The sequence below is a fragment of the Sorex araneus genome, chromosome X (genome assembly GCF_027595985.1).
Source record: "Sorex araneus isolate mSorAra2 chromosome X, mSorAra2.pri, whole genome shotgun sequence".
Lineage (NCBI taxonomy): Eukaryota > Metazoa > Chordata > Mammalia > Eulipotyphla > Soricidae > Sorex > Sorex araneus.
The window spans coordinates 209,226,369-209,298,457 of record NC_073313.1 but is presented as its reverse complement, the minus strand read 5'-3'; positions in this window follow the sequence as shown (position 1 = coordinate 209,298,457).

Genomic DNA, 72,089 nt, shown 5'->3' with positions numbered 1-72,089 from the left:
CAGCAGTAGGGTGTTTGCCTTGCACACAGCCGACCTGGGTTCAATTCCTCCACCCCTTTTGGAGAGCCTGGCAAGCTACCAAGAGCATCTCACCCACACGGCAGAGCCTGGAAGCTACCCGTGGTGTATTCGATATGCCAAAAACAGTAACAACAAGTCTCAAAATGGAGATGTTACTGGTGCCCGCTCGAACAAATCGATGAGCAGCATTGGGATGACAGTGACAGTGACAGAAACGAAATGAGAAAAATATTTTAGTTATCCCCTCTTGCCAGCAGAGGAACCTGAAGACAGGAGGTGGTAAGAAACCTGTGAAGGTCAAATAACTAAAGTCTCTTTAAAATATCAGGTATGTCACAACACCCAAAAGGAGAGAGAACAAAAGGGAATGCCCTATTTCTTTGAAGAATGTAATGGGTCTCCTTATAGGGATCACATTGAGTTTGTACAATGCTTTGGGGAGTATTGCCATTTTGACAATGTTAATTCTCCCAATTCATGAGCAGAGGATATCTTTCCATTTCCTTCTGTCTTCTTTTTATTTCTTGAAGTAGCATTTTGTAGTTTTCTTTGTACAGGTTCTTTACCTCCTTAGTTAAGCTTAGTTTCGAGGTACTTGATTTTCTGAGGCATAATTGTGAAGGGGATTACTTTTTTGTTTAATGTCACTTTCTTCTCTCTTATTATTTGCATATAGGAAAGCCATGGACTTTTGGGTATTAATTTCATAGCCTGCAACTTTACAAGTCTATTGTTTCTAGATGTTTCTTGGTAGAGGTTTTAGGGTTCTCTAAATATAGTATCATATCATATGCGAATAGTAAGAGCTTGATTTCTTCCTTTCCTACCTGAATGCCCTTAATATCTTTTTCTTGCCTAACCGCTATTGCAAGTATTTCCAGTACTATATTGAACAGAAGTGGTGAGAGTAGGCATCCTTGTCTCATCCCTGATCTTAGAGGGAAGGCTCTTAGTTTTTCCCCATTGAGGATGATACTTGCCACAGGCTTGTGGTAGATGGCTTTGACTATATTGAGGAAAGTCCCTTCTATACCCATTTTGGTAAGAGTTTTCATCATAAATGGGTGCTGGATCTTGTCAAATGCTTTCTCTGCATCTATTGATATGATCATATGGTTCTTTTCTTTTGTTGATATGATGGGTTATGTTGATTGATTTCCGAATGTTTAACCATCCTTGCATTCCCAGGATGAATCCCACTTGGTCATGGTGTATGATCTTTTTGATGAGTTGTTGGGTTCTATTTGTTAATATTTTGTTGAGGATTTTTGCATCTGTGTTCATTACAGATATTGGCCTGTAGTTTTCTTTTTTGTGGTGTCTTTGTTTGCTTTTGGTATTAGGGAGATATCGGCCTCATTGAAACTGTTTGGGACAGTTTCTGTTTCTTCAACTTCCTGGAAGAGCTTGAGAAGAACTGGAAATAGGTCCTCCTTAAATGTTTGGAAGAATTCACTAGTGAATCCATCTGGACCTGGGCTTTTGTTTTTTGGAAGACTTTTGATTACAGTTTCAATTTCTATGATATTAATCGGTCTATTCAGGTATTCCAGATCTTCATGGTCCAACTTTGGGAAATTATAGGAACCCAGGAATTTATCCATTTCTTCTAGATTCTCTTGTTTCTGAAATTCATATGGAACAATAAGCCCATGTGTGTAGCTAAAGCAATTCTTGTGAAGAAGATGGGAGGCATCACCTTCCCTAACCTGAAACTCTACTACAAAGTGGTAATAATTAAAACAGCATGGTACTGGAACAAAGGCAGAGCTGCAGGCCAATAGAACAGGGTTAATTATCCTGACACACCCCCTCAAATATATGATCATCTAATCTTTGTAAGGGAGCAAGAAATGTGAAGTGGAGCAAGGAAAGCCTCTTTAACAAATAGTTCTGGCAAAACTGGACAGCTACAAAAAATGGGCTCAGACCTCTACCTAACACCATGCACAAGTCAGATCAAAATGGATTAAAGACCTCAACATCATCAGGTACATTGAAGACAAGGTCAGCAAAACCTCTTTAAAGGTGACACATCATTGGCAAAGCAAGTGGAAACAGAGATAAACAAATGGGACTTCTTTAAACTGAGAAGCTCAGTACTCGACATTGTATGACTGAAATGCAAGCACAAAAGTTTGTAAGTCTGTAACTGTACCTCATGGTGATTCACTGAGAAGCTTCTGCACCTCAAAAGATACAGTGACCAGAATACAAAGACAGTCTACAGAATGGGAAAAGATATTCACCCTATGCCCAGCTGATAAGGGGTTAATATCAAGGATTTACAAGGTACTGGTTGAACTCCACAAGAAGAAAACATCCAACCACATCAGAAAATAGGGTGATGAAATGAATAGAAACTTTCTCAAAGGAATCCGAATGGCCAAAAGACGCATGAAAAAATTCTCCTCATCACCAATCATCAGGAGATACAGATCAAAACAACAATGAGATACCATGTCACATCACAGAGACTGGCCCACATCCAAAGAAAAAAAGCAACTGGTATTGACGAAGATGTGGGGAGAAAGGGACTCTCCTTCACTGCTGGTGGGAATTCTGACTGGTTCAGCCCTTTTGGAAAACACTATGGACACTTCTCAAAAAATTAGAAATTGAGCTCCCATCTGACCCAGCAAAACCACTTCTGGGAATATATCCAAAAAAGTATAGTAGAAATGACATCTGCACTTATATGTTCATTGCAGCACTGTTTACAATAGCCAGAATCTGGAACAAACCCAAGTGCCCGAGAACAGATGACTGGTTAAAGAAACTTTGGTACATTTACACAATGGAATACTATGCAGCTATTAGAAAAGATTAAGTCAGGAAATTTACATATAGGTGGATCAACATGGAAAGTATCATGTTAAGTGAAATGAGAAAGAAAGAGAGGGACAGACATAGAAAGATTGAACTTATTTGTGGAATATAAAGTAACAGAATGGGAGACTAACACCCAAGAATAGTAGAGATAAGTACCAGGAGGATTACTATACAGCTTGGAAACTGGCCTCACATGCCAGGAAAAAAGGGAGCTCAGATAAAGAAGGAAACACCAAGTAAAGGGTTCTAGGAGGGCCTTCTCAGGTTGGGAGATGCGGGCTGAAAGTAGACTATAGACCAAACATGATGGCCACTTCATATCTCTATGGCAAATTACAACACTCAAAAGGAGAGATAGAGCAACAGATAATGCCCTGCCACAGAGGGCAGGGGTGACTGTAGATCACAGAGGCCCTCAGGGAAGAAGCAGGCTGTAGCCTGAATCTTGAAGAACAGATTCCACTTGCCTGGGGATCCCTGAAGGAAGGACCTTCCAGAAAGCAGATGTAGGACAAGATGGCATGAAAAGATGCTCATCCTCCTCACAGAACACTCTAAGGGGCTCAGTTTGGACTCAGGAAGGGAGAGTGGGTGTCATTGCAAGCCAGAATAAAAAATCTTATCTGGGAGATGGGTTCAATCCCAACTCCCATGGAATTTCTCTTCTATCTGAAAAATGTGCTGTTCTAGCTGTGGGGTAGGAACTTAATCCCAGGAACAGCTCAGGAAGGTTTGTTTTTCTGAAGGAGAGTGGCAGGGAAACCAGAGAGCTCAGCCAGTAGGTGAAAGAGAGATGACCATTGCTGTGCATTGCTAGAGATTCTGGGAGTCTGATTCAAGAGCCACGTGTGGATTAGGAGAAGCCATTGTGGTGTCTTGGTATTCATCATTAGTATTTAGGAAATACACCAATGGTACTTAGTGAAGAAAAAAAGATACTGAATTTCTTCCCAGGATCTGATCACAGATAAATATAAATTATTAGAAAATATGATGTATTTCCCCTACTAGCTTAAGATACTAGTCAAACATTTTTTATCAAAAATTACGCAAATGAGAATGAGAACATGAGCTACCAGAACTTTTGGGACACAGCAGCCCTTAAAGCACCTGACCACTCTTCTTGGAAGCCCTCCTTATCCCAGAATTTGACTTCTCATTGATTACTGTTAACTGAATTTACATGCCTATAGCAAGCTTTCAGTGTCTGTGTTTGGCCCTCTCATCTGACTCAGTGATATGTACTATAACAGTAAAAGGTTTCTGAATGCTCAACAATCAAAAATGAATTTAAAGTCAACCGCATAAAGTATACATGTGCTTCTGGCTGCACCCTCTGTGTTGTTCTTCTTGGATGAAAAGGGATTTCTAGTGGAAATGTTTAAGGAACATTGCTATATACCTCACCATCGCTCTCCAGTAAGTGGTCTTAGTAAAAGCAGAAATATCAATAACCTAATATCAAGTTCAGAACTTACCATGTGCCTGTAATTGTATTAGGAACCTCCTGTAATTATGTTAACATTAAGTATTAAAATCCCACAGTATTCCTTGGAGTTTGAAAATATCATCATTCCCATTTAGAGTTCTGTGGCCTTGAATTAAGTAGACTTGAATAAGCTACTTAATCTTTCTAACTTTTAGACTTCTCTTCTAAATGGGAATGAGTAGAAACTCCCATTTAACCAGGGTAGCCTGATTCACATCAGCTGGCTCCTAAAAGACTTGGAGCATTCAGGTGTGCATCCACTCCAGGCTGCCCTCAGACCATCCAGATTCTGAAGCTTGGCATCACCAACATCATCAACTTCCTTGGGAGGGGCTGTCTCACACACCCATGTCAAAATTATCTTGGTTTTTAAATTACACTTTTTTTTTGGCTTGAGTATAGGTGAGAATTTGTGTGTGTGCTTGTGTGATCAAATTATCTCTTGCATATTTTCTGTTTTAAGTTTTACATTTGTTGTGCAATACATTTTGTGTGTTGTATATTTTGAAATTACAAAACAAAATTTCTCAAAAAGACAAGTCATTCCATCCAAGTGTAATGAACAAGATTCATGGGTTGGGTTTTTATTCCTGAAATATCCAGCAAACACTTCTCTTCATCCCTGACAGACATTCCCATTTTTAAAAACATATGTAAATCATATTCACAAATATATCATAAAGAGAAGTCTTTATTATACAGTTGAGAACCTCAATTGCCATGATTATTACATGTAAAATGTTTCAAACATTTTTGTTGTCTACCTGGTATAACATATCAAGACCATGTCTCCACATACTCAAAGGAATCTTTAAAGCTGGTATAGGGGAACAACTTGCTTTGTGATTAAATAAAGAAAGGGGGATTTCCAGTGAAGATTCTGTATCAGTTCATATTGTTTATCTCTCTCCTTCTCTCTCTCTTATACATACACACACACATACACACACCCACACATACACAGACTCTAAGTCCACAATAGGCAGTTCACTGTGAATGGGTTAAAAATAAACATAAGACCTCAGAGGAAAGGTAGAAACAGTAATGACAGTTTTGAAGTATCCAGTACCTGTTGTGACAGGAATAACAAATTAATTGGGACTATAACGGATTCTTTGTAAAGGTGAAGTAAACACACTTGACTGTATATTTTTCACCATCAGTTAAGTCTCAATTGGTTCTAAAAATAAACAGAAGACATTGAACAGTTTTAATGGATTTTGACACCCAGGTATTATGCTGTCACTCCAGTATAAATGAATCATAACTTTGGACTGCACCTAGGAATTACTATACATTTGGAGAAAATTTATGGTGCACCAAGCTTTGAATCATGATGTGATATCAAAACTAAAGTCAAAAGAGGAAAAAAGCTGGGCATAAATTATAGTGCTCCGACCCATATGTATCTTCCAGTGCAACAGGTAAAGGTTTGAGGATTTAGGAAGACTGCCAATAATTATCATAGATACTGAAACAAATGTATCCTTCTGAAAGTGTTTTGCAATTTAAAAAAAGAAGAAGAAATCCAGCAGAAGGTCAGTACACTGCATATGTCCAGGAAGGAGATACATTTTTTCTCTATTATATATGTTTCTTGGTCCAGCTAAAGTAGATTCTCTAAAGAGAAAGCACATTCCTTTAATCTCAGGGTACTCCCAGAGAATACATATCTGTCTTCATAAAAGTAACAGTCCATAAAGGCCTTAGTAACCATAACTAGTCAAGCTCATTGTTTCCAGAAACACAGACAAAAGTCTGTAGTAGTTTATTAAATAAACAGTTGATGTAGGATAGACATTGCCTTTGAAGTCTGTGACTAATAATTAAAGGGAAATCACCAAAGAATACGCCTTTTGAAAAGGGAAATCTGTGAATGAGTAAAAGTGATTTGAGAGTTCACAATTTGATTTTATATTACTGGAATATTTTAAGTGTTCATATACTTGTTTGGTTGAAAAATAAATTTTTTGGAGGACAATTTCTAAGATACCAGAAGAAAATTTTATATTGTTAATTTTATTAGCTTATTATTATTTGCATGATATTAAATAAACTGTGTTTTTAATAGCATTTGGTGCTTTTCAGAGAATATCCATCAACAATACCTTATCCAGTCTTCTGTACAGCAGACTAGCATAGAAAAAGAAATGAAGACATAAATGCAAACTTGATTGATTAAAAAACTGTTATTAGAATGATGGTCTTTGCTAGTTGGGTGTATATTTTCTCTAGAAGTTTGTTTCACCTTTGGGTAAATAGAACAAGATCTAATATTTGTATAATTGTGCATTATGGGGAAGACTGGGGAGCCAAATATATCCACAATTTAATGAAGAGAAGACTAAATATCTAAGAGACAAAGTGAATTGTCAATGTGTTTCAGGAAAATTCTATATGTCTTTTTTATAAATAGCTAGTATGGGTCCTGCAAGACATTGGAGGGTAAGACAAAACCATGGGGTGTTTCTTCATTCAGATCATAATTTCTTTTGCAGTGCAGATTTTGATGTAGTTTCTTATTTTGATGTAGTCTTATTTGTTTATCTTTGTATCTATTTGTTTGGCTAATGGTATTAAAGCATTGAAAATTATACAACATAATTTATTGATTCAGTTCTGATATCAAGATCTTTAATTCATTTTGAATTGACTTTTGTGTATGGTGTGAGATCGGGGGAGGACATGTGACAGACCAGTTTTCCCAAACCGTTTGCTCCATTCCATATCCTTAGCACCTTTGTCAAAGATTAGCTGGCCATATACTTGAGACTCTCTGTAATCTCAATTCTATACCATTGATCTCAGAGTCTCTTCTTATTCCAGTACCATGCTGTCTTAATTACTGAATTGGCTTTATAGTACAATTTAAAGTTGGGAGAATAAAATCCTTCCAACCTTCTTTTACTTCCTACGACTTCTTTGGCTATGGGGGCGGGGTGGGGGCGGGGTATTATTACTTCATATAAATCTCAACACATTTAATCTATATCTTAGCACTATTCTATAGCCAAAATCCTGACACTATTCACAATACATTGTTTTGTGTTGCCAGAACAACTCAAGCTGTTCAAGAACACTAAAAACTAGATAAAGAAACTATGGGATATGTACACAATGGAATACTACTTGGCTAAAAGATGAAACATGCTAATCACCACAACATGTATGAAACTGGAGGGTATCATGCTATATAAGTCAGGAGAAGAGGGACGAATACAGAATGATCTCTCATATGTGGAATATAAAAAAACACAGTAAGGAAGACATTGGTGAGGGAAGCAATAGTATCTGGATTTAATAGAAGCAATATCTCTGGCAGATAGTGTGGTTTTAAAACTCTGTATGCATAAAAACCTATCATCAATATGGTGGTAGAACAATTTTTTTTCTAAAAGATGAATATCCTGGTGGAGATAAGGGTGGGAGTATGTAGACATGGGGCTAGGTGGGAGTAGAAATGGAAGGTGGCAGAATAGAGGTCCATTTAGGCTGCCAATTGGGCTCTGGGCTTCTGTCTTATCCTGGTCTACCTCTGGAGTGATCCAATGACACCTTTGACAGACACTGGCATCTCTCTTCAAGCTTGTCATTTTGATACAAGCTTCCTAAATGACACCTCCATATTTGTGATGTTCACTTTAGCATTAAGATTTAATCCATCCCTTGTGCCTACTTGTGCCATTTCAGTCTCGATGCAAGGCTTTCTGCATTGACCTTGCACAGTTATAAATGTTTTAAGATCCATAAAAAAAGAAAGCAGCAAAACGTCTGCCCCCATAAAGGGCAGCAAAGAGAAAGCGCAGTGAGTGGAAGGAAGATTTGAAGCCTTGTGCCGTAGGCCTGGGTGAGACGGCCCATCCTGTGAGCTTTTTTGCTTCCCTGACATTTAACAGTGGTGGACATAGTCTTCGCAGGCTTTATAGAGAGCCTTCTATTAGTGGGACCCACTCTAAGCATCAACTGCACAATTTTATTTCCACTGCAAAGATCATTTCGAAGGCTCCTTGCAAAAGGCAACCGGGGTTTTGCAGCTGTTATAACCCCCTGAAAACAATCTGCAAGCCACAGTGTTCACTGCCCACCTGCTTCTTTGGCTTCCACAGCTTCACTTTCATTAGGAAAATGTGCTGTTTATCTGTTTTTGCTCCAGTCTACATTTCCTGGCAGTTTTGTTTTTCAGATTAAGAGAGAAAATATTTTTTTAAAAACCAATAAGCAGAAACAAACAAGACACTGGTGAGGAAAAGCAAAGTCTCTGAAACTGCCTGAGATGAGGAGGGCACCCTTTTCTGTTTCTGAGGTTATAAACGTGGTTCCACAAAGAGCTGCGTCTTGGAGTGCAAGACCCAGCAGATATTTAAAGGGGGAGATCCTTAACTTGTCAGTTCTGAGAATTCCAAATGATCCTGGAGGGGTGTTTTTGTTCCTTTAATCAGCTATAATTTTCAGCTCTGATGCAGTCTGACAGGCTTCATCTCAACCCCTGTGCCATACGGCTTCTCTGGCTTCTTCGGCTAAGATACAAATCAGGGTGGAGGGTGTCTGTGTATGAGAATTAACAATAAACTGACAGCATAAATTGGATGGGATCTCACCCACCTATCACCATGGGGCCACAGTTGGAGGGGCCAGAGGAAGGGCTGGAAGGGTGCTTGCTGCTGGGGGCACGGGCAGGTGTCAAGATGACCTTTCCCTCCTGTTTTTACTTTTTCTTTCTTTCCTTCCTCTCTCCTCTCTATTTTGCCTTTCTTTCCCCCCTCTCCCCCTCTCTCTTCACCTTTGAAGCCCATTTCTCTCCTTTGTATCCTTCTTTGGGCAATATGTACATATAGACACACTTTGAGTCATACACACCCAGGAGCATACAGACATGTGGACACACACCTAGATGCACACATGTATGCCCACACGAACACCCACAAACCCAGGTAAATTTGCATTTATGGATGCTCAGGTTTATACTTGTGCCTTGAGCAACAGTGTCCGCAGTAGCTCCCATTTATTGAGGACTTTCCGTCTCCATTCTGTGCTTTATGAAGCTTTGTCTCATTTAATTCTCAAATCATCTCTCTGAGGCTCATTTTACAGAAAAAAAAAAGGCTGATGAAAGCCAAGGGTATAAAGAAATAGAAATCAACTTCTGAGAGCCTCCTAGCCTTCTGGTAAAAAAAATCCAAGCTTAAAATTATTCTTATTCTTAGTTTTATCCATAGTCAGTAATCCCTCATACAAAACTCTTAAGGGAGCCATTGGCCCCTGGTGGGTTAGGACTTAGGAGTGAGAACCAGAGCTGCACACCGACTCGACTCATGCCCCAGAGGTACTTCTCCATAACTACAGCTTCATCCAGGAGGGACTTGAGGGTGAGGCTAAAAAATCTAACCTTGGTTTCAGAATGTGGGAGCATGGGAACATCCTTCCTACCAGGATGCCAGCACAAGGGAAGAAGGGTGATTCCCAGCATTCCTTTTGATTTTGTGCCCTAGGAGGGGGTACTCCTGTGATTTAGGGGCTATCAGATATAACGGAAGTCTGTTTCCATCTATGTGATATCCTGGTGCCAGTTTCCATGCATGCAATCCTTTCTTCCTGCCTCTCCTCTCACTTAGGCCTCTCTTGGGAAGGAAATATAAATGTATATTAAGTATATAAATATTTAAATATGCATCCTAGACATAAATATACACGTGCTTTTAATTAGTTTAAAGTCATTTTTTGTTTGAATAATTAGTGGAGTTATTAGTTCTCTGCATTTCTGTCCTAGCTTTTGTGAGGATACAGTGGAAACAGAATTTGCTTCCCGTTTGAAATAGATGAGGCAAGAAGGTAAAATGAGTTTGCATAGTGAATTGGTTTTGTGTACATCTGAATAGTGCTCTACTATTCCTATGTCATTTCATTGTACAGTTACAATGCACATAGCTGTTCTAGGCAGAATTAGACTGGGATGTGAAATCACACTTTTATTTCACCCATGTCTGAAAATGGGCTACTTTCAGTAATGTTTTTCTTTTCAGTCTCTGTACCCCTCACCTGACTCCACCCCAGCACAAAACAAAAACAAGCAATTGATTAGAGTTTCCATAAGATCTTTTCTTGGTTACCTGTATACTTGAATAACTTGAGTACAAAGGTCACTTGATTTCAAAATGCATGTAGTTGTATGTAGGATTCTCTGTTTTCCCTACCTTTTTTTTTTAATACATGAAGAAAAAAAAAAACTACCATGTTACTTGCTACTTGTACAACTTGCTACTCTTGAAAAATCTCCTCCCTAATTTGTAGTTCAAGGTTATTACTGATTCACTAGTTCAATCAAATGTAAGATGACAGTTGTCACTGGAGACTCAAATCCATTTGCTATTTGCTCTTTGCCTAATGATTTTCTTTTAGATAATATTCCATCCTCTAGCTCCAAAGTCCTGTCAAAGGTGCCAAATATTACTTTGAAGAAGTAAAACAATTAAGTAGCTTTGAAGGGTCTTAAATTTACAAAACAACTGTAAAATTAGATGTACGTAAGACCCTCACATATCTTGAAGAGAATTATGCTCAAATATTATGGTTATCAGCCACTTCCCCAAATAGAATCCTTGAAATAATGGCTGTGTTTATGGTGCTAATTTGGTTTGCAATGGAATCCTCTAAAAACCATGAGGCAGAAAACTGCTTATTTTATGGACCACAATACAGCTTTCATGGAGACTATTTTAAAATTACTCTGGTGTCCTACAAACTTCAAGATCTTTTGTTTTCGTAAATGATGAGAGGGAAATGTCACCAGTGCTTATGGTTGTGGGCCCTGGGTCTGTTGACAGCTGTATGATGCACACTCAGTGCAGTTGGCTGGGAGCTGAGAGTTTCATCAATAAATATGACTCTGATTGCTTCATGTCGGCGGTCAAGGTAATGGCCTTTAGTATAGCAGAAACATACACTACTCCCAGGCACATGTGGACCGAGCGTGGAAATCCACAGTGTGAGCTCATTTCATTCTTCCCTCCTGACAGAAATTTCACTTTTTATTTTCCTCACAATTCTTGATGATAAGCTGTTTTTAATACAGTCATATTTCTTACCTGCAGTTCGTCACTGAATAAGGCTGCTCCTATGCTTAAAATATGTGGAAATGGGCATTGAAAAGGACACTGTGTATGACGGGAGGAGTCTGCCCCCACCCCACACACACTCTCAGCCAGTTTTCATGGGGACAGGAGCACTGCTCCTTGGTATTCTTCAAAACAATTAGGTCCTTGTATTAAATATACAAAAAAAAAAAAGCATGCCCCAGAAGGCCAAAGAAATGAGTGACCCACAGGAAGAAACTGAAATAAACCACAGGGCATTAAAAAAATCAATATTAAAGCGTTTTGTGTGAATTAATTTAAAAATAAACTGAAGAGCCTTTTTTCATAGCCAAACTGCACCCCTCCACTTCATGAATTTTTATCATTTATTTTTTATCCCCCCTCTCCAAATATTATCTACAACTAGACTTTACTGTGGTTTTATTTATTTGAATTTTTTTATTTACATTTTTGCTCTTCTCACAATGTAACAGCATAACTTACAAAATAGATAGATAAAAGGTATTTTTGATGAAACCATGTTCTCTGGAAACAGATTCAAGATAATGTAGTTCATATGGAGAGTCCCTATAGGTGTGGTAACGGTGTATTTTTATTCTCAGCGTACTTTTTGTATTATGATGTAATTCCTTTTAGTCGGTTCTTTGTTCAGTAATGCTTGGAAGATGTTTAAAGTTAAGCATGAAATGTGTGGTGTAAAATGTCAGACACAAAAGTAAATTCATATCTCCATACCACTCAGGTTTTGCTATAAAATTTCTAGTGTTGACTTACAACATATTTTCAACATTCACAGGTACCTTGACAAAACTTTTGGACTCTGAGATAGTAGCATACTCATTTGATTGTGAATGTTTCCTTAAACCACAAAACACAGAAAGGCAGGAAACTGCAAAAGTCCTTCCATCTGGGAAGACTCAGGGAGGTGACTAGGTTAACATGTTACTGAAACTAGCGGGAGATGCAGGTTTTGACATATGAATGTTTAGAACAAGGTCTTGTAGACATTTAAACTGTGTTTTTTACCCTTTTGAATCTATTCTTACACTGACCATAATCAAAATAATGTTACAGTGTAACAAAAAGAATTCTCAGCAAAAATGTTGAAAGGGACCAATTTATGTGTAAAAAAATTGAGAAAGACAGGCTAATTTTTAAAAAGCCCTGTGCTCCCAGCATTAATTCTCGATCTCTGCAAAATTCACTGTATATTTATAATGGCTTTCTCTTTTGTAAAGAAAACACTTTTTCCTTCTCTATTGATCAACTGTGATGAAAAAATAAAACGTTTAATGCTAATAAATTATTCCTACTTTTTTTTTTCCTGAAGAAGTGACTCTGTTTGATTCTGAAAACATTTTATTTGGTTAAAAAACAAATACCATGGTTAACAAAATGTTAGCTCTGGATAAAAATCTAACTATATATAGTGTAACACAAATGTGAGCACTGCTAATGTGTAATACTATATACCTACCATTGATTTTTTTAGGGAAGAAAAATATCTGTGATGTTCTCAATAAATTAAATTATATCAGAATTTGTTCTCCTAGGAATGGCTTGAGAGCTCAAAATTTTAGACTTTAATGCTTGCACACAAACTGACTTTAAAAAGCAAAGATTTGAAACAGATAAAGCAACATTTTTCCTAAAGTTCATTCATCAAAGGGCTGCATATTTTGAAAAGGGTAAAAGTACTACTAAACCCATCAGGGATAAGTAAAGGCTATATACTATAGATTATTTTAATCCCCCAGCTAGATATAAAAGGGATAATTACATATTTGTGGTTGAAGCCATGTGGTGGAAAAATCAATACAACTTTTTTGTATGACACTTCATTAGTGTGAAAAATTTTAAAAGCTGAAAAGAACTGCCTTGCAATTAAATGCTGCTGCTACTTCAGCTCCAGTAATGGGTTTGTATTATTATCTAGTTTATTTGAAATAGTGGTTGCACTATAGAAGTAATTGGAAAACATTGATTATGCACTTGTATCTGGAAGGCCTGGCAAATCATTACAGGGCCCAGCAACAGTTAGTTAGCCTTACTAATGAAGCACTAATTGCTCTAAGTAGGTTAGCATGTTAGTGAAACTATAGGGAGATAATAGTTTAGAAAATTCTAAGGTATTTTGCCAAACATGCCTTTTCATTTAATATTCCAGAGAGAAAAGCCATGTGGGCTTTCCCTCCCCTTTTGTTTTATGTTTATGATGTTCCTGAAAAAAAATAGACTAAATGAAATTCCCACATTCATTTGGCTTGAAATGAGTTTATTTCCTTTCATGTTCTCTCTTTATTAACCCAAATGCTACAGCAAATGGAACCAAGCACAGTCAGCTTGGAACACCAGCATGTGTTGAATCGTTCATTAAGAACTTAAGACATTTCTATCTTGATTCATTGTCTCAACTCCAGGGTTCCCTGATTCCATGCTTGCAAAATCACCCCAATGTTGAGTTATTAGTGCACTGCACTGTCCTACCTACATGAAACTATAATTTAAGAACTATTTTTTGAAAATCATTTAAACTAACAGAACTATAATAAGGCTTTATTAGAAGGAAGTGAGGCAGCACATTCCCCACCCCACACCACCCTAACCTTTATTTATGGAAATTTTAGGAGGAAATTTTAAAAAATCCTGTTGGAGAAATTCTAGCACATGTGCCTCAGGCAACAGTGAAAAATATGCATAGCAATAGAATCTATGCTGATAGCAAACAAAACTTAACTCAATGTCCATTCATCAGGGAATGAGCATATGATGTTCAGTGGATATTTAGACAGTGGAGTTTTATGCAGTAGGCAATCATGAACAGCAAACACTTTATGAATGAATCTTTGAGGTAAAATGTTGAGTGAGAAAAGAAAGTTTAAAAAACTACATAGATTACAGTTTATAGAATTTTCCAAAAAGCAAAACTAAACAAACCTAATGATATATGCAAGCATAGAAAAAGCATTTAAAAACTATGAAACTTAAGAAAAACATGAAATGGCATAAATAGGAAGTTCATGATAGACGTGAAGGAGAGGAACAAATAAGGTATCAAAGATTTGAGTGGCATTGTACTTATTAAATTAGGTAGTAAATTCAAGGGACTTCAATTTAATATTATAATTTATAGATCAAATCTGATACATATTTGTATGTACTATCACAAAACTTTTTTAAAGAATCATCATCTCCCTGTCCCCTTAAAAAAATTACACAATTTTGTCAAAACCAAAAACCAAGTTATTCCATTTATTTTTCTAAGAAAATTAAAAGTAAAATCTTAGTATTTAAAAAGTGATTTTTTTGCTAATTGATGTTAATAGTATTTGTTAAGCTAGAAATATTTGCATTTTTATGAAGAAATCTATGTAGAAATTTTTTAAAACTATAAGTCACTTTTGAATGTTTATCACTTTTTAACAAATATTTATTTTTATATGGCTTAGAAAATCCTCTCTACCAATGAGTAGAGAATAGAGCATGGTACACCTCTCAGTAGTTGACTTACCTTTGATTGTATGTCAGTATAAATGTACATTGGTATAAGAGGTAGAGAGGGGAAAAAAAGAGGTAGAGAGGGAAAATATTGCCTCCTTACAAAAAAATAACTTATTTTCTTTTTTAACAACATTTCCTGTTATAAAAACTAAGTAAATAGTATACTGTACTGTAAGGTCCTCAACAAAGTATAAGGATCGATGGGAAAGAGATGGTTAATTTCATGTGTTTTGCATTTCTTGCTTGGTCATTTCTTTCTTCCTGTATTTAAGGCAGAGCTTGGCATGCAGTAATTGGTCAATACATATTTTTTAATCAAGCTTTTTGTTGAACCAATTTCTACAATGATAGATATCTTGAAATAAGTGATTATATTTGAATGCCAAATATGATCATTTACAAATAGTAAGGCTATGACTCATAAAAGAAAAAGTTCAACTGTCTACATCTATGTATCAGTGAGAAAAACATTCCTCTGGGATAAATTAGAGGCTGGTGATATTTTTGACTCCTTATTTGTATTTTCAGCTTGTAGTAGAAAGGAACTATTTCAAGAAAAAAGTTCATAGGGAAAATGCCCACAAAAAATCAGATGTTCAAATATTTTCTTGACCTATTAAGAAATATAGCAAAATAGTCTTATCTTATTGAGATAATTATTGAAGTGTTTACAGTATGATAAGTGAAATGATGCCTGGGGTTTGCTTCAGAACAGTGCAAGGTGGAACCAAGAGAGCTTAGGTGGAGCCAGATTAGCCTTGAGTACAGGTGATATTTGCTGACACTGAGTGATGGGTAAATGCAAGTTTATTCTATTCTAATCTTTCTTCTAATGTGTGCTTAATTTTTCTACACTAAAAAGTTTACAACATATTGTGGCCAATTTATTAAATTTCTCATGATAAAGTTAAGTGGAAGTACTTCCTTGAACTATTTTTGGCGATTAGAAAAAATGGTCAGATGGTCAGATTTTTACTCCAATTCTTCTGAAAGAACTGATTTGTTTATTTTATATTACTTTTGTTTTTGGCTATACCCAGAGCTTACTTCTGGCACTCAGGAAGGGTTGGGGGAACCATATGAGGTGCCTGAATTGAACGCAGGTTATTGGCATGTAACACAAGTCCCCTATTCACTGTACTATCTCTCCAGTTCCCAACTTGTTTATTTTAAAGTGACACTGACTAATGACAAAAAGGTGTCATGAGGTGAGGCCAGTTGAAAGGAAGTTGTGCCTTCAGAGGAGTTTGCATATCCCTTGATTTTGATGTCCCCACCCTCACCACCATCCTCTCTTAGTTGTTGGAAGGATTTGGCTGGAATGGGTTCTTGCACAGAGAGAGGATTTTTATCTAAATGTGATTCCGTTCCCATCCTGGTTGCATTCAAGACTGCAAAGAAAAGTCATAATGCTGTCAACGGCTACCTTCTACAACACAGCTCATTACTGTAATGGAGCCTGTGTAGAGTGCTAAGGTATATCACAAAAGTATGACCTGCACAGCCAGTTCCTCTGGCAGTAAAATTTGTCCTTAGGCCACAGAGACTCCTGCTTAGCCCTGCCCCACTAGCCTACGTGCAAAGCTCCCACGATGATCTTGACTCAAGGAAAGTGGAGTTGTGGAAGTGTAAATGTGCATGGTGAACATTATCTGCAAGGTCTTTCATGTTAAGGAAATCATGACACCTGTCAATCTTTCAAATTCCAAAAGGTAATGCGTGAGGTCTAGTAGGCTGTCATTGAACATGACAGGCTTAACGCCAAGTTTATAACAGAAAAAGGGTAATCGTATTGTGTTTTATTCAGTTTTATGTTTCTGGGTTGGTTGGAAGTCTCCAGCGCGCTCATGCGCTCTCTCTCTCTCTCTCTCTCTCTCTCTCTCTCTCCCTCTTTTTAAAGAAAAATCTAATTTAGAACATTTGAAATACCAAACAGATTCTTTACATATCTCCTGAGCCCTTTCTGCTCCTCAGTAGCCCCCTTTTCTTCTTTAGGGACTGACCCTAAATCCTTCCAATTTAGTATCTTTGTGAGGCCAGACAATTGTGTTAGTTGAGCATTTCCTTCCGTTGTTATAGAGCTATTTCTAACTGCAAACATCTCCAGTTTAATTACTGCTTCGACTATTGCTGTATTTTCACCCACCCTGCCCCTCGCTGGAGCCCATTGGGCTGAGGAAAGAATTACTCCCCATGCTGGTCCTTAGCCCTGCTTGTTCAGATCTGTAATTGGCCCTGTGTTTTTGACTTTTTTGCTAATAAGCAGCTTACTTTCTCTCCCCCTAGACTCAACCCACCACTTTTGTTTCATGAATTTTACAAAGGATTTTAATAGATGCTTTAGGCTATGCAAAATGTTATATGAAGGGAAGCATTAATGCAACAGCCTTGACACAAAGGACGTGTGAATGGCTGCTTATCATTACAGTCAGGTCTCAAAATTTTCATTAGGAGTTCTGGAGGACAAAAGAAGAAAAAAAGTGCTGCTATATGAAGGAATATTAACCTATACTCTGTAACCAACCATAATTGCTTAGCATTTTACATTAACTCTCCTCAGACAGGGGCTCTCATTATTTTTACACATACATAATAACTGCTTATTACAGCGGTATAGTTCATGTCGATACATTGTGGGTAAGGTTGTGTCAGCACTTCTAATATAAGAACGCTTTCAGAGGTTGAAAACAGCTGTAAAATTTACCTCCAGACCAAAGATTGGTAATCAACTTTCCACCTGGAGAGGGAATTGTGTTTAAAGTTTAAAAACACACACACACATTTTTATTAAGAGACAAAGTTTGCTTTTTCTTAAATATGTACAGAAAATAGATGAACATACTGATAACATTTAAAAATTTTTATGTAATGAGATGTAGTTTAAATGCACTCAGAATTGTACTTTTGATACTAAATGCAAAGTAGGGAATTTTAAAGAGCACCCAAATTAAATACCACTTCCACGATAGAATTTATTGAAAATACTAATTTTCCCCATGGACTGGATTTTATACTAAAATACTTGGGACTATGTACATATTTTCAAAATGTATAACTCATAGTCTTCACGGGAAAATGAATAAAAGAATCCTCACTTTCAAGTTATCTGCTTATACAACAACAGGCAGACTTTTAAAATAATTCTGAAATTTTGTTCCCTGAAAGTCTCAAACAAATTAAGAGAAAAGTTGGAATTCATCTAAAATACTGGTTTTACTTTGACTTAAGATTGGAGACTTTCAAACACCATATGAAAGGTAGGGAAATGAATCCAATTGTAGAGTTGGGACTTGTAGTAGAAGCAATTCAGAAGAATCACATTGCTAATTTTCATTAAGTTTGAAAAATGCTGCAATTTTTTCAAATGCCAAGATGTGAATGTATTGTAGTGTTATACTCAAATAATGATGATGAGATACAACAGCAACCCCACATACAACTATCACAATTCATTTCTTGTAACTCATGTGTTTGTTCCCTAAAAAAATAAAACAAACTACAAAACTGCTTAGCGCTATCAGAGAAAGCCTTCTAAACAATGAATAAGAAATTCTATGGACATTTTCTCTTATGTTCAAAAAAGCTAAGTAAAACATTTGGAAACATAACTCAAATTCCACTGGTGCTAGGGCAAAAATGGGAACTCTCCTTAAATGCATTCTGTTTATAAACAATAGCTCAAATCGCTCAAATTCAGTGGGATAAGCTTGTATCTTTAATTCTGATTAACCTAGGTGGAAAAGAGAAGGTCTGCCTGAGCTACATTTCTAAGACTTGCTAGACCCCTTGCCATATTCCAGGTAGAGCTCCCAAGGAAAAAGTGAGAACTGCTCATTGTAAAGTACAAACCCATTTAGAAGGATGCCAGATTCTATCAAGCAACATGCTCTGCCATTTCAAGTGACAGCTTACGGAAGGAGGGATCATGGAGTAAAAAGGAGGTCTAGCTCAGATCCCGTGAAGGTTGCCTGCTTCCGCAAGGGTCAGGCGGCCACAGTGCTGTCTCTAAACTGTTGGCATGTAAGTGCCCGACTGGTATTTGTGTAATGACGCCTCTGTGTTGGAAGAAGCTGCAACTTGTTAGTACAGTTCCAGTAAACAGAGTGCTGGCCTCCCATAGCTAATTAGCTGTGGCCCCGGCTTTCATGTGCCATGCGGTGACAGTCTAATCAGAGATGATTGTCATCAGATATCACAGATGTCTCCCTCTGGCTGCTCAGCCCAGGCGGGCGCTGGTGCGGCTTGGGGAAGGGAGCGTTAGACGCTGTTCAAAGACCCCAGGTCTCTGGGCGCTCAGCTGCGGCTTCCCAGCATTCCCCGCAGCTCCAGCTCATCACTCCTGCCTGCTGCACCGGGGAAAGCGGGGTTAGGCCAGAGGAGTCGCATACCTGTCGGGTTTTCCAGGAGGCAGTGATGCAATCAATCTGAAAGGAGAGGTTCAGAACAGAAATAGGGAACGGAAGCTAGTTCAGGACTCTTTGTTGAGCCACCTGGGATTCACAGAGATGACAAATGCTAATTCTCTCGATTCATTATGTATTTCTGAACTGAGTCTCTACGAGGGTTAAAGGCACAGATGCCAAGATTTACAAGCTACAATCAAGGATGTGGTAAGGAAAACAGTGCTATGCAGCGAGGTGTGACTTTCACCCTAAAGCCAGAATCTGATAACCCTATAATCCTCCCCTTCCCACTTCCCACTCACCGGGCCTTTCCATGGCACGTTCATAGGCTTATAACGACCCCTTCTGTTCCTGAACCCTCTATCTAGCAACCTGTTACCTCTCAAAAATAAGAGAACTTCCTGTGTCTGGGGTTGCTTGCAATCTCCACTCAGAATTACCCTGAACTTCCAGAGCTCCTCTCAAAAGGTGAAAGTGTTCTACCCTCATCTTCAATTGCCTCCCCCTCTCCCCCTGTCTTCAGAACTCTCTACATTTCCCTGGCTTCTTGGGCTTTTCTCCCTTCTATTGTCCCTAATTTTGCTATTTCAGGGGGTCTGGCCCCCACCCTTGTCCAGAGACCTCCCCTACCTCCTCTTTCCCTCTTATAGCGTTCTCTTGCCCTCCAGACCATTAGCAAGAGGCTCGAGTCATCCAGAGCTCTTGCATGAATGTCACAGGCTTATGAAACATGGTGTTAACACCCTAAGTCTCCCGTGGACATCTCATATTAAACTCATCTCTTCGGGTCCCACATCTTCCTCTACACCACCAGATCCTCCTTCCCATTTGTCCAGTCACTGAACTCGTTACTTGAGGTTCAAAACTCTCCTCCCTTTGCTCCCTAGGCCTGCTGGAAACCTCTACCTTCATATTGCTAATTCATTCTCCCTGCTCCACTCTCTCCTTCTCTATCTTCCTTGTCTTTGTTATCTCCATTCAGGGCTAATTCCTCCTACAAATATATATTCTTTACCCTGTATTCAGCATGATCTTTCTAGAAGACAAATCTCTCCTATCATACCTTTGCTCCAAGGTTTCAGTGCACCCTGCATTTCAGGAGGGCCTAGTTGTCTAGAAGAGGAAACACTCCAATCTGGAACTGTTTGTCATTCTCCCCTCCTACAGCACCATGGCTGCAGTGCCTACCCCCAAATGTGACTGCAAGACTGGTCATACATCTTTGCATGCATACAAAATGCCCTTCTCTATTCTGCACATCGAGTAACCTCCATACTTAGCTCAAAGGTCACTTTTTTCAGAAAGCCATTTCTGACATATCTAGCTGGAGAAAAATGCTTATCCCTAAATGCTCCCAGCATCACATATGCCTTCTTGCACTGAAGCTCTAATTCCTGTCCTATGAATGTTAAAACAGATCTGCCTGAGAGAGGGAAAGAGAGAAAGAGAGAGAAGACATAAAGAGAGGGGGAGGGAGGGAGGGAGGGAGGGAGACAAAGACAGAGACAGAGAAAGACAGAGACAGACATAGAGGGAAGGAAAGTGTATTCCATCGAGACAGATTGTGGGGAGGGTGATGAGAGGGAAACAGGTGACAACGGTGGTGGAAAATGTACCCTGGTGGAGAGATGGGTGTTGGAATACTGTATGACTGAAACCTGATCATGATCAGCTTTAACTCTGTATCTCATGGTGACTCAATTAAAACAAACAAACAAGCAAAGAATCTGCCTATTTTACTTGACTGGAAATTCATTCAAGGCAAATTATATTCATCTTTGTACCTTTTCCTACAAACTACTGCCTAACACACAATAGACTCTTAAATATTTATTAAATGATCAAATCCAAAAATGCAAGGATAAATGAGTGAGTAAGAGAGTCGGAATTTACCACTGCACTGAATTGCGTAAAAAAAGACTAATATCTTGAAGCTTTATTCAACTTGCTAGACTTAGAAAACTCAGAGTCAATGTCAGAATGAGATTTGAATAATAATACTTATACTGATACAGTAATTTCTCTATCTGGGTGAAGTTCCAAGATCCCTGGTGGATGCCTGAATCCTTCCCTGATGTGAACTTGTATACACTATGTTTTACCTTGACCATACATCCTTATGATATACTTTAATTTATAAATTAGGCACAGTAATAGATGAATAATAAATTAAACATAGAATTATTATAACTATATAAATAATAAGAATGATTCAAACATGACCTCATAAAATATCTTATTAAGCATAATGGTCTAAAACAATGGTTGACAGCAGGTTACTGAAACCACAGATAAGGGGGTGTAGTTTTTGTCATAATATTCACTATTCTTTAACACTTAATTCAGACTAGCTAGCCACTGTGCCAAATTTACATTAATTATCTTATCTAACTTATTTTAAATATTCTAAATATAATTGCATCTCTTACAAATTAGGGGTTTGACTATAACTGTAAATGATAGAGGCGGGCTATAAACTTGGGTATACCTGCCTATTTCAAAATCTTTGATAGAAAGCACTAAACTTAGATGGCTGCATTGTTCATAGCTACAGTCCAAAGATTGTCACACATTGAAATTTAGACTGTGGCAGAGAATGAAAAGGAGCTATGAAGAACACTCTACTACTTTACAGTTAAAAGTAAAATGAAAAGAGTTGGGAGAGAGCCACAGAGGTGGAGGCCTTGAGTTTGAACCATGGCGGTCCCCTTCCCCCCAGCAGCTTTAGAAGCAGCCCCAGTGTCCCATCCTCCCAACCCAGCATAGCCTACATCACTAGGTCATGCATCACCGGAAGCGACCTCCAGGCCTCTCAAGCACTGCCATGGTGGTCCCTATGAAAATAAATAAAAAGATTTGGAGTTGACTCAGGTGCTAAAGTACCTGCCTTGCAAGCATGAGGTTGTGAGTTTGAACCCTAGTGCTACACCAATTGCACACACCAATTTTTGCCAGCTCTGCTCTTTGTAATCCCCTGGCTGCAAGAAATTTCTAGTTGCACAGTAGCCCAGTGTGTTTAGGTCATGAGCACCACAACTTAAAATACATATGAATAGGGGTGTGAAGCCCCAGTGAGCAAATGTATGGGCACTGAAGCTTTCCCATCAAGCACTACAACCAGAATGTGCAGGAGGCACTGCAGCTAAAAGGGTACCTAGGAGAGCACTGCAACCTGATGTGCAAACATCACAGCGAGGGTTTTGTGGAGGCTCTAGTTATCACAAAATCATCAATAGAATGAAAGGGAGGGATAAAGATAAAAAATAAACACTTGATGAACCGGAGCCGCGGCACGAGAAGCAGACCCTCCGCGCCCATTGACTGTGATCCTGAGGTCTCCTAACCCATTTTGGCACCAGAGCGGATTCTTGCAGCCATGCATTTTGACTGTGAACTGAGCTACAACCTTGTGCAGCCCGGGGAGGGATTTTTTTTCCCTCTCTACCCCATTTTTCTGAGCGAAAATGGCAGCAGCGGTAGCAGCCACGTGGTAAGAGCCACCCTCTAAGACCCCTCAACCAGGAGGTAGGACTTTCTTTAGTGACGTAGCCTGTAGGTGGTCCTGGGAGGGCGGGCGTTCCCGGCTCGCCTTCCGCCCAGAGATGAACCGGAGCCGCAGCATGAGAAGCAGACCCTCCGCGCCCATTGACTGTGATCCTGAGGTCTCCTAACCCAGTTTGGCACCAGAGCGGATTCTAGCAGCCATCCATTTTGACTGTGAACTGAGCTAAAATATTAGAAACCCAAAACCGCGCAGCCGCGATTGCGGCCGTGCGGACTCAAAGTCTTCACTCTTAGCAATGAAGAGAAATTATTAGATGATGCCTATTCAGCAGGCCTGATTGTTGGGGAAAATTTCCAATCAATAATAGTGAGTTCTGTATGGAAATCTGGAATGTACTCAATATATAGAGAGAATAATGGGAATATCATTAGCTACTTAGATGGGGGGTGGGGTGGGAGGGGGGTGTATTGGGGTTCTTGGTGGTGGAACGGGTGCACTGGTGAAGGGATGGTGGTTTAATCAGTATTTGACTGTGACTTAAACCTGAAAGCTTTGTATTTTTTTTCTTTTTTTCACGGTGGTTCAATAAAATATTTCTTAAAACAAAATAAAATAAAAATAAACACTTATTTTAAAAGATGGAGATGACAGGATAGAGAGATAATATAGGGGATAAGGCATTTGTCTTGCATGCTGCCAACCCAGTTCCATCTCAGCATTGCAGCTGGTTCCCTAAATACCTCCAGGGATGACTCATGAGCACATAGCCAGGAATAGACCTTGAGCATCAAAAGGGTTGGCCCAAACCTGACTACTCTCCCTCAAAGATGGAGGTTTTTACTAAATGTCGGCCATTCTTTTTCTCAGCTAACTACGGTGTCAACCTATGTTGGCAGTTGTGGCTTCAAGGCCACCAATGAATCCCTTATTTATAAATCTTTACCCTGTAAGTTACAGATCTTCATTCATAAAAGGGGTTCAGAAATAAATTGGATTTGAAAAAAATTGGTTAGGCATTTAAGGTTTTTTTTTTAAAGGTAGAATAGAATTACTTGGGAAATTTAGCAAAAATATAGCCAGAACACTTGGTTTTCAAATAAAAAACTTTCACAGCTCACTTATTTCTTAGAGGTGATGCTTTTCACTAAATTGGCTGAATAATTGAACCCATGGTTGTTGTGGTACAGAGTAGACAACCTTCAAGAGCACATAGTACAAAGAATATGTATTAGAGCAAAGCAAGAATGTGGGAGAGTTGGTTGATTTTAAAACTTCTGGATGCTTGTAAATAATATTGAAAGACTGTTTTTCAACATTTAATTGGGTGAAATATAAGGACCTTTTTATTTAAAAAATTTTTTGGAATGGAGAGGAGGTGCTGGAAAAAATATGTTTTTGGTTTTGGCACTGAACACATAAAGTTCTTGTACCTCCACCCCCACCCCTGCCATTCCTAGCATGTTTACTACATTTTTAGTCGCTGGTTTGAATTTTATTCTGTCAAATTTCTGGAATCATAAGGAACACAAAATTTCCTAGTTGTTGAATAGATATTAACTAATTGGAATTTGAATTAGTTCATTTAAATAACTAACTTGTTTAACTGCCTTGTTTTATTATGAATCATTTTTTGTGAGGCTCATTGGAAACAATGGTTTTTAAAAGTCACCACACTTTTAAAGACTCAGTAAGAATGAAGGGAAGACCACTAAAGCTTCTTGATTTGAGTGTGAGTTCATAAGTTTAATCAGTACTTAATCAGCTACATTTTATTGGCAAGCATTTTTTTCAGTTCTATGGTTTCTGGCTAGGAAAATAAAAGTAAAATATGTGTGGCCAAGGAAATAAGAATAAGTAAAACAACCTAAACAAATTTGGTTATTCTAATCCAATGTATAGAATTGCCTTCTATATCCTATGTAGAATACAACATCCCTGTACATGAATCCTGTATGTGTTGATTTCAATTCAATATCATACAGAGTAAAACTGGTCACAATTTGTACCTGAGGTGCTGTACAAATTAGAAAATGTTTTCATATAGGTAACTGGTTACTTGTAGACCATCAACCAAACCTATGAGGTCAGCAATTTTGTACTATTATCCCTAATATGGTGATAACAGGTTCAGCACTATGCAACGACTTTTCCTTGGTACAAGTATTCTGGAGTTTGGCGCTTTCTCTCCCCTGGACCCACATAGCAGCCCAAGTGTATGTGTGCTCAGTGATGGGCTCAAAATGCAGACTTAAGATGAATTCTGTATCAGTTTCAAATAGTAAGCAAGTTCAAGATTGTGCAAGAGTTGCATTTTGGGTCCCAGAGCCGGAGTTACTGTCACTGTCACTGTCTTCCCATTGCTCATCGATTTGTTCGAGTGGGCACCAGTAACATCTCTCATTGAGAGACTTATTGTTACTGTTTTTGGCATATCCAATACACATGGGTAGCTTGCCAGGCTCTGCCGCGCGGGCTCAATACTCTCGATAGCTTGCCGGGCTCTACAAGAAGGGCGGAGGAATTGAACTCGGGTCAGCCACCTAAAAGGCGAACGCTCCAGCCCCAGAGTTAATAAAAAGCAAATCAGCATTGATTATTGGTAAAGTAAATGAAAGTGCTAATAAAGCCCCACTTTCTGTTCAGAAATAAAAGCCAGCTGAAACTTAGACATACCTGAGGAATGTCAGCGGGCAGCCCCAGCCCAGCTTGAGTTTGCGTGCATAGATGCAAGGTACCTTCAGTGGACCTGGTACCAAGCCAGGACACTACAATATAGTGAACTCTGAAAAAAGTGTGGAAGGTGGTAATGGAGAGGAAAACAAGAAAGGGATAAAGAAATGGAAAAATTTAAATAAGAAAGAAAGGGAAGAAGAGAGACAAACTGTATTCACTAATTGGCTGTACTCTAGGTGAATATTAACTAAGACATGGTATGGAGAATTGCCAATTTGTTCTTCCTGCCCCAGCCTTAGCTGACTGACTTTCATTGGGTATGAATATATATTCACAAACATTTATAGACAAATTAACTGTACACACCAACAACTCACAACACATGTACACACACATTAACACTAATCACACTGGGTTAGTTATCTGACACTGATGCCTAGAGCAAAACTATGGATGTTGATGGAAGTACCATAGATAAGGAAGAGAAACTAGTTCAGTTGAGTTATATAAATGTATAGTAACTAAGATGATGAAATTGAAACAAACACACAGAGATTTTATAAACATGAAAATGTAGAGGAGAATTCTTTTGGCTAAAATAGGGTTGATATTATTCACTGAGATGTAAACAATGCTCAAAGTAAGGAGCTTTCTATAAATCATAACAGTAGAGAAAATAATCCAACTTCTGAAGATGCTAGCCTAAGTATGGCCTGTATCCAACAGAGGGATCCACCTTAAGAAAGGTCCAGGGAGCTCAAGAGAAACCAAATACAGTAAGAGGAAGTTGGGAGTGTGGGTGTCAGGCTGTCAGTAATCTGACAGCTGTGGTAACTACCCTCTAATCCAGCCAGCTCCAGCCACGCTCTCAGCTGACACCACCAGGACTGACTGACAGCTGAGGAGCAGGCACTTTTTACAGGCTCAAGTGACATCCAGTCTATTAAGGCTGACAAGCACAAAGCACAGATTTGCCCTGAATGGTTTGGTACTGAAGCCTAGTAAAGGGGTTATTTGAAAGGTCTTAGAGAAAGTGTCAGACTGCATCTCAGATGATAACAATATTGTAATAATGGTACTGGACAATGAAGTGCTATCATTGCCTATACAGGCTTCGAAGACTGGAGGCAAGTGGGGAACGCTGAGAAATAGCACAGAGAAGTTGATTCTCTAAGACCAGCATGCAACCCTTTATGAAATTTTCTCTGGCCGTGAGTGCACTTGGGCTTTAGGGCTGGGGAAGGGCTTCCCAAAGTTGTATATTAATGATGCCATTTCCATGGGGAGTGGGAGGGGGAGTGGGGATAGAGAGTAAGCGATGGTGGAGAATAGGGCACAGATGAGATAACATTTGGGATGGGGGAAATTAGCCTTTGGCATGAGGGGAATTAGCCTGCTTTTGGTTTATTGAAGGACACTGAAAATGTTCCAGAAGAAATGAATGTCAATTCTCAAACAACTACTTTCATAATTAACTCTGGATGGAGAGTAAATTAGCAACTGCAGTGATATCACTGTGGTATCATTACTGCTGTTCTTGATTGCACTGGTTTTCACGGGTGCTAGGAACTATGTCAGCAGCACAGTCCTGAATTTATTCAGTAGGTTCTCCCCTAAGGACAATAAAATTGTTTTTCCTAATGGTCATTTCAGATGCTTTCTGTACAATTAAAAAGCATACTAGTCAGAATTGAAACAAAAATGGATATATTTGAAAGAAAAAACTAAGTCTTAGAACTCAAAAAAAAACATTTTATCATGAAAACCTCTTGTGCTGTTCAAATTATCAGGCGAGCACGATTCTTTTCTAAAAGAAAAAGAGGAACTGGCAAAAATGGCGAGATCCAACTGTTTCAGAACAATGAAAATTAATCAAAGACTTGTAACAATGCAAATGATCTTTAGTTAAGAAATGCAACTAAATTTTGGTAATTTTATGGTATTTTATTTTCCCTGGGCTGGAGCGATAGCATAGCAGGTAGGGCGTTTGCCTTGCATGCAGCTGACCCAGGTTCTATTCCTCCGTCCCTCCCAGAGAGCCAAGCAAGCAACCAAGAGTATCCCGCCCACATGGCAGAGCCTGTTGAGCTACTCATGGCGGATTTGACATGCCAAAAACAGTAATGAGTCTCATAATGGAGACATTACTTGGTGCCCACTTGAGCAAATCAATAAACAATGGGATGACAGTGCTACGGTGCTTTATTTTCCCTACTTCTTAGCCTCCATGCTACACCTCTCTTGACAGCCTTGAAAATCAACAACATGTAATCACAATAAAGCCATTGGTTATATCAGGGTTTGAACATCAACGTTTTGTACTCAGAACATAGTCATTCTCTATCTTTAAGGTCTTTAATATACTTGATCCTTAATACTCGCAAAGAAATCATTACTTAACCTAAATTAGAGCTTTCCCAGTAGAAAAAAAAAACATTTTCTTTGTTGTTATTGTTGGAAATAATTACAGGAAAGTGTTTTACATCATAACTGCCAGAAGCAAAGGGTGCAAGTTGTACAGTTGGTACAAACAAAAGATTAACAAAACTCTCAAAATAAAATCCTTGGGAATAAAGGACTTGATAACTTCCATTATATTCCTAAGACTTTAGAAGTTCATATATATGCATAGAAACTTGTACACATTCAAGAGAAATATGTTACTAAGGTTTCTAACCTTTCTAACCCCTTATCTGTGTCTCATTTTTATACCCTTCACAAGCAGAAAAAAGAGGTTGTGGTAAAATTGTCAACTTCCTGGCTAAGTGTTAAAGATGTGCTTCAGAATACACAAAAAATCCCTTGACAAATATTAGAAGACTTAATATTCTTGGCATTAAAAAATATTTGTCCAATTGTTAACTGATCACTCAATTAAACAAAGAGGTATTTTAATGGCCACACATGATAAATAATAGATTGATTTTGTAGAATCATTTCAGCTGTCACTTGATAGATAATTATATAAAGTAGCAGCATCAACAAGCTGTGTAAAAAGAGGATATTTGCTTTCATGTTAAGTTTTCACAAAGAATTAAAAGTTATAGAAAATAATAAAAGTGTATGATCAACATACATCGACAAAAGAAACAGCAAAGAAATCTATTGAAACTGACCAGGGAAACCCAGATATTTAAAAATGGCCTTAAGTTAGATTTTTAAAATACAAAGAACCAAAGGTAACCATGTCTTTAAAAATTAAGTATATGAAAAGCTCTTATCAAATAAATAATATTAGTAAAGAGATAGATAATATAAAAATAAATATAAAATTCTGTGGTTGTAAAGCATATGAATTGCAGTAAAAAATTTATTAAGAGGATCAATACAGATTTAAGCAGGTAGAAGAAAGAACAAATAAACTCTAATATAGGTTAGTTAAAATTATCTTGTCTGTTAAACAGAGTAAAATAAAGGAACAAATCATCTCAGAGGCTCACAGTAAGTCATAAAAAAACTTACTTACATAAGAATGAAAGTCTTGGGCAAAGATAAAGAGAGGGAAAGGAGGTAGAAATAATACTTAAAGCAATATTGACAGAAACTTTCCTAAATTTGATTAAAACATTAAGCTATACAAACAATAAACTCAGTGAATTCCAAGTAAGATTAACTTTAAAAGATTCATGTATATACTAATCATAATCAGACAGCTGAAAAACAAAGACCAAGAGACAAATATTGAAAATGAAGAGAAAAGTGGTGTAGCAGTCTAAGGAGTCATTAACATGATTAGCAGCTGATTTCTTGTTAGAAACTATGGAATACAAAAGGTTGTGGGACACTAGATTATAACTGAATTCAACATGAAGGAATAAAGAACAATGTAAATGTAGCCTTATAAGTAAACAAAAATAACAGCAAAAATTTTTTTGTGTTTCTAACTACTTTCTCCCCTAATTTAAAAAAGTTTTATAAATCAATAATATTAAATATATGATGATAGCTGGGTAGAATATATGGAGATATAATTAATGATTTAAAAAACAACACAAAGGTGGGGAATAATGAAAATATATAAATGCAGAGAATTTATAACACTTAAATTGGCATTAATCTAAACTACATTGTAAATTACTCATAATTCTCAGAATAGCCACCAATAAAATAACCCTAAAACTATGTAAGAAAAATATGAGTAGATAAAATAATACGGGAGCTAAGCATTTAACACAAAAGAAAGCAGGAATATGGGCTAGAGTAACAAAGAAGATATGTGATATAGAAAAATGAAAATCATAAATTATTAATTATTACATTAAATCAACTGGAACAAACTCTTCAATTAAAAAGTGAATATTGGCTAAATGGATCAAACATTACATAAGCAAACTACCTAAAAAAGATTCACTGTAGATTTGTTACTATACTCTGGTAACAAATAGGCTTTAAGTGAAATAATAGGAAAATATATATTATGCAAACAATAACTGAAAGAGAATAGAAGTGGCTATATTAAAGTATAGTATTAGTTGCATATAAAATAAATGTAGGGGATGGAGCGATAGCACAGTGGGTAGGTCGTTTGCCTTGCACAAGGCAGACCCAGGTTTGATTCCCAGCATCCCATATGATCCCCCGAGTACTGCCAGGAGTAAGTCCTGAGTGCATGAGCCAGGAGTGAGCCCTGTGCATCTCCAGGTGTGACCCAAAATCAAAAGAAAAAAAAGAAAAAAAGAAAAACAATGTTATATGAAATAAAGAAAATTTTATAATGTAAAAGGATTAACATATCAATATGTGCATAATTATAAACATATATACATCTAAGAATAAAGCACTAAAGCATATGAATAAAAAAACTGACAGAATTGAAGGGAGGAATAAACAATTCAATGACCACAGTGAAGATCCAGTGCCCCAACTTCTTTTTTTATTATTGAATCACTGTGAGATACAGTCACAAAGCTTTCATGTTTGAGTTTTAGTCATACAATGATCAAATACCCATCCCTCCACCAGTGCACATTTTCCACCACCAATGTCCCCAGTATCCCCCCACCCAATCCAAACCCTCCCCCTGTGTCTATGGCAGACAATTTCTCCGATAATCTCTCTCTACTTTTGGGAAATATGGTTTGCAGTATAGGTACTGAGAGGCTATCACATTTGGTCCTTTATCTACTTTCAATAATATACCATGCTGCTAGCATTTGGGGGATACTCTGTTTGTGTTTCTCCATCCCATTAGTCTACAAAACACCCATCTGTGTCTGTGATACTCAACATTTGATTATAAAATGGCCTTGGTGCTAGATGATATTTTTCTATTTAAAAATTCTTAATTCTAATTATTTAATTTTTAATTAAAAATTTATTGAGATTCTATGGTTTATAATACTTTATTTTATTTTATTTTATTTTTGCTTTTTGGGTCACACCTGGCAGTGGACAAGGGTTACTCCTGGCTCTGCACTCAGGAGTCACCCCTGGCGGTGCTCAGGGGACCATATGGGATGCTGGGAATCGAACTCAGTTTGGCCGTGTGCAAGGCAAACGCCCTACCCGCTGTGCTATCGCTCCAGCCCCTGGTTTATAATACTTTTAATAGTAGTTTCTCATGCACATAATTCCAGGTTTAGATAATATTGACCAACTTTGGTGTTAGATTATTTTAAGATGTGTTGGATTAATCTGTGACACTTAATAGGATAAATCTGCTAGATTAATTTTTGTCTTAATTTTTTTAAACTTTGGAGTTATGAACTTTTGAACAGAAGCCCATGATACATCAAGGAAGAGCTGTAATTATGTTTCCTTATTATCAGACTGGAGCTATGATAGCACAGTGGGTAGGACGTTTGCCTTGCACGTGGCTGACCCGAGTTCGATTCCTCCGTCCCTCTCTGAGAGCCCAGCAAGCTACCAAGAGTATCCTGCCCGCATGGCAGAGCCTGGCAAGCTACCGATGGTGTATTTGATAAGCCAAAAGCAATAACAACAAGTCTCATAATGGAGACACGCTATAGTGCTATTTGTTATTGATCTGATCAAATTTTCTCCTTCTTGATGATTTTGGGTTTTAAATTTTTGTTTTTCTAGGATATTTTTCTATATATTCTAGGACAATTGTCTTCAACCTTTTTATTCCTACAGATCAGCAACCATGTGCACACCAGTAGTTGAAAACTGGTTATCTAAGTAATCTAATTTTACAGTGAAAAAATTTTACAGTATTCTATTATAATCTTTTATTTTTATTATGTAGTAATACCATCCAGTGTCTGGCTGGGAGCTGTGGCCTGTCCCCCCCGCCTCACATCACAGAAGAGTATTTTATTGCATATTGTTGCCCATATTAGATCTTTAGAAAAGATCATAATTCAAAGAACAATTTCTATTGAGCCATCAAGGAGTAGATTTGGTGAAAGTAGACTTGGTGAAAGCAGAGTTGGTGAAAACTATGAGAATATAGCTAGGGCATCTAAAGCTTACCTGTAATTGTCTTTGGAATCTCAAAAGAAATAGGGAAAAATAGAGGTGCCAGTGCCTCTATATTCTCCCTCCTTCTTTCTTGATTTCTGTGAAAATGTGCTCACATTTTTCAGAATTAAAAGATTCATCAAATTGTCTTACAACACCAAATTCTTCTTTGGTAAAGCTGCCTATAGAAAGAGCTTATTACTATTTTCTCATGAGAGTTGCATAATTAAAAAGAGTCTTCCCAGTGATTCTTCCAGAGTAAATGTTCTTTGGGAACATGTCCACCCAGCTAGAAAGACATGCTGCAACAGATTTAGGAGGAAATGATACTGTTCCAGCTAGTATATAAAGCACTATGCAACGACTCACAACTAAACTCAATGAAAACAAGTTTTAGAGTTACGTGAATATCTATCACATTTAATTATGGTTTTGTCAATGGCAAACTCTGTGAGTTCAAGCAAGTAACTTAATCACTCTGAGCAAGTTAGGAAGTTCTATGGCTGTAAATAATAAAGAACTAAAATTTGGAGCCTAGGGAGAGCCAGTTATAGAGTGCCTGCTTTATAGGCACGAGAATTCAAGTTGGATCCCTGGCACTGTCCCTGAAGTCTTATGCAATGTACGATCCCCAGCACCACAATGAGGTGTTCAATCTCCAGCACACAGAAACCAAGTGTGTGGGAATAGTGCCACTGACTGTACACTTCATGGCAAGTACCATAACCAAATATGAGACCTCAGTAGCTGAGTGTGTGCAACTTCTAGTCATGATGAGAACAACAACAATGGAAAGAGGGGAGAAGAACTGAAAAAGAAGAGCTTAAATTTGAGGGTGTTTTTCTTTGCTGAGGAGAGATTCGTGGAAACTGAAGACATTGATTTTTTTTTTTTTTTTGCTTTTTGGGTCACACCCAGCGATGCACAGGGGTTGCTCCTGGCTCTGCACTCAGGAATTACCCCTGGCGGTGCTCAGGGGACCATATGGGATGCTGGGAATCGAACCCGGGTCGGCCGTGTGCAAGGCAAACGCCCTACCCGCTGTGCTATTGCTCCAGGCCCTGAAGACATTGATTAAGTAGCTCATATGGCAGAGTTGAGGGGTCTATAGCTCCTGATATTTCAGGGTCCTATGATAGTAGCCATGGACCCAGTTGATGCTTCACATGCCAGGCTACAGTGGAAAGGATTCGAAAGAAGACAGGTCAGAGCTTGTTTCAAGAAAGTTAAAGCAGTTAAAGTTAAAGTTAAAGCAGCCCAGAAATCCATAGGCAAGTTCAGTTTATCTTTCTTGGGTAATCCACCCTGAACATTAGTTTTGTGGGCCTTAAAGTATAAACAGTTTTTAAAAGAGAGAGAGATTACAAAATGGGTGTTGGATAAATCAACCTATAGTACCGGGCACAAGTAGAAACATGAACTAAGGTAATAGTGGCGAGGATGGAGATCGTGGACAACTCCAAATGGGAACTAATAATGCTCTCTGAGCAACTGAGGGCAAGCAGTGATGGGGGGTCAAGGGTGAGGGGGGTTTTAGTATGGATCATATCTTCTTTCTCTAGTAGTTTCCTGGCAGCTCTAATAAAATACCAAGACAAAACAGATTTTCAGGAAAGACTAATTTCCACATGATGTTCAGAGTTGTGATTCTGTAGGTGCACAGTTTGACCCCTAGATTCTCTTTAGGGATTCAAATCTTGGGGGATATTGGGAACCAACCTATAAGTCTCTGCTTGATTTTTAACCAAAGTTCATGCATATATATTTTATTAGAGACATTTTCCTGGTTTTATTTAAAGTCTTTATGTTAGGGAGTGATTCAAACCAAAACCCAATCCCTTTGTATTAAAAGGCTCTTTTGTGGCATCAGCAAGCACAGAGGCAGGGCCTGACAGCTGGGGGAACCCCAGAGAGGTGTGGGTGAGAGCGCTTGGCTCCCATAAGAGTGCTGCGGTCTGTCTTTCAGAGCCCCCTTCCATGGGTATCTTATTATTTAACAGGCACTTTAAACTGAGACCAGCATCCTGATTCTCAAGCAGCACGACTTTTATTGGAAGTCTCTGCCACATTTAAACATCTTTAATACATTTTAAAAATAGAATTGTAAAAGGCAGCCACCAGACTTCAAAGCTTAGACATGTTGGCCAGAATTGTGAAGCTGGCGACAATTTTCACTGGTTGTAAACTCACGGAGCCTCTTTCAATTCCCAGAACAATTGATCAGGACGCGGTTCGGCACACATAACTCCTGGGTGTCTCCTGGACAGACCTGGGCCAACGAGGCAGGGGGATGGGATTGTGTTAGCAAGAAGGGGGCCTGCATACTGGATGGGGTGGTAAAGATGGCACCAAGCAGAGGAATCAGGCCACATCAGAGCTCCAAAGAAACCTGACCAAGCCAGAAAGAAATTATTTGTGAGGAGGGGGCTTAATGTTCTTCCTGAGCATCAATCTCTAGTATCTCACCTTCTGTCCAGGTCTTCCTTCTACTGGGAAGACATATGGGATGCTTTGCCCTTGGGTAAACAACTTCTCTTTATGTCACCCATATGGAGACCTGTTTATATACTTTCTTCTTTCTTCTTCTTACAGGTCAAGACTGTGAGTACCTTGAAAGAAAGAGTTCTATCTTATGCAGCTCATATACTCAGCAAATTAAATGTTTGTTAAAAGATAGTTCAGTCCCGTGGGAGAATTGAGGCACCGGGATTTGGGGGAGGGGCATGAAGGCCAGTTTGTGGCTCAACCTAACTTAATGCTTCTCACAGTGAACCCATAATATCAGCTTCACTGGGACCTTTTTAGAAATGTACCTTCACTGGTCTAGTTCCACTGACTAAATGGGAAAATTTGTATTAGAGTTTTGGAGAGAAATGGAACCAATGCTCATAGGGAGCAGATGTAATACCAGGACTTCGCTCACCCAATAATGGAGTCTGGCAAGTCCCTGGATCTTCAGGTGATACAGATAGCTGGACAGCTGACAGATGCATGGCCCCATGGGCAGGGGAATCAGGAAGAAGATATTTGCATTCTAATGTAAGTACTATGTGGGCCATGGTTTGCAATATTCCCATTTTCCTGGCAGATTCTAGGTTAGAGTTAGTACAGAAGAGTTAGTACAAGGAAGTTAGTACAATTGCTTTGCATGCAACTGACCTGAACAGAGCACTACTCTGAGCAACTTTTGAGCACAGAATGGGAATAGCCCTTGAGCACTACAAGTGAGCCTAACCCCTCCCCCAAATAAACAAAATAAACTGTACAATGCAATTTCAAGGAAGTTCAGTAGGAAGGAATTTTGTGACTGTGTGTTAGTCACAAACTTCCCAGGTAATTCTGATGTACACTAAAATATTTAAGCGTTACTGACAAACTCTGAATCTCAGCTTCCTCATCTTCCATAGGAAGCCAATAATAGAAACCTGGAAGTACTGTTCCAAATAGAAAATTTGGGGATAGAGTCTCATTCATATTCATCAGTCAGAAAAACCACTGATGAGTGAATCTTTTTTTTTTATTGAGTCACCGTGAGATACAGTTACAAATTTTTCATGTTTGAGTTTCAGTCATACAATGATTGAACACCCATCCCTCCATCAGTGCACATTTTCCACCACCAATGTCCCCAGTATTCCCCTCCATTCAAACCAAACCCTCCCCCTGCCTCTATGACAGACAATTTCTTCCATACTCTCTACTTTCGTGCATTATGGTTTGCTTGAATTTCCCCCACAACCATTAAAGCCTGCCTGCCAGGGACAGATGTTATATATATATATATATATATATATATATATATATATATATATATATATTTGCTTTTTGGGTCACACCCAGTGATGCTCAGGGGTTACTCCTGGCTTTGCACTCAGGAATTACTTTTGGCGGTGCTCGGAGGACCATATGGGATGCCAGGGATCAAACCTGTGTTGGCTGCGTGCAAGGCAAATGCCCTACCTGCTATACTATCACTCCAGCCCCAGATGCTAGATAATTTAGTTTCTATTATTTATTATGAATATCATGAGAGGTCACGTGGCATTCAAAAATGGAATTCTAAAATTGTAAATGGTTGGGGTCCAGAGACATCTCTGTAGGGAGCTAATCCATTTTGAGATTCATTTGGGAGTCTCCGGATCAAGGCCATTGATGTGCTGAGATGGCAACTGGACTCAGATTGTGGGTATAACAGCCAGGATCTCAAGCGGGAAGGGAGATGGGGAGGGATGGCCTATCTCCACTGCAGCCATGAGGCCTGGGGTCTTAGTCCTAGAAACTGAATTCCTGGGCTTTGCTTCTGGAAGCTCGTGACCACTGGGGTTTCATCTGGAGCAGGCGGAGACAGCACACCTGATCCATCTGAGGTGCCCAACTGGATTTGGCTCGGTACGGTCTGGAGAGATCTCCGGCGAGCTGCTCTCTTCTGGGATTCACTGCTGTATCTCTGGATCAAAGCCACTGATGTGCTGAGATGGTGCCCAGATGCAGATCCTGTGCATGATAGCCAGGACCCCAAGTGGGCAGAGAGATGATGAGGGATGGCCCATCTCTGCTGCTGCCATGAGGCCTGGAGTCTTAGTCCTGAAACCCTCATGCCTGGTGATGAGTGAATCTTACGGTTTGTTTTGTTTTGCTGGATTCATGATGTTTGGGAAATATTCTATTGTGGGCATCACCCTGCAGTGCCTGAAGTGCTCTTTCGAGCTTCCTTTACTTCATCTAAGTATTCACGTTTGCCCAGCTTTAAGCCCTCTCTTCCAACATTCCGAGAACCGAGTCTTCACAGGCACAGATCCTATGCACTCCTAAGGCCCTGTCCCTTAAAAGGACGAGACTTAACCTCCAGAGAAGATGGGTCTCATGATCCCCAGCTACTCTGTAAAGGAAACTCCTTGTCTGGGAACTTAATGGAAGGACAAAGGCCTCAGAGAAATTATGCTCAAAAGGAAAGCTGACATGGAGCAACTCAACAACCTCTGACAGAACATGTGGGAAGAACAAATGGTTCCAGCATTTAAACAGCCAATTCAGAATTGTAAAGTGTCTCAGTTGACTTTCTCTGGGTCAGAATAGTTTAAAATGAGTCAACAAGACTTATCCTTCCTTAAGATAAACAGGCCACATGCCTCAACTTCATTACCAAATTCCACGGGGCTTTGTGGTACCACCTGCTGCCCATACCAGAAAGTGCCCAGGAAGCACTCTGTTTGCTGCTCCAGATGGGCCCTTCCTGCCAAGCAGGAAAATAATGGCTGTGAACCCATTTTCCAGAGGCGCCCCACATAGGCGTCATGAAGCACCTCTACCACCACCATTACCACACACACACACAGACACAGACACACATTCAACAATGTTCTCCCCTTAGATGATAAATCACAGGGTAGACCAAAATACAATTTTCAAGACCTGTGTCTTCTCCATGCATCATATGGATGTTTTTTTCTGAGGCAAAAACAGAAGCAGGGTCTGAATCAGCCCCCTCTTTCTCAGAAGCTGTTACCAAGCGACTCCCTGCGTGAGCTCTGCTGAAGCACTGCAAGGGTGGTGGAAAGCTACGGAGCTCTCTGCATTCCAGGCTCACACAATCCCTGTCCTTCCCCTCTCAAAAAATAAATAAATAAAGCTTTGAAAATGATCATTATCACTGTCCTTTTAATGAGCCCACGTTGCCTCAGCGTTCCCCCTGCCCACTGATGTCCATTCATTTTCCTGTCAGAGCCAGGTCTGTGAGGCAGCCTCCTTCCTGAGCAGGGTGAAGATGTAGCACCCGGCCCAGCTGGGCTGACCCTCCCTGGAGAGGCTCAGTGTGAGGAGTGGCCACCTGGTGGGACTTTTCTCATTAGCCCTACAGACAGTGTGCAGTGAGGTCTGGCCAGCCTTAGGCTGGAAACAGAGAACTCCAAATGTTTTACTAGCAATTAGTTCGAGGTGGCCAGAGTACGACAACTAGTTTATTGGCACCAGTTCTGTTTGGTCTGAAAGGGAATCATGGGGAAAAGGACGCTGCTCTGCTCAGATGACCAGGGAAAAGAAAGTAGCCAGGGGAGAAACAACAATGGAATCCTGGGTATCACTCTGACTCAACCTCCGCTGGCTGACTAATCTAGCACAAAGTACTAGAAACAAGTTTGAAAGGGAGATCTGCTGAACAAACCATGTGAAGGAAGCAAAAGCCAAACTATCATTCTTGCCACAAAATGTTTCCATGGGCTCTGATACTGCAAACTGCCAATATGGCTAATGGCTGAGACATAGCCCCAGCCCATGAGCAGCTTAGAATTAAATGTGGGAGAAGAGACACAGATACCATATAAAATAATGGATAGACATTAGAGAGAAAATGCCATCAGAACTCACATACTTTTCCCTCTTGGGGTTGGAGAAAGTCTTCACCCACTGAGGAGGTGCTATATTTCAAAAGGCAAAATTAGGCAACCCTGGTATTTGCTCCTCCTGCTATTTCTTTCCTAGCCCGTTTCTTTCCTAGAAGAATAAGTCTTTCAGTTTAGATGTGACAATGCTAGGAATTCATTTTCCTTGTCTTCCCTGAGGCAAGAACATGTGTTTTTTTCATTCAGGTTGGGTTAATGATACTACAGAGAAGCTCTAGAGGGCCGGTGGGGAAAAATTTGCTTCCAGATTTAAAAAAAATAGAAATTGTTTTTTCTTCCTGGCATGAACATTATTATCCACAGATGTGATGCTTGGAATAGTGCTACCATATTGATGTCTTGGTTGGGGAGTGAGGGAAAGAATAAAAGAATCTTAGAGAAGCCAGTTTTCATCCTGGACATAACCAATCCTAAAGTCACCACTTTCCAGCTTCCATTCTTGTGCAATCAGAACATTTTACTTGTGAAGATGCTTTTAGTTGGCTATTCTGTAACCTGACACTGGAAACTCATCCTAAGTGAAACAGCAAAAATTAGGGAAATCTAATCAGGCTGGGAGAATATCATGAGTAAAGAGATGAGATAAGGACAAGTAGAGCATGCATGCTTATTTGGGCAGATGTTTACAGTATGTGGAGGGGGATGACAGGAAATATGACTAAAAAGTCTAGGCCAAGTTCCAGAAGAATTCCAAGTCTAGAATGGATTCTAAAGTGGGAGGCATGGAAACCACTTAATTGTCACTGTCCATTTGGGGCATGAGGACATAAATGTCAATCTGGGGCAGAAATGTAAAGGTAGGGTAGTAGTGGAGACACAAAGTAAGGAAAACATGTGTGATTTCTCTTGTAAAGACTCTGAGGAATTATCTAACATAACTCCACATTATTCTCTTATAAAAAGATGTTTTAAGGGATTGAAATCTAGAGCTGAGCATATAACTCAATGTAGTGGAATATAGATTAGCATATTCAAGGCCCTGAGTTCTGTCCATGGTAACTCATGTTGCTCCCATTCCCTGAAATCACAGAGGATGAGTTGTTTGCTCCCAAGAACTGCTGGATGTAACTCTGAGTATAAAGAAATACTGAAATCTGTCTTCCTCAGATTCAACTGGTCCAGACTGGGCATGTAGCATTGTTCTATTGTTATTTAAGCTCACTCTATGACCTAGTGCCAGCATTCTTGACAGCTCCTCATGTAGCTGAACTGGGACTGTCACAGAAGGAAGGGAAAGAGACAAAGACAGTGACAGAGAGACTTGGGAAAGACTGTAAAGCAGAGAAAGTAGGATATAATGGCCAAAAGAAAAGAAAGATTCAGTCACCTCTTCTTTTCTTCACTTTTTGCTTTTTGGGTCACACTCAGCGATGCTCAGGGGTTAGTCCTGGCTCTGCACTCAGGAATTACTCCTAGCAGTGCTTGGGGGACCATATGGGATACTGGAAATTGAACCCAGGCAAATGCCCTACCTGCTGTACTATCACTCTGGCCCTCAGAATCACCTTTTTCAAGATATGATTGGGAATGATTGTGCCATTTAAAGAAACAGAAGCCAAGAGAGGGATCAAGTTGAAGAAGAAAAGAAATTTGAGAAATTGTGAATTTGAAATGCTAAGAAGAGACTATACTCTTAAGAACTGAGCTAAAATTACAGATCCACAGCCCTGGAGGATCACTAATGCTTTGGGAGATGTTTAGAGGATAGGGAGGGAGAAATAAAGCCAAGGATAAAACCTCAACGAATATGAAGGAGAAAAGACAATAAAAACAAATCCCAAAGAGGAGTTTGTTTCTGGAGTTAAACAGAATTCTCCATATCCACTTGGACCAATAATACAATGCACAGCTAACTACAAAGGATATTAAGTTGACATTGTGTGGAATGATTTAAGAAGTATAATCCAACATTAAGCAATCTGTACTGATTTGCCCTTATAAATAGGAAAACTGAGGAAAAAATGAAACAAAAATCTCTAAGAATGAAGCGGATATTAATCTGCTTTTGTAAAAAAAAAGGAATAAACATGGCCCAATATTTTGTATTATAAAATCCTCCTTGATTCTCTAGCTGTCTACACCAAGGTAATCTCAATGAGGTAGAATGAATCTGCTTCTGATTGATTGTACAGAAATTATATTTTTTCCTTTTCCCTCAGCAGATCAAAGAGCAGTCTAAAATGTGTTAATAAAGTTTGTGGGGTAATAGAAAGCCATAACTCTATTAGTGAAATAGAATTTCAGGTAGTTCCTATCGTGATAAAAGAAGAAATGGCTAGAATTCCAGTTAATCTTTATAAATTTAGTAAAAGTTCAAACATCCCAAACTTTGAAGGTAAGGTTCAAGTGAGAAAAACCCATGTTTCTACTTTTACTGTCTGGTAGCATTTGCTTCAAAGAAATATACTCACAACATGAACCTTTTTAAATAGTATGAAGTTTTATTTTTTAAATTATTTTTTATTAAAATTTTTACTAAGTTCCTATTGATTTATAAGACATGTTTTATGGGTCCAGCTTCAACTCTTCAAAATTTACCATATATGTCCACCACCAAAATACCAATATGTTTAGACATAGTCAATTGAGCCTTCTGCTCTTTCAGCAAAGACCACTTCTGTGGTCCAAATTCAAGGATTTGTTCTCATTTAATTTTGTCTATTCTCTTGCCTTGCTTCTTTATGTCTTACATATGAATGAGATCAAAATACTTAACTTTTGACTTTTGATTTATTTTACCTAACATGACCCCCTCCAGTTCAATTCATGTTGCAACAAATGGCAAGCATTCATCTCATAGTGGTGCAGATATATCACATCTTTATTCACTGAACAATTGTTTATCACTTTGGGTTGTTTCTATTTCTTAGCCATTGTAAATAGAGCTGCAATTGACATAGTAAAATATTTATTTTCTTTTTTATTTTCAATTTTTCTTAATTTTTTAAAAAAATCAATTTCCCATTCCCATCATGGTTGTTCTGGGCTCATCGGGGTTATAAACTTTAGTTGTGGTGCTCTGAATATCAAATTCACAGTTTCAGATGCGTGAGGCAGAAACACCTCCCCTGAAGCCACCCAAAAATCCCAGGAGTGTTCATCTTTCATCTTGGTGATTTTGTGTTCTTTGGATAGTGCATGTTTGTGACATAGTTTGAAGTCAAGGAATATGATGCCTTCATTCTTTATTTTTCTTCTTAGAATTGCCTTGACTATGTAGTTTTTAGGGGCTTCATGCAAATTTCACTATTGTCTGTTTGTTTCCATGATTTTGAGAGGGATGACATTAAATCTAGAGAACGCTTTGTGTAGGATGATCATTTTAATGATTTAAATTTTTTAAATACTTGAGCATAGCATAGTATTTTATTACTTTTTGCCTTCTACTTAACAAGTCCTGATGGTTCCCAAAGTCTTCAACTCTTTTATTTCTAGGTACTTAATTCATTTTTTAAGCAACTTTAAATGGAATTATTTTTATTGATTTCTTTCTCTTCTATTTTATCATTTGTATATAAAAATTCAAGCATTTTTGTATATTGATTTGCAGCTTCTATTTTACTGGTTTATTGTTTCAAATAGTTTCCCAGCGGAGTCCAAGAGTTTCCTATGTAAATTATAATTTTACCTGCAAATAGTGATACTTTTGCTTCATTTCAAACTATGTTTTTTTATTTCTTTTTCTTACCTAGTATTTATGGCTAGGACTTCCAATGCTATGTTAAATAATGGTGGTAAGAATGGACTTACCTTGTCGTTCATCTTTCAAAATGTGAAAGAGGTAAAACTTACAAGTTTTGAATACCATGTTGGCTATAGATTTGTTGTAAATGACCCCAAATATGTTTAGGTATATACATTATATCTCCATTTTGTTGAGTTGTTTTTGTCTTATCATAAATGGATGTCATATTTCTTAGGTGCTTTTCTGCTTTGATTGATATGATTGTATTGTTTTGTTTTGTTTGTTTTGCTTTTCGGGGGTCACAACCAGTGATGCTCAGAGGTTACTCCTGGCTCTACACTCAGGAATTACTCTTGGTGGTGCTCATTGGATCATATGAGATGCCTAGAATTGAACCCAGATCAGCTGCATGCAAGGCAAATGCCCTACCCACAGTACTATCCCTCCGACCCCTGGTCATATCATTTTTTGTTGATGTGTATTATTTAAATTGAATTTTTAAAAATGTACAGAATCATCTGTTTGCTGATTTATAGAGCTGGAGTGTTTGCTGACTTATAGAGCTGGAGTGTTAAGTGCTTGGTATACCTCACTCCTCAGGAAAAAGTTTCACATCCTAGAATTTTCTTCCTCTTATAGTGGGGTCTTTCTCTCTTCTCTATCTGGAGGCTGCCATTTTAGTCTTGCTACAGAATCTCTCTTTTGGTATAGGGTTGCTGTGCACATGGGAAAAGGTAAGCACAGGTGTCAGTATCTAAGAGGAACTTACAGCAAACTTTCCACGTAGGCTTTCTATCTGGAACAAATGTGCATTTGCTTAAAATCAGTCCTCTATCATCCAAATTATAGCTCAATGGTGGAGTTTATGCATTGTGTGTAACTCTTCAGTGCCACCCTTGAGAACGTCACGTGATGACTGGAATGGGAAGGAATGGGAGTGAAGATAGACACTGAAGATAGGCAACTACACCATTTCCACTTCACTGATTACATTGTTCTAATAAAACCAAACATTAGCCAAGCGGCACAAATGCTGGCTGACTTCAATCTTGAGTGTGGAAAGGTCAGACTGCAGCTGAATCTCAGCAAAATGATGTTCATAAAATCGAACTAGTTCCTGATGTTTCATTTGCTCTCAATGGAACAAACACCTCCGAATGCAGCAGCTGTGTGTACCTGGGTGGAGAACTGAACATGAGGAACTACTTGGCGCCAGAACTGTGCAGGAGGAAGAGAGCAGCGTGGAACGCCTTCAAGAGCATTGAAGAAGTGGTTAAGAGGACCAAGAACCTATGGCTCCAGGCACATCTTTTCGACTCCACCATTCTTCCTGCACTAACATATGCCTCAGAGACCTGGGCCCTACGAAAACAGAATGAGAACGCTATTCGAGTATCCCAGAGAGGAACTGAAAGAGTTATGCTTGGAGTATCACGTTCCACTCAAGTGAGAAAAGGAATCCGGAGTTCTGACCTCCCCTCCGTCAAAGGTCAAGAATGAGGGATGCTGTCTCATTTGCCAAGGCATCAAAAATCAGATGGGCCGGTCATGTAATGCGATTCAGAGACGATCGCTAGACTAGAGCTGTTACCGACTGGACTCCACAGGACATCAAAAGACTGCGTAGCTGTCTACCAATGAGATGGTCAGACTTCTGCATCAAACACCTGAATGAACAGTTTGAGGCTCTTCCTGTTCCTGGAGCGAGCAGATATCATTGGGCTACACTAGCATGGGACAGGGATGAATGGAGACATTACTGGCGCCCGCTTGAGTAAATCGAAGATCAATGGGATGACAAGTGGCAAGTGACAAGCAATGTACCAATTTTCTGAATACAATTTCCAGCACCATCACTTCCAACAAAAAGACAAATTAAGTACTTTAGTATTCAAAAAAAGGTAACAAATAGATGAGCTTCTCTAGAGTCGTCTTCTCCTCCTCCTCCTCCTCCTCTTCCTCCTCCTCCTCCTCTTCCTCCTCCTCCTCCTCTTTACTCATCCTTCCCAACAATGCCGCATTGGAGGCTCTTTCAGGGTCAGGGGAATGAGACCCATAGAGTTTTCTTATGCTTATGCTTATGTATAATGTTGGAGGTCTTTTCCCACTTCATTAGCCTAGGATTAAAATATGAATTGTACCTTGAATACTTTCACTCCTGTCATAATGAAAGAGAAACAAATTAATTCTAGCTTCTATTTTTTACTTTCAAAATACTTTAATTTCATAAGTGGAATACTGTCAGCAATTACATTTTTAAAGAAAATTTTAAGATAAAATTATCATACATAAAAATATACTCTATGAATCCATGGTACTGTCATTTTTATTTTAAAATCCATTAAATTCTACCAATGGCAGGAGAAATAGTATAGCAAGTAGGGTTCTGGCCTTGCATGCAGCCAACCTGAGTTTGATTCCCAGCACCTCTCATGATTCCCTACCCCAAGCCCCACCAAAAGTGATTCCTGAAGTCAGATCCAGAAACAAGCCCTGAGCACTGCTGGGTATGGATCAAAATAAATAAAAATTATACCACATTTTAAAATAAATTATAATTGCTTTGAAAGAATCTTAGATGAATTTTAAATTTTGTCTATTGGTAATTTCATGATACATGTAGAACATAATATTATCAAAAATTTATTAAAATATTTATGTAATTTACCCAATTATTATTTATAACCATACATATGTACAACAAAAAATTATCACCACTAAACATACACATGTGTACACATACACATATACATTAAGATAGGGATAAAATCAGTAAATAAACATTATTATTATTTTGGGAAGAGCATACAGAAATGTTAAAGTCAAGTTTCCTTGGGCTCAAAAAATAATTTTCTTTGCCATCATCAGCAAAGCAGTAATATTTGGCTCAGCCTATGAAATTGTAGATTTTGCAACTTTGGGCCTCTTGGAAAATAAAGACTTGGCAAAGCACAAATTCCCATGTGGAAGTGGCTTTTGTTCTCATTCATTTCTGCAGTAAGATTTTATGAGTTGATTTTACATGATCCTATACAATTTTTCATTACCTATTTCAGGAAATAGGATTCCCTGTCAATCACCAGATAGGTTATAAAAGATAGGTTTCCCCTGTGCTATATGCATCGTATGGGTGGTATATGCAGCAGCCATCTTTCGGTGGGAAGAGCCATGTAACAACCACAAGCCTATTCTTAGGATGTTTTGCACATATACTTGGCTTGCAGAAACTCTGTGGGGCAATAAAAAGAGAGATCCTTCTCATGATGGCACTAAGTAGTCTTTCTAATCTGATGCATCAAACCAAAGAAGCAAACAATGCCATCTGATCTTTAGGTTAAAGAGTGAATCTATCCTTCCTGACTTTTCTTTCAATCTGCCATTTGTGACTTTTTCCTGTTGAACTCTCTCTTGCTTGGAACCTGATCCATATATGTTCAGCATATTCAAGGAAAGACCTACCCAAAGCATGTTAATTAAAAAATTAAAAAATATAACGTATCAGACTTTTGAAAACTTAATGAGGAAAGGTTTCTAGAGATAGTCTCCTATATTAAGATAGATTCAGATGATAAGATTTACTTGTAGTAAAGTGAAAGTAAAGTGAAATTTATCAGTTACACAGGTGGGTGGGGGCTAAGAATATGGGGGTGGGAGAGGTATACTGTGATTCTTGGTGGTGGAATATGTGCACTGGAGAAGGGATGGGTGTTCGAGCATTGTATAACTGGGACTTAAACCTGAAAGCTTTGTAACTTTCCACATGGTGATTCAATAAAAGAATAAATTAAAAAAAAAGATTTACTTGTAGTATATAGATAAAGCTTCAAAATCTCTTTGAAGAGTCAGTAGCACATGCAGATTGCAGATCCACTACTTTTACCTCATAGCGCTCATATGTTGCATATCTTAAACCTATTAATTATGTATTTATTGTCATTCTTTCTATTGAACTGTGAGTTTCATGAGGGCTAGGCCGAATACTCCTTTAAACTAATCATAGTATGCTTGTCACTTTGCAGGCTCTAAAATAATATTCATTCATTGAAAAAAGAAATTGACCAAGAAGAAAAACCAGAATGATATGGATGTTATTTTAAGTAGAAATACTCTCCAGTTATCCTATACCAAAAACATCATATACGAGTCTCTACCCATGAAAAGTGCCCAATTTATAAATAAAACAGCAACAAAGTCTTGCATCTTTTCTCTGACATTAAGCACAATTTTATTTACATACAATCACAAATAATAATAATAATAATAATAATAATAATAATACATTTTGAGCATTTCTATGCTCTAGCACTGTGCTGGATACTTTGTCTATATAATCTCATTTAGTCCTCATAACAGACACCTGAGTAATCATCAATTTAAAGCTAAGGCAGTTGATTTGCCTAATACCCGACAGTTCTATCTCAGTCTGTCTGTGACCAAAAGCCTGTGTGCTTAATAACCACAATGCTGTACTCCCTCTCAAAGGGATTGACACTGAATACATGTAACTAAAGATTTTATATTTATTTGGGAAATTTTGGCAAGAAAGGCTCTAAGCAGAAGTCAAGAACCAGGGGGTATACTCTATGATACTTGGTCAACTGAGCCAGAAGATTCACTGCACAGGTCACACATCAGAAATAAGGGTCTGTTTGGCCAAAGGAGTATAGTGGCCACCAGTGTCACACCTAGAGCTGTTCAAAGGTCTCTGAGTCTATGCCCATTGATGCTTAAGGGGGCATGTTGTTGGGCTTCTGATGAGCTATCTCCTTAGGCCCCATTTGGGAAATATTTCCAAGTATCTATGTGTATAAGAAATTGAGATTTTAGAAAATCGAGATAAGGATCATCAATGACTTTCACAAATCATGACAGGAAAAGCTTGCAATTTAAAAGTATTAATTGCACTACCACTAAAGATCTGTTAAGCTGGATAATGAACCACAGAAAAGGCATGGTTAATTCTAAGTGACAGCCAGCAGAAATGTCTCAGAGAAGGTGACCTTTAAAATAAGCCCAGAAGAAGTATAGGATTTGGGCATACAGAAAAAGATGGGGAAGATAATCAAAGAGAAGAATCTTGAGGAACGGTGATGCTTGTGCCTGAGAAGAAGGGGAGCAGATACCAGAAACGGGAGCCTTAAAAGCAGTGGTTTTCAAAGGGAATGTGGGGGGTGTGTGTGTGTGTGTGTGTGTGTGTGTGTGTATGTGTGTGTGTATGTGTGTGTGTATGTGTGTGTGGTGGGTGGGGGAGGATCCCCAGGGCTAGTGGCACCAGCACTGGCTGACAACCTCACAAAAATGCTAATACTGGATCCTTACCAACACTTACTAAATCAGAAACCTAAGATGCAGCCCAGTGAAATGATCTGGGGGTTAGCAGTCCGTTCTAGAGAGTGATTGAGAGGCAGCCTCTAGGGCCTAAGTAGTCAGCCCAAAGACCATTTTCCTCCAATGGTGCCTACTTGCAGTAAATTATCTTGTCAGAGAAGTCAGATTTCCTTAAAGACAGTTTTTCAGAAGTCTTTTAACCAGATTGCTAATCTTTAGGGTTTGTTTATGAAAGTGGCAACTGCATAACCATTTACAAATCACAGCAGAACTAATGGTTTCCAAATCCCTATTTGGAACCTGCATGGGCCTAAAAATGCCCTTGCATTGTAAGAAACTATAGAAAGAAATTGAATTTTCAAGCTGCATAAGTGGTACTGTGATTTTATTGCTTTTTATAGAACAAGCTGTGGAAAACAGCAAATAATACTTTTATATTGAGCCATAACAACAACTTATTATTTCCAAAGATTAAATTACAGTCTAGTAAAATGAAATTAGCTACATGGTCACTTCTTCATGGAATCATCTTGTAGTGGCAATTTTTAAAATTTGCAAGCTTAGCTAATTAAAGATAGAGAAACAGTTATGTTCTTAAAAGATCTTTGAAGCTTATGGTTTAAAATACTGATTCTACAGAGCTATTGGTCTGAGAGTGTCTTCATTTGAGCTGCTGACCTTTTAGAGATGATTCATAAAGTAAGAAAATTAGAGCCATAAACTGTGCCTTGGTAGACTTTCTAGATTAAAATAAACAAATAGCAGTGAAAACAAAGTCAACAAAAAGTGCTGAATAAAGTCTAAATTCTCAAAGAGAAGGCTGTTGACTGAGGCTGACTACGGCCAACTTCCATCTGGTCCAAAATGGAAATCTGATATATAATAGTTGTTATGTAAACCACAGACAGAAAAAAAAAATTCCTGTTTAATTCATTGTTTTATATTGACACCTTAACCCACATCCTGTGACTCTTACTAGATTCCATTTATTCCCCAGCTCCACGTTCTTCTTGCCTCTTAGCTCAGCTAAGTTAGTTCACCAAGATTTAGCCCAATTGCATGCCCTCTGCAAAACTGCTCTCACTAGTTACTAGGGTTCAATAGTTTCATCTTGTAAATTTCTGTTGCGTTGTAATTTATGCCAGTGTTTTTCAAATTTATCTAATTTTACATTACCACTTTAAAGCTTTATAATACACTGCCTTGTGTAACATTTACATGACTACTTTGAAATTTTTTTTCAACTGGTTCCCTTTTTGCTAGGGAAATTAGTATAAAAATTAAGTGATTTTAAAATGAATTTGATACTGGTATTATAAATGGGAAATAAGTACTTTACAAAAATACCAAGCAGTTATTAAATAAATATACAAGTAAATTAAAATAAATATACAAGTAAATAAAAAAATTATCCATGTAGTACTTTAAATTACGCTTGAATAGATGTGGCTCACTGCTGGCAGTTTCTATCTTCATTGTCTACACATCAACATCCAACTATGATGAAGAAGAAATTGAGAAGTTCTACATGGAGCTGGAGAAGTTCTGTAAAGAACACCACAACTTCTACAAGATCACTGTTGGTGATTTTAATGCCAAGATAGGACCAAGAAGGTCGCTTAAAGAACTCCACTTTGGGACCCATGGCCTAGAATAGAATGAATAGGATGAGAGACTGTCTGAGTTCATCATGTCAACCAAGACTATCCATGGTAACTCACAGTTACAGAAGGCCAAATCTAAACGTTGGACATGGGAGTCTCCCGGTGGACAGTTCCACAATGAAACTGACCACATTATATTCAATCGAAGGTTTTGCCTGACCAATGTGGATGTTGTCCCAAAATTTCAAATGGGATCAGACCACCATCTCCTTCTCCTTCGTGCAAAATTCTACTTTAAATGATCTTGCATATCACTTATTTGCTTGCAGTAGAACTTAGGACAAATTCTATAATGCACATGGCTCAGTTTCTCTGAGTATGATTTCCAACCAAGCAATACTGAAAACATGTTAGAAATGCAAGTTCTCGGGCTCACATTAAACACATAGAATCAGAAGTTCAAGGGCCAGGGTCTAGCGATTTGTATTTTAATGAATCCTCCATGAGATTCTGATGCACATAAATGTTGAAGGTCCGCTGGGTTAAGGACAATTGTATTGGGGAAGTTCCTACATCAGTTTCAGAAAGAAGCATCTGTGTCCTGCCTTTCCCATCACCTCACAAACAAGTATGCTGGGGCAGGTTCTGCCAGACATACAGTAGTTGTATCACTAGCTGAGGGAACTCACCTCTTTTCTTTTTTCTTTCTTAAAAAGCAAACATGGAAGCAAACCTGTCAGTAGAGAGACAGGCACTTTGGGTTGGGTTGTCAGCTCTTTCCAGTTTCTGAGGAAAATCTGTCAATAGAGTTGCTTTATCAAACATGTATGGTACATACCCTACATATTTCAGCCTTACCAACACTTAGAAACATACTATATTCAGGCCTTCTTTAAATAGATTTACTACAATGTGCCTTCCTCTAGAAGTATTTACTAAGTGTTTATATTGCCTATGGAGGAAAGTTATTTATAAGTAACTTATAAAAAGGACTTACTTGACCAGCCAAGATGATTTTTCTTCTGAATTACATCCTAATATGTATAGCTCTCTTGCTTTCAGCTTATTCCACTTGGAGCTATGCCCAGCACAATTTACATCTATGAACTGCTGAACATTTAAGCAAATTAAGTGTCCAAAAAATCAAACACAAATTGTATCTTGGTGATTTATGCCTTCATAAAGCAAAATACATACAGTGTGCTGAGCACAGGCCAGATTTATAGCTCCACTGGTTAGGGAAAATGAATAGACATCTTCTAGAGAACATGTTGAGAACTGTGCATGTGTGTTTAATTCTTGACCATGGGGATTTTTCCCCAATGATATTTATCTTACAAATCATCTTCAGTGCTAGTATGCAATATAAGCCAAGAGTATGCAAGAATTCCAGGGGATATTTAGAAGCCTGTTAACTTTCACCAGAACTCCCAAAGAGCAAGCAACTGAACAACACTGAGTCTTCCTTCTCTAACCTAGCACCCTCAGACTGTTCCACTCTTTTTTTTTATTAGAGTAAGCTAACCAGTATCAATTAAACTTTGGAAGGCATCAGGTAGAAATGGAAAATATTAATCTTATGCCAGAGCAAACCAAAGAGGCTAGGCTGACTCAAAGTTCTGCTCAAAGTATTTCTAGGATCTCATGGTTTTTATAGATAAAGTTGTCCTTATAGAGAGCATAGTCAGGGAACAAGAATAGATGCATAGAAATCAGAGATATGGGTTTCAGCTTCTTTTCTAACTGGTTGTGAGTTTTTTGGTGTCCTTATCTACAAAGAAGAATTAGCGATACCTAATTCAAACATATTGTTTGGGTCAACAATAACAACGGGTGTGTGATAGGCAGATGATCCCAACGATCCCCACCTCCTGGATTCCTGTTAAGTATAAACTGAATCTAGTGACTACTGTGAGTGCAAGAGTGGAAAAAGTGATGGTGTCACCAAGATTTGTTTATAGAAATATTAACTAATATTTTTGTTTATCACTGTCACTGTCATCCCATTGTTCATCAATTTGCTCGAGCGGACACCAGTAACATCTCCATTTTGAGACTTGTTACTGTTTTGGCATATCAAATACTCCACAGGTAGCTTGCCAGACTCTGCCGTGCAGGCGAGATACTCTCTGTAGCTTGCCAGACTCTCCGAGAGGGGCGGAGGAATCGAACTCTGGTCGGCCACATGCAAGGTAAATGCCCTACCACTGTGCTATCATTGCATTTTGCATAAATGCAAAAATGTTAAACTGATTAACATTTTTGTTTATCAAAAATATTAATTTCTGTCTTTCCTGGGGTCTTCTTGCTTGCTTTACTTCTCATTTTGATGAAAGTCAATTTTCATATTGTGAGCTGCCCATGAAACCCACGTAACAAAGATCTGAGAAAATGATCTGGTCAGCAACCAGCCAGGAACTGAGGACCTTAGTCTGGCAGTTCAGGCTGTCAGTAGTCATGCATAAGAACTTGAATATTCCTGTTAAGTCTAGAGGTCATATTAGGTAAGTATCTTGATTTTTAACCTTATGGGTTGCACAGAGTTAAGAGCTATTCAAGATTTCTGTCCCAAGTTTACTCACAGAAATTGTGAGACAATAAATTGTTGTAGCTATAAGCTATTAGCTTTTTATGCATCCATAGATAAGGCATATGGCTTGCAAAATGATCAGCACAATATCTGGCACATAGGACGTTCTATAAATGATGGCTATTATTATTATGACTGTTCAAATGAAGATTGTATATCAACAATTTAATTACTCTTACTTTAAGTTTCCAAATAAAGTAGAATTTGGACCACAACGTGTCTCTGGTCTCAAGTCATGTGTCTTTGGTTCTCAAAAGTAGCAAAATACTGAAGGACACAAAATGCTTAGAAACACAAAATATTGAAAACTATGAGGCAATTTTGGTTGTTTGGAAAATCTATAGGAAGTGTTTTATCCTAAAACCAAGAACATTACAACTTCTAACAGAGCACAAATCATGAAAATGACTTAAAATAGAATGTCAACCTTTCAATTGAGAGTCAATGTCTTGCCATAACATATTCTTGTCCTGAAGGGTAAATTTGTGCTAGGTGAGCTGTAGAATGCAGATATTTCTACATTTGCACTTTGACATACAAATCAGGTAGCTGAAATGTAAAATGCAAATATCCAACAACAGGATTGAATCAAATGATTCTGATGTGCTCATACCTTGAAATATTATTAGCCTATAGACATACTTTATACAAATATTTTCTGATTTGCTCACAATGTTGAGTTAAAAATTAATGTATGGGACTTCTACACTGTTGGTGGGAATACCGACTCGTTCAGCCCTTCTGGAAAACAATATGGACGCTTCTCAAAAAATTAAAAATTGAGCTCCCATTTGACCCAGCAATATCACTTCTGGAAATATATCCCAGAAAAGCAAAAAAGTATAGTCTAAGGGGAGGGGAGAGGGAGGGATGGGATTGGGAGGTGGGAGGGATACTGGGTTCACTGTATGACATTTGTACTTACATGTTCATCGCAGCACTGTTTACAATAGCCAGAACCTGGAAAAGACCTGAGTGCCCAAGAACAGATGACTGGTTAAAGAAACTTTGGTACATCTATACAATGGAATACTATGCAGCTGTTAAAAAAGATGAAGTCATGAATTTTGCCTATAAGTGGATCAACATGGAAAGTATCATGCTAAGTGAAATGAGTCAGAAAGAGAGAGACAGACATAGAAATATTGTGCTCATCTGTGGAATATAAAATAACAGAGTAGGAGACTAACACCCAAGAATAGTAGAAATAAGTACCAGGAGGTTGGCTCCATGGCTTGGAAGCTGGCCTCACATGCTGGGGGAAAAGGCAGTTTAGATAGAGAAGGGAACATCAATCAAGTAAGCTCTGGTTGGAGGACCTGCTCGGGAGGGGAGATGCGTGCTGAAAGTAGACTATAGATTGAACACGATGGCCACTCAATACCCCTATTGTGGACCACAGCACCCAAAAGGAGAGAGAGAGAGGGAATGCCTTGCCACAGAGGTGGGGGGTGGCAGGGGGGAGGGGAGAGGGAGGGATGGGATTGGGAGGTGGGAGGGATACTGGGTTCACTGGTGCTGGAGAATGGACACTGGTAGAGGGAGGGGTGCTCAAACATTGTATGAGGGAAACACAAGTATGAAAATGTGCAAATCTCTTACTGTACCCTCATGGTGACTTACTAATTAAAAATTTAAAAAATTAATGCATACATTTGTACATGCATACATTTGTACATGTCCTAAGATTAAACAGATCTAGTCATTAACTTTGTTTGATTGACTCATAAATATTAATTTTCTTTTCCATACTTTCTTTTAAGTTACTTTAAAAATGATATATTGCTTTTTCAATGGAAAATATGGTAAAATCTCTTAATTAGTTTCTAATCACACAAATGGTTTTATTTTAATTGGTAAAATTTCATTCATTTTGTTTCTTAGAAAATGTCACATTATAAAAAAATCTTTGAGTCCCAGGATAAGTACTGGTTCACTAGAAAATAAGGATGAGGAAAAGAAGAGCCTGCATTCAAAGAAAAGAATTCAAGAAGAGTTTTCATTACTATCAGTGTTAAATCTGTCCATAAAGGACAAGAACTGTTTTCCTCCTCACATAGAAAAGAAGAGAAGAACTAGTTTCTATTTCAATATAAAGACTCAGATTAGTATCAGAAAACCATTTCCCAATGGTAAATGTTCTTAAATAGTGTAGCGGGCTATCAAGGGAGACGTGTAATCTCTATCTTTGCAGCCCTTGAAAAAAAATCTATGTATGTGAATTATCAAATTTAGACATGATATGTGGGATACACAAAGTCCCAAAGTGATATAGCCTTTTTGCCAAGCATATTTGGGCCACTTCAATTTGTCAAAATTTAGCATGAAATCAGGAGGTGCAAATTAATTTGAGTAATCAAAAGAAAAATGTAGTTCGATTCCCAACTGTGATAAAGACCTTAAATAATGCAATATAAACACAAATATAAATGATTTTTGGTTAACCACAGTTTGGGATTACCCACACCACTGATCTATTAGTACAGGTAATTGAAAATTGACTCTGTAATCAATTTCCATTTCTTTGATTTAATTCAGGTAAAACCCTCACCAGAGGCAAAAGAAAGCTCTCGACCTGGGTTCAGTATTCAGCGCCACATATGGTCCCCGAGTCCCACCAGAAATGATCTCCGTGCAGAGCCAGGAATAAGCCCTGAGCTTTGCAGGGTGTGCCCCTGAAAGAAGAAAAGAAGACAAAGGAAAAGAGAAAAAAAAGGGAAAGAAAAACACAGAAAACTCTTGATAGCCTCTTAAAACCTCTTGTGGCAAAAATGACCTTTGGTTTTAAGTTTAGTAGATGATAAGTTATTGACACAGCAAAATTATTCAAGGAAAATCAGTTAAATTTTACCCTTTGATATCAACAAACTTCCATTATAGTGAAGTAAACATTTGATTTTATTGATCCTAAATTAAATCTGTATATGTTATTTTAACCTTTCTAGGGTAATCTAAAGTTGATAAAAAAAAAAAAAACTAACCAAATCTTCCTTTTTCTTGAGAAACTTTGTCACCATAATGATTAAATGCAATTGCCATGCTAACAGTGGACAATGGTTGATCACAGTAACTCATTTTCCCTACTTCATCATAGACCAAGTCTTTCTGTGAGGATCATCAGTGACAAACACCACCATCTGCCTATTGTGAAAAATGATACTTGGGAGCCATTTTTATCTTTTCATTCCCCTCATATAGTATATCCAATTAATTACTAAGATCAGTGAATCCTAATTCTTAAATACCTCTTCTCTTTATCTCCAAACCACTCTACCTCCCTGTTCATTCTATCATAGCCTCTCATCTTACTTCCTCAACACCTCTAATGGTTCACTATCCTAAAGACTCACTCTTTTCTCCACACATCCTAAGATAGCTATCACCAGTGCTTTCCAAATGCCAGTCCAAAGACCTGTGCAGGATCACAAGTGTAGAAAGGTTAAAAGCCACTGAATAATCAGGCCAACTCATCTTTATTCGTATAGATAGCAAACTCATCTTTCTTCGTATATATAGCAAATCTAATGATACCAATCTCTAGCTCAAAGCTCGTCAGTGAAATTCCACATGTAAGATTTTATTTGCAAACATAGAACATAGTTTAGTATCTGCCTAGAACTGGAAGGACAGGGGGAAATGAAAAGTAGCCGCTAATGTGTATAGGATGCATGAGATTACTTCCTAGAGTGATGAAAATGTTCTAAAATTGACTGTTAATGTTTAGGCAACTCTGGAAAACACTAAATTGTACATTGCAAATATATGAATCATATGTTTCATCAATTACATCTTTAGAAGATTTATAAAAAAACAATTCTTCAGTGATTTCTCATTGCTTTTTATGTTTAAGCCCAAGATTTCTGAGATGCTCTGTGATGCTTTTAACAATGTCCTCAGCCTTATACCTGCTATGCCCCTATGCCTGTGTACTTAATAGAGCTTTGATTTCTTAAGGTCCTTTAAAATTGCCATACGCTACCTTGACTCTGAGTTAATGCACTTTTTCTTCTTTCTGCCATTCACCCCTTACCAATGCCCCTGACTTTCACCTAGAAATCATACATTTCTTTAATGTTTACCTTAAGTATCACTTACTCTAGGATGCTTCCCTGATCTTGCTTTTTTGATGCTTCTCCTGACATCGTTACTTATCATATAAATGTGCATTACTTATTTTATTTCCCAAATTCATCCTAACTAAAAGTTAAGGGAGATGCCAGAGACAATAACTATTGTAATCACTCAGAGTCTAACACTGTGCCTGGTACTTAGTGGGTGCTAGATAAGTAAGTAATTGAATGAATGAATGGCTTATTCAAGATTTTTTCAGAGGCTAACATTTTTCATTTCCCACTAGGATTATGGTACCCAAAATAATATTAAATAATGCTTTGTATATGTTATTTCTATTTATTCACCAATCCTTTACTATACTATAAGCTCTATGCAATTTCCATAATATATATTTTCTAAAACTATGCCCTTAAAGTTACCAAACAATAGTTGCTAAACCCAATGAATGACATTTTTATACTTCATTTTCTCTGGCTTCTTTGCAGCCATAGTTTTGCCTCTTTCTTTCATCTACTCTAATTATTCTCAGAGTGTATTCCCAAGACCAGTAGCAGCAGTATCATCTAGAAACATGTTAGAAATGCAGGACCTCAACACATACCTACTGATTCAGAAACTTTGCTGGGTGAGGCTCAGTATCTGTATTTTCACAAGCACTCGGGGGATTCTGGTACACATTACAGAACCACTCTCTTCAGCTAATTAGTTTTAGAAATCCTGACTTTACTGTCACAGTAAGGACTGGAGAGAGTGATCCAGTTAACAAGCTCTGGGAGCTACTCCGAAGACAAGACAATTCACAAAAGTTATAACATTTTTGGCTTCCAGTTCTTTTTTCATAAAACACTGGTTACCAGATAATACCAGTGTGGTAATGTGGGTTCTTACATGCATTCTTTGCCCTGAACACACCCTTAAGGGTGGTACAGACAACAGGTGTCTATTACTTAAATTCTTAAGTTTCAAGTTCCTTATCATCTCTTTTGTTTACAAACCAAATCTGTCTTTTTAAAATGTTTTACTTTTTGCACAATCCCTTTCAAATTCTTCCCCGGACCATCGAAGGTGAAGGCTAAATCACAGGCTTCTCAATGTCGAATTATAGTTCGCTTTGTTTACATTTGGGTTTCTCACTAGAGTATTATTCTTGGAAGAAAACCCTGCCAGAGGCACCTCTAGCAGAAGAGTCTATGCTAGACTCTTCACCAATTGACCGAACCCTAACAATGATAAAGTGCTCACTGTGCCTTCATGAAAATTTCTCTTCCCTTGGCCTCCATTATGGTGGTTTCTTCCTAGGTTGACCACTTTTATGCTGTTTTACCCCCTGTACTTTCTTTTTACTACACTGCAGCCCTTCCCCCATGGTATGTTAATTGAAATTCAATCTTTTATTCAGATATAACAAATGTGTTTGAAGTAGTTATTCATTTGTCTCTTATCTCCATTAAAATGATTGGCAAAGGTATATTTCTGGTCATTAATTTCTTCCAAACTTCATATATATGTATACATAAATGATATATGGATACATACATATATGGATACATGATGAATATTTCCAACATAAATCCAATATTTACTATTTCTTCAAATTCAACAATTCCTAAAGTCAAACTTACTATTCTGCTACCCAATTGCATCATGCCAGCATCCCATCACAGTTAACCCAATTTAAAAACAAAATTAGAATTATCCTTAAACATAATTCCTATTTTCACTACTCTTATTCATTGCAGTTTGGGGTGCAATGATATCCAAACTATTTATTTTTCTTGTTATTTTTTCCATACCACCCAGTACCAAGTCCATTCTGTTCAGTGTTGCTATTTCACTTCCTTTCTCAAAGCTCCTCAAATTCGTCCATTGCATAAAAATTAATCTAGAAGTGTTGATTGTGAGCCTATATATTTGAAACAGGAAAGAGATGGGAAGAAAAGCACAACATAAATCCATTCTGTTCTCCTTTGCCTTAGCTTAGAAGAGACATATACTTTTGACTAGCATTTCATTGTAATAAACTAATCATATGGCCAAACCTAGATGCAGGAGACTAAGAAATTCAGGACAACTATTTCACAGCAACATTGTTACACAGAGAGAAGCAGTGATCTTGGTAGACTGAGCATTTCTGCTATAAGTAATTAATGAGTATTTTTATTTATAAGGATAGTAATAAATATTTACTTAATCTTTTATGAAAATCAACACTAATTTGCTTTCTGAATCCCAATCCATTTTTTAAAAATCCTGATATAACCTTTTATAAAAAAATTATTTGAAGAGAGATGCAGATCAAAATAACCATGAGATACCACCTCACACCACAGAGACTAGTACACATCCAAAAGAACAAAAGCAACCGCTGTTGGAGAGGATGTGGGGAGAAAGGGACCCTTCTTCACTGCTGGTGGGAATGCCGACTGGTTCAGCCCTTCTGGAAAACAATTTGGACGATTCTCAAAAAATTAGATATTGAATTCCCATTTGACCCAGCAATACCACTGCTGGGAATATATCCCAGAGAGGCAAAAAAGTACAATCGAAACAACACCTGCACATGTATGTTCATCGCAGCACTGTTTACAATAGCCAGAATCTGGAAAAAACCCGAATGCCCCAGAACGGATGACTGGTTGAGGAAACTTTGGTACATCTATACAATGGAATACTATGCAGCTGTTAGAAAAAAGGAGGTCAAGAATTTTGTAGTTAAGTGGATGGGCATGAAAAGTTTCATGCTGAGTGAAATGAGTCAGAAAGAGAGAGACAGACATAGAAAGATTGCACTGATCTATGGTATATAGAATAACAGAGTGGGAGACTAACACCCAAGAACTGTAGAAATAAGTACCAGGAGGTTGACTCCATGGCTTCGAGGCTGGCCTCACGTTCCGGGGAAAGGGCAACTCAGAGAAGCGATCACCAACTACATTGTAGTCGAAGGCCATGTGGGGGAAGGGAGTTGCGGGCTGAATGAGGGCTAGAGACTGAGCACAGCGGCCACTCAACACCTTTATTGCAAACCACAACAGCTAATTAGAGAGAGAGAACAGAAGGGAATGCCCTGCCACAGTGGCAGGGTGGGGTGGGGGGAGATGGGATTGGGGAGGATGGGAGGGAGGCTGGGTTTACTGGTGGTGGAGAATGAGCACTGGTGAAGGGATGGGTTCCCGAACTTTGTATGAGGGAAGTATAAGCACAAAAGTGTATAAATCTGTAACTGTACCCTCACGGTGATTCTCTAATTAAATATAAATAAATTTTTTAAAAAAAGTGACTGAATAAGAATTCTGCTGGGGTTACAAAAGACTAACCTGGCCTGAGGACTGTACTCTGGGCTGTATAGAGAGATGTCCCCAGGAAAAAACACCCTTTAAGCTTAATATATTTCTTTTTGTGTTTATACAAAATGACTAGAAATATTATTAAGAAGTAAATTTAAGATGATTATTTAAATGGATTACTAGTAAAAGAAAGGGGATACCAATATTCTCTCAGATGGAATTCTGCCCTGTGAAGATATCCTAGTAGGGATCTAGGGTCCTGAGCCCCTAGCTGAGATTTTAACCTTGAGTGAATCTCCTAGAAGAATTATTCCTGAAGGAAGGTCTTTACATCCATTCATTGTTTACAATAATGTTCAAGCACACTTATATGTAATCGCTATCTCCAACACTTCATGATTCCTCTATAACTAATATTGTGAGACTTAAATAAATGGCCACCAGTCTGTGAAAAAAAAAATTATTTGAAAAGCACTACACAAGCTGATGGGTATTCACTAATTTATTCTAATGATATTAATCTTAAGGCAATATGCTAACTCACTCTCTCTAAATAATAATCTAAAAACTGCAAAGGAATGAATGATACATTAAAACTTGCCTCTCTTATTGTTGCAACACTTTATTTCCTTCCTACAAATCACTGGACTTAAGCTGAAAATTTAAAATTCTTTAATTTTAGAATTTAGAAATAACCTTAAAGATGGCCAAATCTCATTGGTTCTCCAACTTTTTGCCAAAATTTTTGCCAAAATTCCTTCTTTATTTTTCTTTAACTACCACCACCAACTCTATACTGTGAAAATTGTTTGCCTTTCAGATTTTACTTAGGGAACACAAGTGACTTACATTTACTGAGTGCACACAAAAATATACACTGAACATTCTGCATGATCGTGTTTAGATTTCTTATGAACTCAATGAAATTGCTATTATGCTTGTTATCCCTTTCTTCTCTCTCTCAAGTAGTCCGGTATGGAATGGGAAGAATCAACCTTTCCCTCCCGGCTTCTCTTCCCATTCCATGCTTGCATTCTTTTACGTTCTGGAGTTACCTTTCCCATAGCCAGGCTAGTGAACAGGGTAAGAACAAGAATATTACAGAGTAGAATATGGAGGTCTTTGCTCATAAGCAAAGGATAAAGATATAAAAATACTACTAAGTATCAAGTATAATGTATCAAGATATCCTACCCACTCCCCTGTATTACCAAATTATCTCCACAATTTTTCTGATCTTATTGTTTTTAGTTATGTCTGGTCAGCTCTTAGTAATTCCCAACTTTGTTTTTGCCAATACTTTCATTTTTTTTCTCACCTATACCCAAACTATACCTTTTTCAAAGATTAGTGACTACAAACACTTTAAGGTCTGGATCTTTGCATCCCTATGTCTACAAAAGCAAAGTCTACACAACTCATATCTATCAACTGAATAGATGAATAAATAAATGTAAGTTGTCTGAATAAAGCATTAAGCCATGTGGTTAGTTTCATGCAAGACTGGTTAAGGGCATGGCAGGAAGAATATTTCGAATAAAGAATCGCAAGAAATTAGGAACGTTGGATCCCAAAATGAAAGAAGTACTTGCAGGTTTTATGTCAGTGTAGTGGCACAGTTACACAGCAGAGAAAAGTGGTAAGGCAGGCTGGAGAGTTGGTACAGTTGCTTTGCATGCAGCCAAGCCCAGTTTGACCCATAGCACTGCATACAATCCCCTGAGCACAGATCCAGGAATAATCCTTGAGCACAGGCAGGTTTGACACTAAGATAGATAGATAGATAAGATAGATAGATAGATAGATAGATAGATAGATAGATAGATAGATAGATAGATAGATAGATAGATAGATAGATAGATGGATTGATAGATAGATAGACTGACTGACAGACAGACAGATAGTGGTGGTAGTACATCAAGTAGAGCACTTGCCTTGTACACAACTGATCCAGATTCACTCCCCAGCATCCCATATGATCTTCTGAGCATCTTCAGGAGTAATTCCTAAATGCAGACTCAGGAATATACACCTGAGTATATTCAGGTATGTGGTCCCCACCAAAAAAAAAACAGAGAAATAAAAAAGAAAGATGGCAGATTTTAATACAAATCTACAAAATGATAAAAACTGGGTAGCATTTGTGTTGCAATTTTCATGAAGCTACAAGTGAATAAAGAGTGGTCACAAGAGGATAAAGAAGTTAATAACACAGAATTAAAATTTGAAAACCTAAAACTGAAAAACTGAAGAAATAAACAGCACATTCTGTTGATTTTCAAATCAGCAAGAAAACTTGGGGATCTTATTCTTGAAAATACTGTCACTGTCACTGTCATCCCGTTGCTCATTGATTTGTTCGAGCGGGCACCAGTAACATCTCTCATTGTGAGACTTATTGTTACTGTTTTTGGCAAAATACTTACATCAATAAATCAGTAAATCAGCAAGAGTACTTGGATGATACTGCGGCGAGCTTTGCCTAGTCTATTATCTTCCAGAAGAAATGCCTGCCTTAACTTGGCCCCTAAGAAGAAGAAAAAAAAGTGTGTAGCTCTTGGTTCAACTCTAGGTCAGAGGGACGTGTAAACAACCTTCAAAGGGACTCAGGGGACCCACTGCACTGTGCCAAGTTCTGCCATGCCTACAAAGGAAGTGAGCTAGCAACAAACACACCAATGTGCCTCAACCTTCTGCATCCAGTTGTAAAACCCTAGATCTGACTGTTTTACCACCAGTACCACCACCATCTGCCACTAAACGTGACTGATAGACATCCTCAAAAGGTGCTCATGGGTCGGAGTGATAGTATATAGTGGGTTCAAACTCTGGTAGACCATATGGTCCCCTGAGCCATCCAGAAGTGATCCCTGAGCGCAAAATCCAGAGTAAGCCCTGGGCACTGCCAGGTGTGGCCTCAAAACAAAATTCCAACCAAACAAAAAGGTGCTCATGTTCTTTTTAACTCCTGATCTGGAAAAAGAAGAAGGAAATTGGGCTTCAGGAAAGGGTAAGAGAAGACAAAACGGAAATGACTCTAAATTATCTCAGCATGTGATTCTTAAAAAATTAAAACTCAGAAATGAGAAAATTAAAGGGGATAGAAAGGTTTTTGAGAAAAGTAAAATACCATTTTCATGTCAGTTTTATAAGCCACCCAAAAACAACTGGTGAACCTTAGTAATTTGATGTTTTCGTTCTACCAATGACCAAGATTTCAATAGCCCAGGAGGAGATAGAAAATTGCACCTCCCACCCCCACACACTTAACTCCCTTTTATTTTTCATTCTTTAACTCCGCTTACACCAGCATGACACTGTTCAGAGTTTTGGCCTCTTTCCTAATAGTGTGACTGAAAGTGGAGATAGTCACCTTTTATTATTTCCTCTGATAATAAAATCAAATGTCCTGAAAATGAATCATCTCCAATGTCTTGTGATACATTCGATATTATGAAAGAGGGGGGGTACAGTGGGCTAGACGAGAATACTAGAGAATGAGAGAGGGTTAAAATAACAAACCAGAATCTTCTGAGAATCACCGAGAATGAGAAGGACTCTTCAGAACCATGTTATATATTTTTTCCTACCCATTTAAATGTAAACAGTCAAGCTCCATAACTCCAGAAAGGCTTTCCCTCCTCAAATGCTCCTTCCTATTTAAACAGATACAGGGTAGCTATTTCGACGCAGAGCCCACATAAAATTCCATATTAGGGATGTTACCAAACTTAAAGAAGGTTGTAAAATGAGAACAGAAAAAAAAAGTACAAAATGAATTCCTGCCCATTTACATGCTTTCCGTCAGGCGACTAGATACCAAGCCTCTGTCTTTGTGTTAACACTGCAGATTAGGTCAAGTTTTTACCCCTCTGAGCTCTTTTCCTGTAAATGACGGGTTTTGATGTGAAACAAGCAACATGTCAAAGCGAGTTGAAAGATGTAGGCATTTTATGCCATGTCACAATGACAGGCCGGTGAATATTTGGGCCATTAGGGGCTTATTAGTGAATAAATGACCAGATGGTTCAGTGATGCACGGAGATGGACAGAGCTGGATGCTCCTAATCAGCACTGTCTGTACTTGATGTCAAATCACATGACACAGTAACCCATGGATACCAAGGAAGAGTTACCATTAGCAAGTCAATTTGATATCTGGGTGGTGTAAACAGACTTCTGACCACACTTCAGACTGCCTCTGTTTTGAGGAAGAAAAATTCAGTAGAGTATTAAAAGGCACACGCACACAATAAGCTCAAGTTGGCATCTTATAATTATACAAATCATTTCTATCCCAATGCTTTTTCTTCTATTCCTGAGAAAGAAATGGATACCAACGTGCATAAGAAAACAGATAGTCAAAAATAAGAGGCTGAATTGGGAGTATATTTTAAACCTAAATAAAAAACCTAAGAAATACTGAAACTATGCCATGAGAGAAAGGCTGTGGGGCCATTGTTTTTTGCTTTGGAGAAGTGGGTGGAAGGCAAAGTTGAGGCATCAAGCACAGACTAGAAACTCACGCCTCTTGCCTCTGCATATAGCCCACCTAAGCCCCTCCTCCGTGTCCCTAAAAAGGTTGGTGACATTTACCGCTACCTTGGGTTCCTTCCACAGAGACACAGAAAGGTGTTTTTAGAGAATAGCCAGTACACATTTAATTTTTCCTCATCATTGTCAGTATTTTCTGGCTGACAAGTAATCTTTGCCAGTGAACACCCCCACACCCCCAACTATTCCTAAAGAGAACACTCACAATGAAAACTCAAAGTAGAAACAAGTTGGAAATCAATGCTTAATTTGGTGTTCCGTCAGCAAGTAGTGAGATTGAGGGCACAGACACTGCATCTCCAATGGACAATGTTGACAGGCATTTCCTCACAAGAATATCAATTCAAACAAATGTGTCTTGAGGGAATGAGAACCAAATATGACTGAAAATTTTCTGTCTTATACTACTTGTTTGTAAAACATTCTCATTGGCAAAACACCTCATAAATAGTGAATTCTTTTTCTGTTCTTTTTAGCTAACTGTTGTTTATTTAATAAATCCTTCTGGTGTGTCTACTTCTGGACAAGACGATGGTCAGGAGAGCCAGGAATGGAATTCCTTTAGAAGACAGTATTTATCCATAAAAAGAAATTTCTCAAAAAGTTGTATTTTGATGGGTCTTTTTAAATAACATTTGATGATTACAAGAAGAAAATATGCAATATATGTTATAAAATACAATTTTAAAGAATTGGCATTTATGACCCCATTACTCAACACAGAAAATAGTCTACATCCTTATCTATAATCTTTTCTCTCTTAATTTTGCTACTCTAGTATATATCATATTCAACCCTAACATCCATGCTAAGGAGCAATAATTGTAGACAACAATTTTAATGTTCATAATAAATACTTTACAGTCAAGGCTTAAGACCACATAACTAGTAAGAAGTAAAATCAGAACTTGACCCTAGTTCTCCAATCAATATTCCAGAGTTCTTTTACTCCCCCACACAATGTGGACCATGAGTCAAGTTTGCATAGACTGACTCATTAATAAGCATAATTAATATGCAGGGGTTACATAATGTGTAATTTGGGGCTTAACCACTTGTTACTTATGCAATCTGGGAAAATGATAAAGCTTTTCTATGCCTTGGTTATCACATCTATAAAAGGATAGCAATATTACTCCTATTTTATATTATACTATTTATATATTGCATTGGGGTGCAAGGATTGAATAAGTTACTTCACATATAGCCATGCAAGCGCATGTGTACACAAACACACACACACACACATACACTCACACACCACTCACACACTTGACAGTTAAATATAAACTCCAAATTACAATCATGCCACTTAGAAGCCAATGTCTTTTTTCTTTCAAGCAACTGGCTTTTTCATTTAATTACCTTAGTCTTTTGTGCTTTAGCTGGTAAACTCATTGTTTCATATGCATTTACATAAAAATACTGAGAGAATCTTTTATTCCTAGAACCCTGGCTAATTGATAGAAGCACAATCCATTTTAGAGTTTCTTTTAAAGATATCTGTCTTAGTCTGATATCAAAAGTTCCTTAGAGTTCTTAACTGAGTTGTTTATAGATGATCATAATGTGACAATTCAATGCTTTGTCTTCCCCACTGGACTGGTTTCTTGTGCTAATCACACTTTTATCTCCAGTTTTAATACTCCGTGATTATCAATGAAATAAACGAAGAAAGGACTTTTTTGTTGTTGTCATGTTGGGGCATAACAACATGCCCTGGCTCTGCACTCCTTGCTCTGCACTCAGGAATCACACTAGTGCTGTTTGGGGAATATGTGGTACTGAGGATTGAACCAATTTAGGTTGGCCGTATGCAAGCCAAGCACCTTATCTGCTGTACTTTCTCTGTGGTCCCAGGAAATAATTTTACAAGGAGATTAAGTAATATATTTTGATGAATTTATATGTCAGTCAAACTTTTAAAACAAAGTCTGCAATCTCTTATCTTAAATCCTTGGAGTCTGTTGTGTTTCAGGATTTAGAATTGTTCCACTTCCAAAACTTAGGTCTAAATGCTCCATATTAGTTCATCAGTTTAACTAATATGGAGTACTTAGACAAGCGATAGTACAGCAGGTAGGGCGTTTTCCTTGCACGTGATTGACACAGGTTCGATTCCTCCATCCCTCTCGGAGAGCCCAACAAGCTACCAAGAGTATCTCACCCACAGGGCAGAGCCTGGCAAGCTACCCGTGGCGTATTCAATATGCCAAAAACAGTAACAAGTCTCACAATGGAGATGTTACTGGTGTCCGCTCAAGCAAATAGATGAACAACGGGAGGACAGTGTTACTGTGCTACTCCATATTATATGACATCCACAACAGGATTTGGGTACCACCTAATAATCAAACACATTGAAGTGTCTTCAGAAAAACATTTGGATAGGGAAACAAAATAAATAGATTTTAGGGACCGCAAAGAGCATGACATTGGTTCAGATTAAGAATGCCAGCGGCAGAGTGACAAAATGCTTTCTGTCTTCATAGGTTTGGGGAATAAAGAATCATGCCTTAAAGTTGTGGAACTACAAATTTTTAGTGTAGAAATCTGAATCTTCAGTTCTTTGGTTGTAACTCCCAATATATTCTATTCACACTGTGTTACATCTTACACTTTGTTCCTTGATCTCCAAGAAAAACTATATGGGTTTATGGTGCATTGGTGCTTATTTTAATGGACTAGTGATTATTCTCTTGCCCTAAGGCCACAGAAATATACAATCTATTCCTAAGAGAGTCATAGTAGAATCTTAAAATAAGTAATAAAAGCCATTTCAAAAATTAAGAACTGAGATTCTTCATTCAAGAGACTTATAAAGTATTTATTTGTAATTTGCTTTGTATTAAAACTGCTAATACTTCCAAAATATAATTGTTTAGATGTCTGTTCATCATATTCTGTAAAGTATTTTCTTTGCATAGAGGAAGTAATCTTTCAAGTTGATTTTTAGAGTTCATAAAAGGCAAGCAAGGTGTACTATACTTTTAAAGACCTAAACAGGAAAAAATAAGTCATTTTCAAGATCATGAGAACATTAAGACACTAAGGACTTCTCTGTTGCAATCTTTGGCATGAGCCAGATTAGTGGTGGAGAAATCAGACAGTTTATTCATGCATTTATATGTAAAGTTCCTAAATGTCCAACTTTATATTGCAAGCATACATACGCACGCTTACACACACAGACACACACAGGAGACGTTTCTGAAGTGTCATCACAGGGAACTACAGGAGTCAAGGCAGAATTCTCTCTTCTGGCTTTAAGATTGTGACTCTGCATTGACTTAGAGATGATAATTTCCACTGAAAATCAACAGACATTCATGCATGAAAATGTTATAGATAATTTATTTTATATCTGTGTCTCCATTTGCCCATACATAAAATATTTTTAATATAGCCAAGCCCTTAAAAGTTGTTGTGAATATCACATTGTATTTAGTAAGTGTCTGATTCCAAGGATTTTCTTCTTCAATAATATTTGAATGATAGTTTGACAAACTATTGATATTCCAATCTCATGCTAAACCTAAGGTCTTCATGCCTTGGAAGTAACCTTACACAGAAAGAAGTACTTGCATTAGAACACAGTGGCACACTAAGTTTTACTCTTATTAGACTTTCTGATACTTTTCTTATTTTTATCACTGTCATTGTCATCCCATTGCTCATCAATTTGCTCCAGTGGGCACTCCTTTTGGCTTATCGAATACACCACAGGGAGCTTGCCAGGCTCTGCCGAGTGGGAGAGATACTCTCAGTAGCTTGCCGGGCTCTTCGAGAGGGGCAGGGGAATTGAACCTGGGTCGGCCCCATGCAAGGCAAATGCCCTACCCACTGTGCTATCGATCCAACACATTTTTTATCACTAGTATTATTTATTCATTAAGGTTGAAATAATGAATTAATCCATATTATGAATGCTCTTTCCAATATACAGAAAGATTGAGTTACAAAAAATGTATTCATATGCATATTTTTACAAATTAAAAAGGTTTTTTATAGAACCAAATTTTTAGAAGATGTTAGGTACTCAGGCCAACACAATAAGAAACAATGAAATGGGTATCTGTACCTTAGATTGGAGAGTCTCAGATAAGCCAGAGTCAGATTTTTAGGTCAATCTGTCTAGACTCCATAGCAGGCATAGAAGAAGGGTTAGTAGCTGAAACTTGACACAGTTTTTCATAACAGGTGGAAGGATATTGAAGCTTAGAGGAATTTAGAGAGTCAATATTTCACATGAGATGGGCATGAAGCAACAGAAGAGACCATCATTGTTAAGGTCATTGAGACTTCTACAACCTTGAGAACTTCCCCACATTTCTTTGATTTGTACTAGCTTTTATATCATGATTAATAGTAAGCCCCTTAGGACCACAGGCTCTTGGTAACCCACAGAGTAAATGAATGTATAGAGAATAACATTCTATGCTAAACTAGTATAAATCTAAGAATAAGAAAGGAGAAACCCACAAAACATAAAGTGGGGATTATAAAGAGAAAAGGGGAGAAGGTTGTGTGACTTATTCCACCAATCTGCCAAACATGGTATTTGTGAGAAATACACTAGTGTCCAAGAAGAATGAGCCACATCTCTCTTTGTGGTAATTTAAGAAAAGAAAACAAATGCATGAGGTCACATGAGACTCATCATTGTTAATAGTAAGTATCCATTTCTGCAGAAATATAAGAAATTTCCTTTGGTTCTCAATCTTGGGTGCATATTATAATTCTCTGGGAAAATATTTTTAAAGTCCAAAGCTCAAATACCAGGACTGAGGCATTGGAAATTTTAAAATTCCCCAGGAAACTCCATGGGACAATTACATTTAAAAACCATTTTAAATATCAACCATTCCCAGGTGTCCGAAAATGAAGAAAAGGGTAGCACAAATGGCACAGAGCTCTAGACCATTCCAAACTTGAAGCCATATTCAAACTTTTATTTCTAATTAAATGACTCCCTTACCAGAAGAGTCTGGCACAAAATTTGAGAATTGATTCAGTAGAGCTGTATAGACTATGATTTTATTTGCAAAAAAAAATCAACCATTTATACCATAAGATTCACAGATTTTGATGTCAAAATTCTTCAAATATTTTATGTATACTCAAAGAGCATTATAGATATATTATGCCTTATCTTCTGGAGAGGTGCAGGGGAAAAAGCAATTACTGGCTTAATAATCATGATACTGGCCCCACACGGCGTCAACTTAGAGTCTGTGGCAATAACAAGTTTTTTCTGAGGAAGCTGCTAAATAGAGGTTAGTCAAGGCCTACCAAGAAGCATGGTGCTATACATGGAAATAATGAGTCACCTTTTTTTATGTTTTCTGGTTCACAAATATCAGTCTCATGGATGCAGTTTTGCGTTTGGGTGAGGCATTGTCTCAGCTTATTGGTCAGTGTTTCTCCATCTGAAGTGGTTTCATCATCTGTCCTATGATATCCCTCTACGTAAAAAGTGCCAGTTTGACCTGAAAGGTAGTTAAGTGAGTGCTCAACTGCATGCTTACTTCCTTGCCCCTTGGATCATTTCTATTACCTGCTTTTTATTCAGTTGCTTGAACATGGTCTCTACTAATTTGCTTTTTTAAGAAAGAGACCTGGTTGCTACTGTCTTCAGAGAAATCTGGTTATGTGGTTCCTATGTCCAAATCAAATCTCATGCTTCCCCATTGTTTTGAGGGCTTAGAAACTGTCTTGTGGTGACTCTAAGTATTTAATTTTTCTGCTTTGACAAGGTTAGTGTCTTTGGTGCCTACTGGCACAATCACCACATTTCCTAGAATTTGTATTATTAACCATGTAATGGGGGTCTGGGTGTAGAAAAATGTGGAGCACATTAGGCAAAAACAGTCCAGGTTTTAGTGGGGAGGAACCCTCTGAGAAGATAAGTGGCTCTAAATGATCCTGATAATGTATTGACAGCCCATGCCTCTCCTGTTCATCAATACAAAGGATTCTACTCACGTGATATGTGGATTCCCCTTTCTTTGGGTCTCTTCTCATAAAGCCTGCACATTTGCATTATGATTATTCTTAGAATAACTAAGAGCCACAATGTTCTGCAAAGAATCACACCTCTTTTTTAAAAACTACAGAGAAAAATATATGCAAAAGAAGTGAACCAAGCATCTGTCAATGAGACATATTTGTAGAAAACAATACACCCTAGATGGAATCCTGCCCTTGAGCAGATCTCCTAGTAATCTGGAGCGCTGAGCCTTCAGATGAGATTTTTGTCCTTGAGTTAATCCCCCTTGAACTTCTCCTGAAGGAGTGGCTTTGCCTCTGTTTGTTGTTATGACAATGTTCAACACACCTATGTGTACCCCAATCCTTCATGATTTCTATTTTACTATGCTGGTAGGGGAAAGAGAGCTAGAAGAGGAAGACTAGGAGAAGACTTTGAAGTCTACAAGGAAACTAGAATGATGGAACTATGATGCCTGGTACTACAACCAAAACTACAACTATGATTGTGCAGTAAGGGGAGAAATCATACTACTCTGGGGAGTAGAGAGAAATAAACTGAATACCAACCAGCCTGGAGCCCATTCCCTATTTCTCCATTCCCCAGTCCTTCATCCATCCGTTGCTGTGGGCAGGCCAGGGAAACGGTTCTTGGCCACCAAACGCTTGAGTCCCACAATGCCCTCAAGCTTTCCTTTGAAACTCATAGTGAAGGAACGCTTTGTCACAAAATACCATAAATTTAACACTTTTCCCTATTATAACTTGAGTAGTAACTCATGTATGTTGGCAGAAGTACCTACTTACCCCCTTTATACTCACTTTTTTCTCTCTCTGCAATAATGCCCTTATCATTTTATGGCACTGAATTCTCTTCTTCACAACGAATCCATGGATCCCGGTGTCATGCAAAATCACTTCTCTTTTATAGGAATAGTGGTATTGTAACCAGGCATTTAGCATTCAGCTAAAGGATTAAAAACTCTATAATTTGGAACATTTAGCAATAAGGAAGATGTTCAAGACAATGTTAAGGAGAAACAAATGATGAAGAAAACACTAATTAAAATTCTGAAACTAAGAGAATACTTGGGCCCTTTGCGGCCCCGCGCGAGATCGACCCCGGAGGCAACTGAACCACTTTGGACACGAGCGGCGCCCCCAAAATGCCTCCAAACTGTGTGCTGGGAGCTTCTGGCCCAGGCGCTGCCGGCAGGGTATGCTCTTTTCTCTCTCAACTCTTTCTGTTTGAACGCAGCGAGGCTATAGCCGGTTTTTAGACTCTACAGGAAGTCCGGGATAGCCGATGGGCGGGACTCCCGGATCCGCCCTGTGCTGGCCGACATTTAAGCAGAGAGCCATGTGGGGACGCTCCTTTGCGGCCCCGCGCGAGATCGACCCCGGAGGCAACTGAACCACTTTGGACACGAGCGGCGCCCCCAAAATGCCTCCAAACTGTGTGCTGGGAGCTTCTGGCCCAGGCGATGCCGGCAGGGTATGCTCTTTTCTCTCTCAACTCTTTCTGTTTGAACGCAGCGAGGCTATAGCCGGTTTTTAGACTCTACAGGAAGTCCGGGATAGCCGATGGGCGGGACTCCCGGATCCGCCCTGTGCCGGCCGACATTTAAGCAGAGAGCCATGTGGGGACGCTCCTTTGCGGCCCCGCGCGAGATCGACCCCGGAGGCAACTGAACCACTTTGGACACGAGCGGCGCCCCCAAAATGCCTCCAAACTGTGTGCTGGGAACTTCTGGCCCAGGCGTTGCCAGCGAGTGATGCAATTACCAAAAGAATCTTCCTTGGACTTCATATAGAAATCCAAAACCGCGCGGCTGCGATAGCAGCCGCGCGACCTAATATCTTTTGATTGTTTCATTGTCAGCAACGTGTAAATGTTCCTTTTTGGCAGGGCTTAACGTGGGGGGAAACTCCAAACAATAGTACTAAGTTTTTTGTTAAAGGGTAAAAGATTGTAGCGATAGAATTTTAGGCAGAATTTTCCCTGGACTTTAACGGGTCGGACTTTGGTGGGAAATCCTAACAAGAATAGTAAGTCTTTTGCTGAAATATTGAAGGCCACCAAAGTGGTAGCCATCTCTATAGACTGAACTAAGCCATATCCCCACGCCGGCTGAGAAGAAATATCCTTCTTTCGCGGGAAAAAACGCGGCGTGGCGTTAACCATAGTATGATGTCCATTAAGCTGACATGGACCTGGTGGTGTGGGAATGGGATGCAAGGGAATAAATTATTATGTACATGGAACAGCGGGACGCTGGCGGAACCTTGAGCCGGGGCCGATACCAGCGTATTACTTTTGGTTCCAGAAACTGCTTGCAGACATTGTACCAGACTATCAACTAAGCTAGAGCCCCACGCCGGCTGATGACGAGAAATAACCATCTCTTTTGGTTTGTTTCCCTTTGTCAGGCAGCGTGGTGATTACTAAACAGGCGTGATCTCGGTGGCGCGGGACGAGGGGGGAAAAAATAGAATAGTTATGTAACAAACAGCGGGACTTAATATCTCTACATTCTCAGCAATGGAGAGCCATCAAATGCTTCCTTGACAGTGGGACTGTCTTCTCTTTTTTGGGGGGAAGCCCTAGCAACAATAGTGAATTATGTGTTGAAACATGGACTG